The sequence below is a fragment of the Sitodiplosis mosellana genome, unplaced genomic scaffold (genome assembly GCF_009176505.1).
Source record: "Sitodiplosis mosellana isolate CC-2019 unplaced genomic scaffold, AAFC_SMos_1.0 Smas_scaffold_2, whole genome shotgun sequence".
Classification (NCBI taxonomy): domain Eukaryota; kingdom Metazoa; phylum Arthropoda; class Insecta; order Diptera; family Cecidomyiidae; genus Sitodiplosis; species Sitodiplosis mosellana.
The window spans coordinates 5,339,726-5,411,814 of record NW_022595245.1 but is presented as its reverse complement, the minus strand read 5'-3'; the positions used below and the strand labels follow the sequence as shown (position 1 = coordinate 5,411,814).

Below are 72,089 nucleotides of genomic sequence, written 5' to 3'. Positions count from 1 at the left end.
GAAACAAATGATGGAGAAATCTGTCGCCAAAGAATTGACTTTTTTGCTGGTAAATGATGAGTTAAGATAAGTGAGTTTAAAGAGAAAGGGAAAACAGTAACCAATATTGAGGTGTGTTTTGACAAAATCGGTTCTTTTCGTATCTAAATAAATGTAAAATTGTCATTTTGCGTATAATCTTTGACGTAAAGCGTATAGTAATCGATAAAAATAGACGTAGAAATTAGCATTCAGTGATTATTCGACAGCAATTTGTCTTCGTGTTATATCTGCATACCATTTTGCCTTGTTACAGATTCCATTAGATTGACAAGCATTTTTGCATGAAATTAAACATTGGCGAGATCAATCTGCGGTTTTTGCATATGCAAGATATCATGAGAATAATTTCAAGTTTCATCTGATTTACGTTTTTTCAAGAATCATCAAATCATCATCCTTGTTTTGCTGCTGGATACACCGTGGCGCTAGGGACCAACCGGAGAAATTGTCTACTAGGTCAATGCACCAATAAATTCACGTTTTAACTGTCATTCGAATTTTTTTTATGATTTTTTTTCATCTCATTCATTATTTATACACATCAGCCATAATTTAATTGTTTGATAGGAAATGTGATATCATAATTCGAGTATGCAAATTCTCTCTTGACAAAAATAGAGTTTTACGGTTGAAAATTCGAATGATTGTTTTTTCTTTGGATTATTATAATTTCGAAATGCAAATGAGTTACTGCAAAAACTAAACTGTTTTGAAATGTTTCGCTTCTGAGAGAGTTGATTATGTTTAATCTGATACACATTAAACAAGATCAAGCAATTAACGATGTATTCAAATCGGACCAGTTCTAGTTGGTTGGGCAAAACAAGCATTTTAACACCGATATAATAAAGATCACAGCGGTGAATTAAGCTAAACTTCTATAATAGTAATTTGTGTCTCATTTCATTTAGGTTTAAATCGATCCGACATTTTTGCTTTCGTAGCCGAAATATCTCATAAAATAGCAGCGGATTCCAACCAACCGATGGGAGACATTTGATTTTCTTCAAAGACTTTATGCACAACATGGAACATCATCAACGAAAACTTAACGAGAATTTAGCATGGAAGGCCCTAAGCGAGATAATATGACACATTAGTATATTATATCATCTTAACACCTTTCGACGATGTCAAAAGACTTTGACTCAAAGTAGCGCCGTTGACCGCGATACGGCTGGATTTGTTTTGAGGGCATTAACTGGTGGGAGTTTAATTAATTCCTTTTGAGATGCTCGTGGAGGAAATGCGTGGACAAGAAATGCTTGGGATTAAGCCTCCTTATAGTAGACGTGAATATAAGTGGTAATGATGTAAAGCAATAAAATAATTGTAAATCGGATTTATCGACGAACCGAAAGGTATTACGAACACAAAACCGTACGTTAATGCTATCATTATGTGATGAACACAGGGCTGAGATTGCGTCATACGTAGAATTGAGGATTTGCACTGAGCACATATATGCGTGAAGTACCATAATTATAACACATTTTTATCAATGACAACGAAACCTTTGGATTCTCACTTCAATGAACACACTGCCCAATGGACACTGTTTGATGAAGTGCTTTGTTTCAGCATTTTTCTTGTCAAAATGCGTCAAACGCATCGGCAAATTACCGAAGAATCCTAATGAATGCGGATTTTCAACAACATAATTTTCGAAAATTGCAAACAGATTATCGAAAAAGTGTTATAGTTTAAAAGAAAAAAACTGCTCACGATCACTATCGCACTAATCATTCAAAACAAAATCGGTTGCTGTTTCGGAGTTGTTTGTGTGAAGAGAAGGCATTTATGTTCTTAATTTACTATGTTTTTTCTCTTCTGGTGTGCTTTGTCAGTGCACGCAAATCATAAGCTGCAACGGATTTTTCGAACAACGACTTCTCTCTCTCTCTCTCTCTCTCTCTCTCTCTCTCTCTCTCTCTCCCTCTCTCTTTTTTTCTCTGTCCCTCTCGCGCGTTCTTTCTTCCTTCTTTTCTCTGTTCTTTGTTTTTAAGCAGAAGATTTGGTGCATGTAAGCATATGAAATTTCGATTTAAAATCCGTGCGGTAGCAGCTAATCTGTAGATTTTCGACTTTTCAAGATTGTTTTTTTTTCTTTTCCTTCACAGATTCTCTCTCTACATCTAATTTCAGATTTGGTTGAGTCGGTGTCTTTGTGTTACTGCTCATAATCACAACTTTCTTATCACACAAAGTGATTCCATCTCAGGATTTATTTATCGTTCATTCTTGGACGTTTTGGTGAAATAACAAAGCAGAAGATTTGCAACGAAAGTAGCAAACGACATACTCGACACATAAAGCAGAGGTGGAATTGATGGTGATGATGATGATGATGACAAGCACGTGTCCATCAAATTTGTTTAAAACACCGACGACCCATCGAATTTGTATCGTGAGAAAATTGAAACTATTTTTATCGAAACATTTATATATTTGTGTATACTGTTATAACAGTATCCATGCATAATGATGAATACGGAATGGGTCGTGTCGGCAGCGGGCGAATATCACTTACACCGACATTTCTTCATTGAAAGTAAATTAAATTTATGTGTATGCGGATGCGATAAATGATTGTCGATTTCTTAAGAGCCGACCACGTCCAATGCAAACTTATTGAAATCGATTGGAAATAATTACTAGAAAAAATTGAAATTTCTCGACTTTAAAAGATGTGGTGCCGATTTTATGTGGCACCGGTTAACAAACACAATTTCGAAACACGTTCAACTCGAATGTTATGCTTGTTCTGTTGCCAAATGCACGCGTATTGGCCGTTTTCACAATTTAAGTCTGCGACTGGAACGCTTTTCAGTGGATCACATTTGAATTTGGTTTATGCGCAGCTAATTGACGAACGTGCCATACCATAAGTGCGGAGGATGAATATGTGTACGTACAAAAAGCACAATTCGTTTCTACCTTTCAACGGTGTTTAACACTCAAGTTGATTTAGAAATTGTGAAATGAAGTTTCAACATTACCAAGAATTGGCTTCGTTCCGACAAACTTTGAAGAAGAAGAGAAAAAACCAATTGAGAAGAAACAGAGAAAACGAAAAAGTGTGGTAATTTCTCGCTTTATACCCGTAGTATCGGTATCAGTATCATCGTAAAATTTTATAATTCAATAATATAAAGTGTGGCCGTTAAATTTTACGGCTGGATTTTTCGTTTGCACCAAACTTCACAGCGTTCTTTGCCGTCCGTGGCTGGTTTTTTTCGTTAGTATCTGCACAAATTTATGGATCTCCTTTTTTTATCGTACATGTTCGACATGAATCGTGCAAAATATGAAAAATGATGGCGCGCCGAGCTCATCAAATGAACGAAATCGTTTGATTTGTTCATGGTCCGTGTGGCTTTGATGAACCAAAATGTTAGAGTGTGTGTTGTTGTTTACATTAAATAAAACCATTTGAAATGCTAATTTTATGACATTTCATTTCAAGCATATTCTCAAATCATGTCAACTTCGATTCAACCCTATAAATTCCTCTTTTGATTACACCCAAAGTTGTGAATTATGAAAAATGATTTGCTGGAACGAACCAAACATCTCTTTTGTTTTAAATTATTAGCATCAAATTCTTTCGCAAAATCGATAAAATATACAAGACTTTGGTCTTCCGGGGCATCATGCGCTTAGCAAGCTTAGCATATTTTAATGGTTTCGGATTAATATTTCGCTCATTTCTTTTGAGGCTCATCGAACTTTTGACGAGATTTTTTTTCGTCTCTGCGCTTTGTGCACATCGAAATCCGTTTCACTTCGAAGAGAGAATTTCTGGTTCATAGAAAATTGAACAATTCTATCAAATACATTCAAGGATGGACAGGCAGATGTAACAAATGGTACATAGAATTATCGCCATAATTCATAAGCAAACAAATTCAACCTTGGTCAGTCCACAATTTCTACTCGTCCAATGCAAACGATGACACATTCGAGATAGAGAAAAGTGTGCTTTACGATTGATGAGTATTTATTTTATGCATTTTCATATGCATGTGTGCTGTATGTATGCTTATGACTTATGGCTGATTTTATGAGCCAATAAATCGGTCATAAATTATTTAAACACCATGTTAAAAGAAACAGTCATATGTTTTCGACCTCCTCCTCTATGCCTTCGTCTAATCGCTGATTTTTCTGGTTTAAAACCGAATCACAGTTTGTTTGCCAATGGACATAACTGCGTTTAATCTTCCAGCACAGCATCACAGAAATGGCCAAAGTCGTAAAGGAACTCACATAAAGTATCAAAATTTTGTTGTTTGAGACTGTAAAAAAGACACTTTATCTCTGTAAGTGAACTTTGTTCTTCCGAGTGTGAGCATGCAAAGAGATTCCAAATAGGAAGAGAAGGAGTGCAGTTACGGAACCGCATGCATTCCAAAATGTTTCACGTGTTTAAATTGTCTTTTTTCTGTTTTAATCGCATTTTCCTGTCACCAGTCTGACACCATAAAAAGAAAAGAAATGCACTGAAGTTTTACAACATGAGCTCCATAAATTTCCATTTGGCACATTATGTCATTGAGACGACCACATGCTATGGTTGACCAAATTATATGCCGAAACACACGGCACACACACGGACAGACTGCAGAGTGCGTACGCAGAAAACACGTCAAGGGTGGCCACACTAACTTGCCCATCTATTCCTGTTGCTTTTAATGGCCTGCAACATGACACTATTTTGCTTTACACTTGTCTATTTTTATGTGCAGTGCATGCAACTCGGACAAAAAAAAAGAATTGGAAAAGAAACCCATTAAAAAGGTACGAAAGAATCTCGGAAACGACACTTTTACTAGAATGTCACACAGGTGAGTTCTACGAGAAAGGGTTACATGTGTGACTAAAGCCCATTCGATTCAATCAAACAAAAAAACTTGATCGAATAACAATCGAGAACAAAAAAAAATGTGTAACACAGAAAAGAGAGAAACTAAGTTCCCGTTTTGATCGTAATAAAATATTAAATGCTGTTTATTGTTCGATGTGAGATATGATTATCACCTTCGTTCCCACACTCACATGTACGTGTGATAAACATCCACGCCATCGAACAATTGCCAAGCAATTACAACCTGATTTAATTATCTATTTTTACGACGGGGAATATTCAACATTTCAATTGTCAACTTCTTTTGTTTGACTACCATTGAAATGCATCGCGGTCGCTTTTTGGTGTAAATTTTGCCGCAAATACAGAGGCGCTACTAGAGATTTCATGTTTCAAACACAGAGAAAATTTGTGTCACTTGTATCGAATTCTCACATAAATTATGAATAATTTGATCGTTTGACACAATGAAGTGTGATCGCGTTTGAGAGCATTGTGTCAAAACAAAAGGGGTTTTCTAGTGAAAAGTTGGATATTTAAATGCGGTTCCATTCGCGCCATATATTCATTGAAATGGTCAAATCATTGACAAAAGAATCCATTGATTATTTGTTCGTTCGTTTGTGACTTGTCTTCGTCAAATATACTTTCTGGCTTCCGGCATATGCGCCAACACCGCATGGAAATGGGCTAGTTATTATGTAACCATAATCATGTTATTTTTCTGGCTTCTGAATGCAGTTATCCTCTGTGCTCTTCTATCTCCGCTCGTCACGTCATTAAAAGAATGGTGCGTTTGATACCCAAGTGAATAGGCATTCTTCGTTTCGGCCCCGACGAAATTCTTCAGTGATTTAGTTTGCGCGGCCACTTGAGTACCAACTGTGTGTGTTTGCGGTTTCGTCGAGCAAATTGTTCAATTTGCAACGATTTGAAGAGTTCGTTCTTTTCGTTGTGGTTGTGCATTAGAATTTTTTTTTGTTCATTTCGTAGTACACTTCATACACGCAGTCTCTTCTGCTCTCTTCCATAACAAAATCGAATTCGAGTGATTTGTGTTTACAGCATTCACTTAGGCATCGCCGAAAAAAGCTGCCAGCCAGAGCCAGAGCCATAACTGGAAACGAAAATCGTGAAAAATGCACTTCGATCGGAAGGGAGAAGAATGCGTACAAAACAACCACGAGCACTTTTGATGCCAACCTCACTAATTTCTGTTGCAAACACTTCAATGCAAACAAGCAGTTCATGGACTGTGTGATTTGTACATTGGGTACTTTTTTTTTCTTCTCTACTCTCTTCTCTCAGCGCGCTAGTTGCATCAACGCGCTTGTTTTGTGTATATTTGCGTGTCGCTTCACATTTTTGCGGTTTCCCGAACCGAAAACAAGCTCGCCAGTGCTCTCGATGCGCGAGAACGAGAACGAGAGCAAAAAACCAAGAACGGAAGGGAGATAAAGAGTGTGTGTGTGTGCGTTGAAATGTATTCGATGCGATTTTCAAGTCAATGCAGTGGATTCAACGAGATGATACTTGTAATGTCGGGGCTATAAAACGACGCGCTCAGATTCAAATACTTGAGCGATTGGTGCATAAGAGATGAGTGCCTATTGCAAGAGACGATTGAGGCAAGAGAGAGACAAGTACAGCGAAGAAAAGCCACTCGACAAATGGCCGTTGTATAATTACTTAATAAGTATGACGCTGGCTTCCGATTCCATTCTTCTTGGGCAATTTTCATTACATCACGGTACGGTACGGTATAGTCGGCTCACCGGTATTGTGAGCGAGAGCAAAACACTGAACTCATATCTCATGAATGTGGTTTATGAGATGCGGATTGCAATAATGGCCATATTTTCCGAGCGGCGGTTTGTTTTATATGTTATATTCTGGTGTAACGAGAGAGCTAGAGAGTGTGTAATGCATTTGATAATCCGTTTTATTGCACCGTCGTGCCGTTTTTCACTCTCTTTCTCACTACTTGAACGTTTGTTAAGTTCCTACCTTGGCTCTCGACGAGCGAAAAATGCGAAATACATAAATTTTTTTTTCATAAAACATAAAAATTGCACTTCTTCACCCAAAATTAAGCACGCATTACACATTTTTTCCCCGACGCTTCACAATAATATAAGACATTCCACATTTTCAAGTGGAGTTTTTAAGTGGCAAACGAATCAAGACTTGAGATGATCAATCATCGGGCGCGAGAGAGCGCGCATTTTATGGAACATCGTACAGAAATTAATTAAGCGAATAAATACATACAATAAGAGAATGGAATTTATTACCTCGAAAGAGAGAAAAAATTCGACCGTTGGCATTGTGAATTGGCACGGCGTGGCTTTTCGCGTCTTGTTTCGCCTTCAATAATGTTTTTTTTCAAGTGTTTCCACTTGGAGCCATTTTCTTTCTATGTTTGTTTACCGCTTTTCGGTTCGGCAGCTCAAACATTTCTTTATTTCGGTTGAAAAAAAATTGAGCATCTCAAAAGATTGAATGAAATGTTAAAAGAGAGTGAAAGAAGTGAAGAGAGATGGAACGAAAGAAACGAGAAAAAAATTGATCCGACTGCCGCATTGAATGGCTAGCATGGATGCTGATAATGAGATGCCATTCATTTTACCCAATCATTTTAATCTTATCTTTATACTGCAGATGCTTTTTATGCATCTCGCTCTCGCTTGATGGACGCAGCATTTCTCTCATCTCGGCACGATTTCATGAAGACGAATTGGCATGCATCTATCATAAGCTGATTGCTTCATTTGGAATCGCTCTATCTCTTGGAAATGAGTGAGTGAACCAGATTAGCAAATTTCCAATTTCTAATATTAATCTTCTCTCTCTCTCTCTCTCTCTCTCTCTCTCTCTCTCTTTCTTCGCCTTTAATGTTTGAGCCGAAAACCGTTCGAGTTCGATCGCCTTACCGAGAATCGAAATTCAATGGCATCAAACTAAATCGTATTTTAATTCGGTATTGTGCATCTCGTGTGTAAGTAAGCACCGTTTTGTTCTCTATTTTTTTCTACGTTGCCATCGTTCAAAGAACTATGTCAATGCTATAGAAGTTTATCTCCATCTCTTGAGATCTCTATAGTTGCGGTCAAAGCAAAAGAAGAGCACAATATTTTCTCTTTCTGCAACAAACACCCGTAAACTTTGGTTTTAACAAATGCCGAAATCAGATTTATCCTTGGTCTTTTTTCTGCCCATTTTCAATTTATTGAAATTCCTAGGAAAACGAAGAATGTGCAGTTAAGCAGTTTCAACATTTCGTTCGACTTTCAATGCAACCAAATCGTTTATTAATGCTAATGAAACCAATTTGTGCCACAAGCACTTACAAAACAAATTGCACGCCTTTCAATCTCAATGCATCATTTAAAATGATCATCATTTTTGGCGTGTCATCTGTTCGTTTTGTTCTGTTATTATTATTTTCTCGAGCCTTAATTGAAGATTTCAAATTGTCGATTGAGTTTTGGGCTGGCAAATTATTGTCGGCTTGTTAACACGTATCGAGATAATAATTTCATTTCGCTCCGAGATAAAGACGCATCAGAGATGTCATGCGAATGCATTTCATTACGTGCACGCGACTACAGTAATACCATTCAACACACAAATTGTGGACGCTTAAAAGAATGCGGCTAATGAATCGCCTTTCTGATGAAGAACAATCAAACAGCCGAACCATTGAATGCAATGATAAATTTAGTCACGCACCGACCGATTTTCGGTGTCAATGAATGATGTGCAGTCATTCAGTTTTTTTTGCACAATAACAATAACAGCAGCAACAAAAAACGTAACTGTTTAAAACAGCAATTATTCACTCTTCAACTCAATTCAATCACACAAGCAGATACACATTTTGACACATTTACCTCTTTCCTTTCAATTACCCACTGCTCACACTTGTTTGTGTCTCTGTGTGCACATTTGCAAATGCACAATTGCTTTTACACACTCGAACTCATTACCAGGTAATTTAAACTCCTTCACTAATTATATCTCAGAGTGAGTGAATGCAAAAGCGCCGAAGAAAAATTCCCCAATACAAACGAATCAACGAATCAACGAGTCGGTAATACAATGAATCAATTGAATTTATGTACCTTCAAGTGGTAAACAAAATCAGTCCAATCTCATTTTCGACTGTTTGCAGTGCTTCAGTTTTTGTTTGGGAAATTCCATCAAAGGCTATGCTTTGATGACATTTTCAATGGAAAAATCTATCACTTTAGATTCCACTTTAGTTTTCATTGAAAAGTAAAATATTATTTTAATGGGATTATAATTGTGTGAGCCATTTTTCTTTCGATTCATTTCGAGGGAATAGATGGACATTTCTTGGAATTGCCCATGGAAAATTGTTTGTTTTATTTTCATACATTTCATTCTTTATATCGGAGAAAGATGGTCAATCTGACCATATGTCGAATTTTGGAATTAATTGCACGGCAATAGATCATTTAAATCGCCAATAAATGGTGTTACATCTATTCCTCTACCTAAAAAACCAAAAAAAAAACTTCATTCCAATGAATGAGACCAACAACAACAAAAATTGTGGAAAAAGTTCAAATTTTTATCATTAGCACAATCCCTCATCACCTACACACAATGTGTCGGTTTATGGTACGGGTGCGACAAAAATACACAAACAATGTACTTTTTCATAACCTTCAATACCTTCCAGAATTAACAGAGAAAAAAATGTACACAATGAATAACGAATCAAATAAATCAAATTGATTTGCTGGCAAATATTTTGTGTTGCATTTTGGAAATTTCGGTAATTTATTGGCATTTGCGGACGACAAGAGGGAAAAAAGTACAAAAAGAGTGAAAGAGAGAGATAGAGAGAGAAATAAAGTGAGAAAATTAACTCCTGTTAACGTCACGCTTTATTCATAGACATTTTCTTTGTTTATTGTTTCTATTGAGTTGGTTGTTCTTTTTTTTCCATTCTTTCTTCCATATTTAGTTGCTCATTCTATTCGTGCGAATGAAGTGGAATGGATAAACATTTCAACTGAAATGCCGCCAAACTGTCTCGAATCCATTTTCAGGATTAAAATCGATTCTCTCTCTCATTTTTGGAGTTTTGAATTCGTCATTCGTCATTCGGCCGACCAAGATAGCTCACCGAATAGATGTGCGGCGAAGAAACAAAGTGCAAAGCAACACACCGAACGAAAAATCACCGAAATGAGTTTGCATTAAATGAACGTGTTAGGCCTCTCTGTAGGCTTTGAAATCACCCACATGATGAATCGAATGGTCTTTTTTGGAAAGCAATAAAAATGGAACTATATTAATCGTCTCAATTAATTACGATGATTCATTCGACCTGCACTTTTCACCTCCATTTTCACATTTGATGTTCACATCAAACCACTTCGGATTTTCATTTGAAATTTGGAGTAATTTGAATAAAATGAAATTCAAATATGATTCTTCAAAATACAATATCATATTCAACTCTTCATCAACGAAAATATTTATTCGACTTTGGCTTCCCTGTTCAAAAACTCGTCTCGACGATATTATTTTCATGTTTTCTTTTAAATCCGTTCAAATCCTTTCTTGAATTCTAGACAATTTGGCATCGGCAGGTACATTTTTCAAATCAGACACAGTACACCACGAAGAGAAGGGTCTGCGAACTGAGAAAAATGAGACAATAATGTTTGTGTGCGTTGCAATTTCGGGTTTTTTGAATCGCTTTTATTGTGACGAATATGATTTGAAATGGAAGCCGTTTTGCGGGAAATATTTGAGGAATGCTTCGTAATTATGCAGGAAATCTCTGCACCTCTCTCGAGCAACATTCGGATGAAAAATGCATTCATTCGATTTAAGTAGTTATTGTTAGTGCCGGAATTCATACCAATGAAACACGTGTGCATCCGTTCCCCTTTCATCGTCGATTGCAAAAGGTGCATCAAATTTATTGATGAATGCAATGTTTAGCTGGAAAATTAAATATATTCTTTTCTTCGCCTTTTCCACACGGATTAACCGGCATAAGTTGTTTTATTTGCATGGCAAAACAGATCATTGAGCTATGAATATCAAAAATTAATATGACATAAGTCTTCGTTCTTAGCACGATAATGATTTCATATATAATATTCAAAACTGAGTGAAATTAAATGTCTCAATCTATGAATTTTTTTTTCTTCTCTCCACAAAGAAATGATATACCACTTAATCTAGATGTTGAAGACGAGAGAAAAAAAAATTCTCATCTGCATTTCTATATCGCTATCATAATCGGTGATCCTCGAAAAAATATGCTTGCGTTCATTTATTGAAAAGATTCATCGTTCTATTGTTTACTTGCACAATCAACCCGGGCAAATGAATATTCTTTTATTGTGATGTAACTGAAATTGACAACTGTTGGATATGATATAAATCCATACAGCTCGATGAATTGCTTGAGAAATATCGTTGATGAGAGAATCGCTAACAGACCCGAGCAATCCTTTTATTTTCACCAAAAACTCGTTAATTTTGTTCCAAATTTAACCAAGATACGAAACTCTTTTGTTTTCCGAAATCGGGTCGGTTCCCATTTTTGTGCCGTTTATTGTGTGACTGGTCGAACATCACTCGAACATGCACGTGGATGTGAAATGTTCTCAAAATCAGAACTTTTCTCGACTGGCAGCTACACGCGTTGCAATACCATATTCATTTCGTTAGCGAAATTGATATGAGCGCTATATTTAACATCATATTTCGTCTGCATCCAAAACGTGCAACCATCATCGACTAATTTAATGTGACACGCATTGTTAAAAACCATTAGGATATGTCGAAATAATAATGGCAATAAATAGCAATGTGTATTCATATCGTTTCTTTATTTATATATAAATAGCGTTCCCTTTCACATTGTCATAATCTGGCGATGTCAATAAAAGTCGTTGTCGAGCATATGCGAACATTTTTAACGATCAAATGCATACAAATGCAATAGTTTTTGGTTGGAACGAGATGAACTGTGATTCGATGTGAAATATTGCGGTGTCGCTTGCATATCAATGGCTTTCACATGATCTGCACAATAAACGTAATCCCCATGCTTTTCCATCCGATCGAACGTCGACACCATTTTTTTTAAAATATGTAGTAAAATATGATTCGCCAATGAAACGCGAAATTTGTGTTTAAAGTATGAATTTTTTTTCAATATTTGATTCTCTTTTTTGTTATTACTTTGATTTCCCGCTGTTCTCCTTCGTCGTCCTCCTTTTTCGATATCAGAATGAACTTATTTCAAACTTCAACTTTTCTTAATCGCCCACTTTTCACCAGTTCCACCAGTCGCCATCCAAACCGATAAATTCAATTCATTCAAATCAATTTCATATTCCTAAGCAGCTATAATTTGTTCGTTTCAATGATGAAATAGGAAATCGTTGTAATCATATGTAACTTCCTTCGAAGTCAATGTTTCTTTTGTCTTCGGCTTTCATCATCCATAAGTGGCGATTAGCAGGTTATGTTGAATGAAATCGGTCTGTAACGGTAGCTCAAATGTGCGAAGTATGGGTCACAAATAGTTTTGAGTGAAGGTGCGAATTTCGAATCAAAAATGTGTTTTGTTTGGGTGATATTAATCGAAACCGCCCATATTGTTTGGCGAATCGAAAAGATAGGAAACATGTTGTGCACAAAAAAGCACCATCAAAATTGTGTAACATAAATGTGTAATAGTTTTCATAAGCAAATTTATTGCGCACATAAATCACGGGGGAAAATATTGAATTTTGTGTTTTGGCCTTGCTTTTTGAGTAATGTGCGAGATTAAGCGCGTTTTGCTCGCTTCATTTTGCGTGCAAGATGATTTATTGATTTATTTTTGGCGCTCCGGTTTTTATGACTTTTAATCTTCCATTCGATTGTTTGTGTCGCTGAATTTGATCAGTTAACAAAGTCTAGCATTTAGTTTGTATTTTGTCTATTCCATCGAAATGCCGACAAATTGTCGACAGCACAAAACCAACCACAAATCTTATTTACTTTGCAAGATTCTAAATCGAAATCGATTCGGATGCGGTTGCTGTGTCAACTCACGGTTAAAATGTTACCAAACAAAAACCACAAGCATTTCCATACACAAAAATCGCCTGCGTAATTTCAATCAATTTACAATTTTTTTTCCGATTCGGCTTTTGATTCGAAAGGAAAAGAAGGAGAGAAAAATGACGGCAGACAGAACCATTTAGCCAGCTTGCCCACAAACAGATTGAATTTCAATAAAACAAAGCCCGAAATTATTTAAATGGCTTTCAATTGCAATCAAAACAAATAATCGAATAATACGAACACGTGCCCGTTGCGCCGTTCATCCGCTCGTGACATCATTTCAGTCGTTGTCTTTGTTTTGCCATGAATTCCGGCCCCATTAATTTTATATAAGTAAACAGAAGTATTTTCTTCGGCATATTTTTGTTTATTTGCATTGTGTGGAGTAGACAAGCACCCTTCAGCAGCAGCAGAGCAACAGCAGAGCAACAGCAGAGGCCTTCGCACATATGTCATTCATATTTTCGATCGAAGCATATTAATTGACAGCCTATTACACGACGTTACATGAACCTAATGGATTTCGAGATGTTGTGAAAGTTTCTCGGTACGAAATATCGCATTTTTGATTTAAAAAATCCTATGGCTTCAATTAGATACAGACACACACGCGCGCGAATATTTGCGAAAAATTATTATTACTCAACTCTCATCATTTTCATTCTTTAAAAAAATAGATTTTCTGATAGCATCGATGCTTGACTTCACTAAGCTCCACCACATGAAATGGAATATTTTGATCCGAAAAACCGAAACCTGATCTGAAAAGGCACATTAAGCAAAGTGCACTCACACCGACGCAATCTTATGCAAACATCTAAAACTGAAATTCATATCGGCAAGTCAATGTCACCACATTTACCATGTACGTTTCATTTACTTGACTTTGGATCGCCATTAGTATTTGATTGCGCTGCGAGTGCCGGCAATAGAGAGCGAGCGAGAGGACAGAGAGATAGAACGAGTATGTGTTCGAGGTGAGGCCAGTCACCATGGAAATCATTCTATTCACAATATCAAAAGAGTCAGTAAAGCACATTATGTTACGCATCAACACAGCTCATGCAGCACATATCCGAGTCGAGAGAGAGAGAGAGAGAGAGGAAAACACCACACTCGTCGTCGTGCTTCTAGAATTTAGATTTTTACGGAATATTAAATTTCAGCGGCCAGTCTTATATCAGAATGTATGGAATTTTATTACGAAAATACCAAATGTTGAACATATTTGATGCACAGAGATGGTTTTGCGTTTTGGACGTTGTGGAAATGTGACTCGCATACAATTGTAAAAAAAAGTCGGAAAGATTCATTAAAAAATGATTTGGTCGCCATGGCCATTTGATATCTCCGATAGTTTGAATCAAATGAAATGAAATTTATTTGCATTTTTAGTGTCGCTTTGGATATAAAAACAAAATCAGTACTTAATGCAGCATCGACATGATTCAGTGACCAAAGCACTCGATTCAACTGGTTGCAAATTGAATACAAAATAGACGGACGAGCCAAACCCATGCCATCAAGACTGCTCATTAGCTATAAAATGACTAAACTTTATGCTAACACTGATCGGTGTCATTTCAACAGAGACAAAGCGAGCGAGAGAGAGAGAGAGAGAGAAGGAGAAAAAACTGTACAATATACATTTTTGTTCACCTGTTTTTGCTCAGTGTCTCCGATCGGTCACCATAAAACATCGCAATAATTACATATGTGTGGGTCAGTGAATTGTATATATTTATTCGTGTGTTGTTGTTGTTTTTTTTCAAAGGGTGACCTAATGTTAACAAATTGGAACGAAATTGCATATCAAATGTGACGTTCGATCCGTGTCATTACGACCGAGCCAGCCGAGCCGAGCCGAGTCGAGAGAGAGAGTTGAGTGCGGGAGCGCAGCTCCGGAAACGGAAACGGGAAGTCTAATTCTAGTTTTCTGCGTGCATATATGCATATCGAATTGATGATTTAACAACATTATCGCCGATTGAAGCGGCGACCACGCGCCGCAACCGAACCACTCATCGTCAAATCGATCATTTTAATGACACATACACACAAACACCGACGTAGACGCAATTTTTGTTTCGTAGAAAAACCAAAATTGTCTTTCTGAATTGATGAACATATAATTTCTGCACTCGATACACGATTGACACATCGGCTTCGACACAAGTCAGTCGCACGTTTCGTTGGCTTTCGATGAGCGCTAAAATTTCATGTCGAGACATACGGAACAAAAACTATAATTGCACATTCGCACACTCTCTCTCTCGATATGGATACGTCAATCATCAATATGTTTCGTCGGTCAGATGGAACTCATAACACGACAGACGTGTGCTAGCCATCAATGTTTTCTTCTTCTCGTCTCCACTTCGAAATACCTCACTCTGTTTATTTTTTTGGTAATTAAAAAAAACGAAATTAAATTGAACGAAAGTGAAAATTATCGATACACGAAGCATCTGGGATGCAAAGCATGGAAACCGGAAATTTTCTTTTATACCTGACTGAAAATGATTAAGTTTTTACATGAGTTGAAATGTGTCATAAGTGAATGCAAAACATCGCACGAACAATGAGCACACGAAAATCAAAGAGAAAGAGAAGTCAAGCGAAGCGATACATTTACATGGCCGAAAATTTGCGAGAATATTTTAAAACGGTTTTTGATGAATTTTTTTTATCGTTAGCCAAAAGTTTTCATATCCATTGTATCCTAGTATCCGCCACTTTTGTTCCGATTTTCTGCCAAATGTGCAGCTTTAATCACTGGAAAATGTCATGAGTCACCTTGTTCCGAAATATTCAATTCAAAGTGCAGCACATACACACACCTTCACCTATGCATTGCTTCGTGATTTTGTAAACACAAAAATTGCACGCGACCCGAGGAAATTTGGCGAAAAACAATGCAAGTGAGTTAATTAAACTGTGTTTCGCCAACGGAAATTGATTCGTTGAAAAGTTGCAGAGAGCGAAAAAAAACCTTACAGAATCATTCATTATTCACAATTCAAGGCGCTTTACCTTTGTCAAACAAGTCAAGTATTCTCAGAAAATATCGTATTGAAGCGTGCGATCGTTAAAGCAAGAAAGGAAATTTTGTGCAAAGTGGCTTTTGTTTATCGCACCCGTTTACTTCGTGTTGTTATTGTCTTTGAATAGGTAGTCACAGTGAAAAGGAGAAAACTTATTATAACACGGCGCGCAATGCTTATCATTGTGCCCCAAAGTGTCAACAGGCATGAACTTAAGGAACACTGTTACGTATAGCTCATTCTCAAAAACACAATCAAAACTAGGACTTCATCATCTGCATAAATTGATGAATTATTTTCATTGCGATCGTTTTGTTCTTTGCGTTCATTCATTGACGCTTCGGCATGGTGTGTTACATGCAAAATTGCATAACTCAAGCAGAGCAAGAGAGAAAGAGAGAAAGCGTCGTGGAACGAGATATTGGCTATGCAAAAAGCCCCTTGAGTGATTACAATTTTCACAAAGTTACGCGTTCGAACAAAAAACATTCCCCGTCCTTCGTTTGCTATATTTGATTTGTCGGTGTCGATTCGGCAAACTCTCTCTCCCTCTCTCAATGCTGCATCGAGCGTGTGAACGACATCGTTCTTGGTAAATGTTGCTTATGATGTAAAATTACACAATCTCGCGTGCATATGCATCTACGCCAGGCGACAATGCCAATGATTACGAATTTATGTTTTCGCGCTGAAAACCCGTTTCTACCAACCGTATGCCAGCATCGTTCTACGTTGCACTGCGAAATCAATGAATGTACACACTACACATACAAATGAATGCTTGTTCTCCCTCTTTCTCTCAGCGTATATGCAGGTGCAGCAATAAATAAATTCCCTGAAGTCTTTTTTACTCAAGGAACTTCATCCCATTGTGCTGATTACGTTCGCTTTGCCTTCTGTTTGTCATGGCATGTGTATAGGTTTTAGCGTTCGTTTGATCGTTTCGCAAAATGTGCGCTTTATTGTTCTATCGAGTCGAAGGAAAATCACAACTCGTGCTACTAATGACGATTGTTTTAAATTATTGCCTAAAAACAACCGAGAAGTAAGACAAGTCGAGAAAGTGGCTCGGCTGCCTGGATTCAGTTAGCTGCTAGTTAGCATCTTTCATTCGCCCAAGATGATGCACACAGATTTATGTATGATTTCTCATGTGGCACGAGCTACACGAAAAATTGCCGCTGGGAATATTCCCGAGAAGTTCGTTCCTTCGTTCGCTCACTTCAATTTATGCGTTTCGCAATTTTATGAATAGCAACAATGAGCGCCAAGTGCAGTGCAGTCCAACGATGCTTCAATCGTTGACAAAACGATGATCATTAATTTATTAGCTGTTATTATTTCATTATTACCTCAAAATGCCACATTTTCACGTACGTTGATTTTTAATCGACTGCTTTGTTTCGGTGGGCATTCAATAAATTATAGCTCGAAAAACTCAACTCGTTATACCAATCATGCTGATGTATAAAAAAAAAATTCCAGTTTTTTGTTTCGTTCATTCAATAATTGACTTTCGCTTGGAATGCATTTTTTGTTTACCTTTAAAATGCCATGAAAACTGTTCGACTATGATTTGAAACAAATCAAACGCTCAATTCGTTTCACTTTTCAAACATTGTAATTGGAAATTGGCTTTTCACAACGCATGACATTCTCAATTGTCCATGCTAAACGTGCGGTAATTATCGCCGTAGGAAAGAGAAAAAACACGTCGATTGTCAAGAAACTGATTAAAAATTGTAACACGTATCGAACACTTATGCTGTTGAAGGTTTTTCTATGAGTTTTTTTTTCGAGTTAGAAATTCAGTTTTTTTTTCAATGGTTTTTTCCAGTCGAAAAAAAAGCATCGATAGTTTTTGCTCATAGATGAACTAATCAAAATTGAGTAGAAAAGAAGCAATCAATGTTTTTCGTTCAAGTAATCAACGTTCTACTTATTGAATAGTTTTTAGTGTTAAGTAAACACTGTTTACTCATTCCAAAGAGAGAAAAGCAGAAAAAGCCAAATTTTTCAATTCGTCCTTCGGTAGAATTCCACTTGAACACCGTGCGATTGATAAGGAATCCTTAGTAAGGATTCCTTACTAAGGATTCCTTACTAGGGATTTGGTTGTTTGCAAAATCAAGTTTTACAACACCAAAATCGTGAAACATGTAAGGTACGCATTGTGGATTAGCAGCAAATGTTCGCTAGAAAAAAAGGTGCGAGCAAGCATGGTGTCGAATCGTTTTAGTTAAATTGAAACGTTTGCATAAGTAAATTGAGTTGCGTATTTCTCTTTTTTTTATGAACAGCGAAAAGGTGTTGCGGTTTTTTTTCTTCGTCGCTTTACTGCCGTCACTTTCACACCATCGAAGAGCGAAACAATTTCATAAATTGTCTACGCGTGCAGTGTTAACGGGCTGACATTCAGGTAACGAATATTCACAATGCACGGCCAAAAATTGAACTGAAAGGTGCGAAATAGACATCAAACTAAATTTACATAAAACATTTATCTCTTTCTTCTCGTCGGTTCCTTTTGTTCAAACGTATGTTCGACGCGAATGATCTGGCGAATGTTGTGCATTAAACACATTTCCGAAGTAATTTATGGTCTGTCACGTGTCGCATTATGAAGAGACGCTGAGGAAAAATTACATCGACTTTTTTTTCCACATTAGTTTCTGCGTGTGTCTCTTTTCTTCGCTTGCCTCATCTGTGTCTTTTGCCCGAGTATTTGTTTCTTTTTTTCAATACGCAAATCGAACCAACATACCAATTTATTTTGTTGTTCATTCACTTCGAAATATTATTCGAAAATCGAAAGCATGAATTACAAATTTACGATCACTGCGATGATGGCTCATTTCCACTCTTTCAAATTCTAAACAACCATTTGTCACGACGATGACAACGCACGATGTGATGCGCGAGCGCAATTCAATTTCAAACGAATGTCGATCGATTTTATTGTGCTTTTTTTTATTAGTTACAGGACTACATTATCTTCATATGAGATAATTGAGTTGCGCTGTTGATGGATTGGGTCGCATCGTGTGTTACGGTGAAATTAAATTTTCAAAAAAAATATATAATCGGGCTTTTCACACCCAAAAAAGTGAAATTTCGATTCCCTTCGCAATTTGTTTAGATGGACGAAATCATTTCGTCGAAATGGATTATAGTCACTCAACTAATGTACCAACCATTTGTCATTCAACTGGTGCACCAATATCAAAGAAAATTTGATTGAATATTCAACGCAAATATCGCTCATTAGAAAGAAAAAGTACAACAAATAATTTTTTGTTAAAGACTGGGCGTGCACCTGATTGACTTCAGTAAATTAAGAGCATTTTAAAATGATAAATTGATTTTTATAACGAATAATTTCCCTATTTTCTTTTATTAGCGTATTATCTCATCGGCTAAATCTATTGTGAACATCAAACAAATGAAATGGCAATTTGAGCCAACCATCAGGGCAATAATCGAAAACAAATGGCAATATGGACGATGGCTAGATATAAATGAAAATAACACATCGTTTTCTGATACAAACTTGCAATGAAAACCGCTATTAAGATCCAAATCAGAAATTCAATTACATGAATTAGTTTTGTTTTTTTTTGCTGCCCTGTAAATGACATGTAATGCGACCATTAATCGAAAATTAAATGGTAGGCTATGGCGGATGAAAAAAAAACACACACACACGTAACGATTGACTATTTGACATCATGTTTATTATGTAATGCGACACCTACACTTATTACTCACCGGCCGATGGTAATTGTGAAAATAAAAACAACATAAATATCGATTACGGCAAATGTCCACAATTTATCTACGTATCGATGTTAATTAAATGCGCATTGTTTCAAGTTATCAAATCTATGTTGTGTTGGATCAAATGAGTCCGGTCTATAATTATGTCGCCCATAGTAATGGATACATTTTACCAAATAATAAACAAAAACCGATAGCAATTACCATTTTTAGATGGAATTTGAAAATAAATTTTTTAACCAACCAATTTCCATATTCCATTCGAATATGAGTCATGGCGTTCCAAGGAAAATTTTCAACATTGCGTGACATCGGTGGGTATTTGAGTCGAAAAGTTGAAAGAAAAAAAAAATCCATTTTTCAATTGGTTTTGTCAATATGTCAATAGGAACGCTCATCCAAGGAATGATTATACGACATAACGGTACCAACAACACCTTACCACTAACGATCAAAATCGTCACGCACACATATTTCAGCATTTGTTGATAGGGCCAAATTGAATGGGCCGTTCTTCGCCAACTACATTCATAATTCACCACATATGAATGACAACGGGAAAATAAAACGGTGGAAGAGAAAATAGAAAAAAAATAGCAGCCGCATTTATGAGTTTGCACTTTGATACACTGAATCAACTTTCATCAGTTGCGTCGAGCACTAGTAGCGCTAACAAAACATTACATAATTATATTAACGTCTATCCTCCCCTTTTTTCGGTGCTATTTTTATTGTTTGTTTATTCTTTTGTGCTGCTGTTGTTGTTATTATTTTTTTTTGGTAATGCCATCGTCTAAAAGTTCGAAAAAAATGCAATAAAAGAAGTTGAACGGTGTTTTCCCACGTTGAATTTGCACCAAACATTGGAAAAAAAAGATCGCACACAATCATTTCCAGTGATAATATATCAAATTGAAGGCATTGACGGCATTTAAAGGGGGCTATCGATATGTGTGACAAGATATTTTGCCTGAAGCTTCGCATACATTTTTTTCCCGTTTGAAGTGGTCACATCGCTTCAAAACATTTTTTTTCTCCAAAAATGTATTCGGTAATGAATTGACCGAACAGCGGAGGCAACAAAACGGATGGTCATTTCAATGCCACAACCTCATTTGCAATCAGGACAAGAGAGAGAGGAAAAAATATAGTATTAAGTTGTTTTTGTGGCTCGAAGCATTTGAGCATTTTTGATGTCATTTTGTCGCTAAAGCTGCTGGCGCTACCACCTCATTACCGACATCGTCGATGTACTTTCCGTTGTCCTTTTCCACAACCAATCATCTCTTCCATACGTATACGCACAAGCCGTCTATGGTCCGTTTTAAAAAGCGCAAGCAAGATAATAACAACGAATAATTACAGGCCGTGGCCGCCGGCAATCACATTTTTTTTTTCGCTGGTTCTCATTCTGTTTTTGTCGTCAATGGTCATTTTATTTACCGGTTTTGGTTTTTATTTACTCTATTTCGCCACAGAACATTCTCTTTTTTTCTCTCTCTCTCTTACTCCTCTCTATCGAGTTTCCATTGTTCGATTCCGGCTCCATCGCATGTGAACGTCATGAATATGCTCCGAAATGAAAATGATTGTCGTTACGTGTAACGCGTTCAATAGATTTGAATGCGGTGATAACATACTAATTCAAATATAATTTGAATAAATTGAATATGAATTACGAAGCGCGTCAATTGTGCGCACGACCCTCACCACTTTACCCACTCGGTTATTCGTTCATGAATTTTTGACGAGAAAATTAATTTTCGTGTTATTTTTTTGTCTCTCTGTCGTTCGGTTGGGGAAGTGCGATAAAATCGTAGCATTTCCGAAGTGATTTTCAATCAAACAAACAGCGTAATCGTTGAATTACTTCAATGCTTCACTTTGAGAATCGAAAACCATAATTATGACGGACAGAACCGGCAACGAGTGAGAGAACGAGTGCGCACGTTTTGTTTCGATTTTGTTTTTCATTTGAGTGAAGTGCGTGTTTTGTGGGTCATCATTTTCCAAACAAACCTATGACGATGGAATTCTTGTTCGTTCGTCGGTCGAACAATGTCCATTTCATTTTCGGTCGACCTTTGAACTAAGTAAACACAATTATTTCGGTTGTTTTTTTGCACACAACAACCAATGGAAAAACTCGTTCAACCACAAACATCTCATACGTCTATGGGAAATGTGATGCGGCGAAAGATTTTGATCTATTTGTAGAAGTTTCTGTATCTCGCTTACCCTCACTCTCTGGCGCTCTCTCTTTCTCCGGCTTGCTCTCTCACTCGCCAGCTATCCAAATTTATTGGCAGATTCCAATTGTTCTAAACTTTGTTTATGTTTAAAACAATCGCATCACTGGGTCTTGCTTACTTGTATCTACCACAATTTCCGAAACCATATTGCTCTAGTGGTTTGTGCCCGTCCGTGTGGCTTTTGTTATCAAAACTGGTCAATTGCAAATACCATGATCATGTCCATGAAATTGAGTTTGTGCTCGCTCAATCCAAAGTCAAAACAGAAAACAGAAAGCGATCCTTGGTGACATGCGGCTCAACCATTTGGATTTCATTGCATACAAAATAGTAGAAACGAGTTTGAAGTTTTGTTTTTCTGATGAATTTGTGTCTCGAAAACTCGTTGTTGGTCACCCAACTGAAATTGCAAGTAAATGAAGAGAAAAAAAGATTCTATCAACTTATTTATAGAATTTCCTGTTGCCTGGAGCATTCTACAGACGCATTTCAAATTGAAATTGAGTTGCTGGAAGTTCTCTATGTTTTCCGTATTAAATTTTCAGAAACTCAATGTTTCGTCATCGCACATCAAATTCAGATGGAGTTTAATTCACATTTCTCATGAATGGCCAAAATTGAAATGCGCAAACTAGTCAAACGTTAGTTGATTTTGTTTCTGCAAAGTTGAAGGCTGTTGAAATTTGTGTCTGATTTTCGAGTCGAATGTATGCAGTGGCATCACGCATTCCCACACGCATATTTTGAAGCACAACCATGGCTCGTATGCATCCACACAGCAAATCCGATAGCCGTAAGGTAGATTGGATTTTATGGTTTTGTTAGCAGTGTTTTTGTGTGTGCATTATTGTTCTCCCAGTTATATCAAATTTCAAATGTCGCTCGATGTCGCCCGTTGTCGTGCACATCGGTTAATGGTTGTGCAGTTGTTGATTATACACATTTGCAATTCGGTATGGGATGCGAGAGAGGCGAAAAGAAGCGCAAAATCGCATACACAGACGATACGAGACAGAGGAAAGAAATGAGAACAACCGCATCTCGGAGGCACAAGAAAAACAACGGTGACACAATGACAATGTTCAGTTAGAAAGGTGCACACGTATATAGTTTTTGCCCAAACGATTGAACGGCAGAACGAACCAGAGAAGGATCGAGTTTAAACTTTTGCCATTCGACAAAATGACTTGGATAGAGGCAAAAGGCATACAGAAACAACAACAACGATTTAATTTAATCACAAAGTTTCAATTTTGTATACTAAATTTCGATTAGATTATTTTTCTAGTATGCATGATGCCTGGCTTGGCCTGGTTTCGGGATATGGGTGCCGTTTGTTCATTGAAGATGCAGGCGAAATATGAGAGAGCCGAATACGTGAATCACATTAAATGCGAATCAAATAACAGCAATGCCAAATGATGAATTGTCATTTTCATTAACATGCCATGAAGACATGAGGCGCTTGACAATCGAATTCATTTTGAAGTTGCAACGCACATTCGTTTCATGTTGACTTTGATGTTTCATATCTGTAAAAGGCATCACTCGTCATCTTGAATCTTTCTTGATTGCATTGCCCCTGTGCGCCGGAATATTATTTTTCAATTAAGCGAACCCATCGAAAGAGTAAACCGAAGGTGACAATACATGAGTCATTTTCCGAAAGCGCCAAATTTGCACATTCTCCCATCATCCATTGACGACGTTCATTTCTCTTCTTTTTTTTTGCCAAAACGGCCCTTTTGTCAACGATCGAAAACAAGAGCATGGTTTACACGACACACAGAGAAAGAAAACACATGCATTTGATTGAAAATGGGATAATCCAATGAGAGAAGCAGTGTGATTTTGCCGTCGTGAATTTAGCCCGAAGTGATATTGTGATCATTATGTCATTTGTTTTTTTATGGGCCGTATGTTTTTTAAGTTCTGGTTGTTGTCTTTTTTGCTGATGGAAAAAACAAAAATTACTCTGTTTATTTGTCTCTATTTGGATTTTCCGGTAAAAATGCACATTTCAACGATGTCGAAGATAAACTACCCATTTCGGTTGCAAAGTTGCTGCGAATGGCTTTGGCAAACAATGCCAAACAAAATGAAGCGTAACAATTATTTCGAAAAAAACCAAAGACCAAGTCATGCATGGTCTCTGTTTAATGCTCGGCACAAGGTAAATACTAGAGTTCGAAGAAAAAAACGGTAGCGCACGCAGTTGATCTTCGACAAGCAGCAGAAAAAATAAATAAAAAGAATTTGAAGGAGCGCAACACATGAAAGGGTTCGCATCTTCGACATACGTTTATTATTTATTGTTATTTTGTTTCGTGTTCAATTGAATCAGAAGTACTCCTTGCTTTTGTGTTCGGTTTTTCTCTTCCTTTCTTCGCTGCTTCTTCTTTTGCAGCACAAACAAAAAGAAGACCGACTCAATATTGGTTATAACAATATAATTTCAAACGTAGTCAATAATCACGGCTTATGTGACACACATTCCACCAAAGAAAAAATCGATTCAAAGAAAAATGACAGAGAAAAAAATGTTTAAAATGAGAAAGGAGATTAGCTACTGTGTTTTTTTTGTGTGTGTTTGCTTGTCTTTCAATAAAATTGACATTTGCTATTTAGGCCAATTCACGGCTTGAATTGAGTGTGTGTATACCGATTTTGGCGCACCAAAATCTGGTTCACTTTTTTTTCTTCTTGTATTAGAAAGAGACGAAAAATGATAAGCTAATAAAAAAAAAAATTTTGTCCGAGGTCAATAAACAGTGAGATCGCAAAAGAGCTCTTGAAATGCTGCTGTCGCTTTGTAAAATAACTAATAAATAACCGAGTGTTGAGACAGAGAGCAGTTGTGGCGTCATATTCTTCTATTCTATTCATAATGAAAATCGAATTTGGTTTGAACAAGGATTTTCCCTTTTTCGGTCGTAAATCAACAACTGTTTCTTCATTCGCAAAGACTGTTAATAGTATGGAATCACAGATTCCTGTAAATCCACGGCTTCGAAAATCAACTAATCGAAAATGAATTATGTGCCCGCTCGAGGCGATGTGTGATTTATATTGCATTCGCCGTTGACTGGATAAAGAGAGCGAAAACAACAAAATAAAATGCCGGGACGAAAAAAAAAGCTTGAAAACACGTTTTGTACTTGGATTCTCCCTTTCGACAACCATTCAATCGATCGAACACGCATGAACAACCATCCAAATATGACACACATTCCGCGGCACAACTAACCATTGATCACTCGCGCCATAAACACACTCGAATGTCGTAAAAATATTCATAATGCGCTCGCGCACGATGCAAAAATTGTAAACGAAAATAATTTTTTTTTTATTGGAACAAGCGAAAATACACGATACTCTCTGTGTGAGAGACTCAAGAAATGACACGACAAATCCCCCTATTACATTTGTTTTACGACTCTTTTTTTTCGTCTTCCACGCGCATTTCGTGATACGCTTTTTTCTCTGCGGAAACTTTAATGCGTTTTGAAATTCACACCAAAGAAATGGCTTTGAACTGATGCCAAATGCTGATTGGAACGGTGAGAATGGGAATTGGGTCGAGGGCAATGATTAGCAGGCAGAAAGGAGAAAAAATTGTTTACCTTCTTACTTAAGGGTTGCGAAAATAGTCTTAATAAATTTTACACGCTTTATTTGCAGAAGGGTGTCATTCCCATTTGCCCATCTCCCTCTGATGTGTTCCGTGAGATTTCTGCATTGTATTGTCACCTTTTTTAAAATGCAATTTTCAACATTGATCCCGAAATTGGTGCATTGCAACCGAAAAGAAAAATGGATCTCCGAAGTGAAGATCGCTCACCAGAAGAATGTCATTCAAATTATATGCACCCTCGAGAAGCGTCACATTCATTGGATTGGCATTGCTAATTTAAACGATACACGTCGTATCAACAGGCATTTCGGTGCAAAAAATCGTTTGCATTTCAAAGTGATCCGTGTAACACACAAAACTGAATCGCATGCACTCGAAATGATGTGAGATGTGTGTGTGTGCTTGTGTGTGTGTTTCCACTCTCTTGCCGTGGAATAAATTAGCTCAATTGACTTGTTCGGGTTGCGCTCTTTGTCAACCGATAAATGCATTGTGTATGCCGTCACCATGGTTCGGTTTCGCTTGAGCGACAAACCATTCCAATGCATGTGTAAATTCGAACAATACGCGCTCTCTCTCCGCAGAAATAGACGTATGCATATCAAAGTGAACAATTCCATTATTATGAGAGTTGTGCGCAATACTGTGGATTATTCGCCTCGGTTGCTAATGAATTATGAGACATTTTTTGTTTTGCACGAATTTACCGGAACTCATTCGTTTGGCAATGTTTAAATAAACCTGCAAGTCAGATATTGATATGACTCCAGATTCCATTTAAATAGAATCATTCCGTAAGTTCGCAAAATTTACAAAAACATCGATGTCTTTGGGGTTATTCCCGTTTGAAACAAAAATGCGGCCCATTAGACACCTTTACCTCAATGCTATTGATATTAATTTGTGAAATTTTGCTTCAGATAAGCAGCTATGAACTTAAACTGATGTCGATGAAGAACACAAAAACCAATTTTCTTGAAGATTCTACATGAACCACATAAAACCTTAATCAACTACATCATATGCTGGATGTGTTACTTTGGACTGAAAGAGAAAACCCATACTATCGTTGTCTTATCGATATCGTTACATATTCAAAGCAGTAAAATGAGGTAAATGAAATACGAGAGATTACCGCTTGAATTTTATGACTTATTCTGTCGGACAAAAAAACCCGCACCAAACATAATCTTAATAATGGAATAATTTTGGTGACAACTTTTTTACGATCGAATCAATAATTGTAGGAAATCAGATATAAACACCGATGTGTATTCCAATAGAGTAGAAACAGCAATGTGTGACACTTGAAGAACAAGCTTATCAGTTAGCTGAATGATCTCCCGCGATGTTGACGTGACGAGCGGGCCCGGAACGATACGGCCGAAATTCGAGATGATGCTTTTTTAATTTCCAGAGCGAAAGCTAAGTAGTCGTAAATTTAAATTTAATAGAAACATTTTGAGGTGGATGGAAAAAGAAAAAAGGCAAATAAAATTCGTTCCTAATTAAAATATCATCTATATTTTAAGCTTCACCGGCAATTTATTCAAAGCTTTCCACCACAAACATGACACCGGCTAACGATTCAACATATAAATTGCGATTGCCAAATTCGAAATGCATTTTCTCTGTCACCAAACATAGTCATATGTCTTTCTATTTAGCATATTTATCTACTCATCGATAAATTTATGTTGACAAGTTTGAACGATGGGAAATATTCACAGCGTTGTATCAATTTCAAATAAAGAATAGTTAAAGATGAGATAGTCATGAAATCGAAAATTTTGCGACGTATGCAGCTTCGCTTCGCTCCGCTCTGCGTTCTTGAGTTTTTAGTTATTTAATCTATTTTGTTGTTTCACAACAAACTATTTTTTGGCGCACTACATGAAATGTATTTCATCAAAGTAACTTTGAAGTAATATATTTATCAGCAGTAGCTATCTCATATGCTTTAACAATGTTTGACGTTTAGAACTGCTGTGGAAACTTTGTTGGGAGCGCCGCCAACCACAAATCTCTGTAACTATACGTTTGTGTGAAGGTAAAGTCTTTGTGTGTACGTTCGTGTGAATGCGAAGAGTCTATGTGTGCGTTGTACACAGAGATGTTGATTCGTGCAAACGTCGCATCCAACGTCGCATCATGTTAGGCGGCGCTATTGATATACTTTGCTTCAATCGTCAACAAAATACATGAAGTATTTCTCCGTTTTGATATTTATTTTCAAAATGAATCACAAGATCTTGGTTTTATTTCTTTTTTGAAATATACTGCCTTTGGTTTAAATTAAATAAATAATATGAGCATAGAATCTAAAATCACTTTAATTCTGTTCAAGACCCAGAAAAATACTATACGAAAAATTAATGTAATTTTTAAAAAACATTTGATAATAAAAATTTGATTGGCGCTTTGAAATGTTGTGCACTTATTTGTGGTTAGTGCACCTGTTTCAAATTAAATAAAAAATATGAGCATAAAATTCAAATTCACCATAGTTTGTTTCATCACTCGAAAAGTATCTAAAAAAAAAGCAGATTAGTAGCTCTACATTTCATGTAGTGCTAAAAATGGCCAATTTTGCTAATTTATGTGTGATCGTTTAATAACCGGAGATCACCATGTATCGCTTGTTGTATTATAAATGCGATCAGTTTGAATTAAGCGTCGTGACGCCAGTAGAAGCCAGTGAAAATAGATTTTGCACGGAGCGAACAAAAAATCCGCAGAAATTTAAGAATATTTTTCAGTGGGCTGAGAACAAAAATAAAACTGGCATTCTAATGCTTACGAGATTATACAAATTAGAATGAAAATTATACACTGACCGAGGCTCACAAACAACATAAATCCATATGATTAGCATTACTAATTCAAAAAAGAAAAAATGCCACCGACAAAAGTTACACGTATGGGAAGTCGAACTCATCGATGCTGAACCGACCGAGTGACGAACACGAAATAAATGTGCGAATGCCGATTTTAGCGTTGTTGTTTATTATTCAAAAACTGCTATTGCATATTCTCTTGCAATTAACGGGAATTTCGCTATCATTTCAATCTCAAGTTGGACATTAATTAACGGTGGACACACAGTGATGACAAACCAAAAAATTTAATTATATATTGCATACTTTGACCTGAAAAAAAGAACCGAACACGGTAATTTAAACCAAATCATTCTCGGGAAATTATATGAATTTATGTGACTTCACTTGAAATTTTTGATTGATAGATACATATCGTTTATTTTTCGTCGTATGCAATTAAAAAGCAAAACCACGATTATAGTAAAATGCACTGCATTGCGGTGTCGTAGTTCGGTGATTTGACCAGGGCGCGCGGTGCAATGGCTTAGAACGATTTGTGATTCTGAATAGTGATAGTGAGCAAGTAAGGTTCCATAAAACGCGTTCTACACAACATGTAGTCAGGTGAGTGAGTGAGTGTGTCCGCTAGTTCCGGCTACCGGATGTATTAAATTGCTTATTCATTAAATAAACGATAGTTCTATTCGCGTTCAACTATGTTTTTTTTGTGTTCCTCTCCTTTCTACCCGAGCATTAAGTTCATCGGCGCGCTGTGACAGTCGTACATCACACCGACGCCGCTATGTTACTTCATTATTTTGCTTGTTTTTCTGTCTCTAACATCTTCATCTCGTGTGTGTGTGTGTATGTGTAACCTGTTCCATATTCGCCGAAACGCTTGAAATGGTTGTTGCACTGTTCTGGTCGATAAACATAAATTAATTTTTATTTTTTCGTCGCTTTTTTGCGCTCGTAACATTTTGAGAGAAAGGAAGAGTGGAAACAGAACCACAGCATGGCAGCAGCACACAGCAAACATGTTCAGTAGGCTCATTGGACTGGGTGACATATTTGATTTATAAATTCACGTTTTAACGATCGATAATGTGAGATAAAATGCTCAACAATTGGCATCAAATGAGTTTTTCATTGTTCAAATTGTTTTGCTCCAATTAACTTCCCATTTTTTTCTCTGCTCTCTCTCCACCTCTCACATGTCAACGACTGAGGTGTGGATCTCGCAACTAATTTCAATTTATTTTCAATCTGGATCATCATCGAATGCAATCAGTCAACACGGTTTGAAAAGTAAGTAAGTAAGTTCACTCACTTATTTTTAGTTCGGGCCATTTTTTGCTTGCCAAATGTGAATCTTTCATAGAAAATTTCCTCCTGTCACGAAATATTTTTTTTGATGAAACACCGTTCAGTAGTTGATAGTTTCTATATAACGATTATATTTGTGTTTCTATTTAAGTCAAGATTTCAATTTAAGTAATATCGATAATTCATTTCACCTGATGCTTTGGACTCGATTACGTTAAATTCATTAAATGGCATAGAAATCGCGTAATTTCCATCGCAAAATCGAATTATCTCGAATGATGATGGAAGAATGAAAAAGAACTAAGTGTAGGAAATGTGAATGACGTAAAATTGCGTCGGTTGCATAAATTGTTGTAGTGGGTATGAACGATGGTGTTCATTGTATATATTGAACGGTTCTAGTGATAGATTATATAATTCATTTGGAAAATCAATCACTTGGATTTATCGCTTATCCGTATTCGTCTCGGTTATCGGAGCGCATTTGTTGACCATGCGAGCGATGATATGGTGGCCTTATGTAATTCCGAGAAATTCTATTATGGAAAATGATGTTGTGTAATATACACAACGAAATTTAATGGGAAATTTTCTGTATGCGATTTTCTCCCGCACACAAATACATGCACACTCGGCCGTTGATTCAGTGTGCATACCAAGACTATATAGGTATTTGTATGTGTTCTCTATTGCATATTGGCTGTGCCCCATTTATCGCTTATTAGATGAATTTAATTTCGAATTTCAATGAAAATTCAATTGAATTGAACAAGAGCGCCACAATTAATGTGCGAAACAAGGTACGCGCGCGCTCCACCACGCTCACTGAGAATGGAAGATATGTGCGGTAGTGGTATTACATCCACATTAGAAAGAGTGATAAAGAGAGAGAGAGAGAGAGAGAGGTAGAATGTGTGCGTATGAGGCAGCGAGAAAGCAGATTCGATCGGTCGATTTTAATGCATCTTAACCATACCCATTTCACATATATCCGCTTCCGGTGTTGCCCATCTAACAGTAATTAATTACTCAATTCCATTTTAATCTTTTCGCATTCCGCTGCTACCATTGAATATAAATTAAACTGCACACCTTAGCCACAAATGACAGTTAAATGGAACGATATGGATTTTGGGTTTCGATAAAGAGAGAGAGAGAGAGTGGGACACACATACACACACCAACCGGGATGTGTAAGCGATACAAATAACAAATTAGGTTGTGTATTTGATTCAATTCACCAACATGAATTCAGCCACTGCCACCGCCGCTGTCAATGGTGGTGATGATGATGTTGATGATGATGTGCACGTATGGTTTGAATCACATAGACAAATATGATACCAAACTGAAATCCATTCCCAGGGTAGAGATTCAAACGAATCAAAGGTTTTTGTGTTTAATTATAGCATTTCGGGTCGACGAATTTCGCATTTGATAGAGCAGAGATTCGGAATTAATTTTCCGCAATTCAATGCCCGGATTTCATCTTGTGTGCCATACCATCGAAATATTTATCCAAATGTGAATATGAACACCAACTAAACCATGCACGGTGAAGCCATTGATAAAGACAACTTTGATAATGATGCAGTTTGTGTGTGTGTGTGTATGCAGTGGCATACGATTCCATTCGTCTGTATCTACAGATAAATTACACATCATACGCTTCTATTGATTTCAACTGAATGGATGCAGTGCTCCATGCACACTTGCCACACCGCCCCCAATCCCGGGAAAAAAAGCGCCTCGTGCTCCACAAAATTTCGAGTTTGTTTTGGTTAATTGAAAATGGCATTTTAATTAAAATAAAATCAACGCATGCTGACGAGTGAACGCAATAACACTGTAATAATCCGCGATTTATTATCGCAGCCAATTATTTTCATTCTAAAACGCTTTATTATTTGCTATAAAATCTATATTAATTATAATTGCGCGAATGCCATAATGAAATAATAGTACACATTCAGTGATGAGGAGCGGGAGAGAGAGAGAGAGACACGGGAAAAAACGAGTTGAAATTTTTCATGAAATTTCGTTAATGATTTCGACGCTTCCAATTTACACCAAAAATTATTCAATTTATTTATGGCGAGAAAGAGTTTTCTGTGAACACATTAAACCATTTATTTTTCCAATTCTGTCCGCCAAACGCTTTGTCCGGCTAATTGAATTGAGAAATGTAATTTTACGGCAAATTTATTTTCCATTCATGAGAAAAGCGATGAATACTTGGAAGCGACACACATACACACACGGATTCATACAAACACACCGGCATTCCAATTTTAACAAATGTTCACCCACGTGCACTTTTTTTTCTAGATTAATGATGCCAGATATCGTTCATTTGCACCTTAATTTTTGCAGCTTTTTCTGCGCCGTCATAAATTATTGCACCGGCCATTTTTTCGAACAATCAATGTGCAAAACGTTTTTTAGTGAACTCAAACGATAAATCAGTTAAACTATCGAATTCAGAATCACTCAATGGAAAATGTTTGACCAATTTCAGATGGCCGATTCATCTTTCTCTGGGCTTTGACACCTTTACATGGAACTGATTTTTTACTTAATCATCATTCAATCATTATTAATGTTACCGTCTTCCAATGTGCCGATATGCCGAATGTCACATGACATTAGCAATTTATGTCGAACAACGAGAGAATGCTGTGCACATCGTGCTGTGGAATCAAGTAAAAAAGGACGAATTTCGATGGAAGTACACACACAGAGAATGGATGATGCATGAAGAAAAATCGTCCTCGGCAACAGCGACAACCATTTAAGAAAACCACGATCAAATGGCCATGGATTCATTTTCCATTCTGGCAAGAGAAGCAAAAGCAAAAGAGAGAGGAAAAAAGAGCATAGAGAAAATCTTAGTTTCACAATACCCAGAAATCGAATGCAGTATGTCCAATGCCATTTAACAGGTAAAAGCAAACACAAGATACGTATTCGAGTAGGTGTACCTATATGTGTTTGCAAAGATTTTTTTTTGCTCAGGTAGAGAAAAAATGACGTTTTTTTTGTTCTTTCACATACACGAAGCATCCAATCGATTTTCAATTTTGTATGTGCATTTTTCTGTGAACGATATCGAAGGAGGAAAAAAGCCATCATCATCGAAAAAAAGATAAATTAACAAAACTTCAGAATGAAGAGAATTTTTTTTTTGATTGGAATGTGAACGAGAAATATAGCCGTACACCCTCGATGAGAGGTTATCTCACGGCAATCATCAAAAAAATACATATTTGCTGCGGCCCGGCAGACACACAGGGACAACAATCCCGAATCGACGGCGTTTTTCATTCAACAATTTCGAGCTATCCCGAGAAAAGGTAGACGATTCGACGCCCCGCATCGTTGAATTTACTGCAGTTCAACATACATGATTCAGGCGAAAAAAACACATCAGCGCATCCAATGATACAGAAAAAAACAACAACAGCACTAACTGGCTATTGCAGTGAAGCAGCGTCGATGTGTCTGGTGTTCCATTTTGGTGGAAAGTTCAGAGGTTTTTTTTTTATTCGCTCGATATAAAGTGTAAATGACCATAAAGACGGAATAAAATGAAATCCAATTATTTTTGAACAAGTTGAAACCAGAAGAGATCCTAGATCACATGGTCATTTAACCGCTTCGATAGTGAGAATGGATTTTTTTTTCTCTCTAGTCTACGTTGATTTTAATTGAGAATTTCGATTTCGACATCATGTAAGCAAGTCGCATTTGCAGTTGGTCACATTCCATTTCTTGTTGTCTAATAAACCAAACCATTTCAACAGAAACATTTTAAATGTATCAACACATTTCAAAGATTCTTCACCTTTTTATTCCACATTCACATATGAAACAAAAAACGAGATAAATATACTGCGCCTATAAAAAAAAGCTCGCGTTTCGTGTAGCTCTCCAACGCAACCAATTTCTTTATAGCCTCAAAATTAATGTGTTAATCTATTTTAAATAGGCATTTTTCTATCGATTTGAAATTCAAACAGAAGCAACGGTATTCTGTGCGTTAAAACTATAAGCTCTTGTGGTTTCACCGTTGGTTGTTAGTTGCGCGAGCGCGCTGAATTTATTTTGTCACCTAATTCATACACAAATCGCGTAAAAAGCCATTTTTCATTTCTGCTTCGATTTAATTTCTTCGCATTCGATTGTCAATATCGATTAGCACTCCAATTGTGCAAAGCCATCGAGAAAGATGAAGACAAAAGAGGACGCAACACAAACACACGCGCTGAATCAAAAGTCAAAATGAAGACGAAAAATTGGGATTTGCATATTATTCCCATTAAATTACAAGTCGATACACAACACAAACAGTTTGGAAAAGAAAAATCGACAAGAAAAAAAAGTTCGTTGAAATGAGCGTAAGAATGTCTCATTTGAAATTCCAATCGATAGCGGTGTGTGTCAACATAAATTCGAATTTAATAAAACTTTGAATTTTGATCATCTTCGGGCTTTTTTTTCTCTTCCTCTCCCAATTTGAATTCGGTGTTGTTGTTTCTTCTGTTTCTAATTTGAAGGAAAGCGTGCGAACGATCGACCATGTTTTTATGCATGTGTGTGTATAGTAAATGAGCGGTGTCAAATGATTTGTCTTAAAACCTTCTGATGAACGCGTATAAAAAAACATGAGTTTCTTTTTCCAAATAATTCCAAATTTATGCCCCATCAACTAAGTATGAATTATGATATGAGAAAATTAAGCCAACAAATGAAATCGATGGGATAAGTAAAGTTTTGTGGAGCAACTGATAAAAAAATCGTATGATGAAGATGAAGAAAACAACAAATTATCATAATGATACGGAAAGATCTGCTGCGTTCTGTCACCTCTGATGGACAAACATGTATATTAACCAAAACCAAAATGTTTGTGCTGTTGTCAAATTGGCTTTCGGTGTGTGAGAAATAGGCAGTTGATTGAGTTTATTTATGCAAAATATTATAATCAATATTTACATGAAATTTGTTAAATATAATACACGGGTCTCTTGTAGGTGTGTGTGTGTGTGTGCTTGGCTTGGCCACTCAATCACCCTTGCACTTCAACCACAAAACCACAGCACAAATCGATCGGATCATTTTTTATTTGTTTATTTTTCGATCATCCTTTTTTTTACCATTTTCAACGGCATTTTAGCGTCGTGCCGTATGTAGCGGAAAAATACATAATTACTGTTTGCCGTGCCGAGAAATCAGCAGCCGAACCATTGTCGAGCGCGAGGGTTGCGCAATTACAATTTATCAATAAAACTAAATGGAGAATAAAAATTAAATTGCATATTTGATTTGATGACGATAATTTTTGCCAAACTAGTGTGTGTGTGTGTGTGTGTGTGTGTGTGTGTGTGTGTGGTTGTTTTTTGTTTGTTTGTTTCATTTACAATGCGCTCGATTTGAAGGAAAAACCGCATCAGGATTCCCATCCACTTTTTTTTCGGTTGTGTTTTTGTTTGCCAGTGAAACCTTTTATTCTGGACTGGAATGCGTGTACACAATTGTGACGGTAATTGCGCTATGCTCGCAATGTCATTCGATTTCTCATGCGCGCCGTTGTCACATTAATTTTTCAACTTCAACAATGAATGACACCTGGTTTTGAGGTTTTGAGAGGGATGAATATGTTTTATAGGTTTTTTTTCGGTCGTTGCTACTGCTGCTGTCACTCATCAAATGCACTTCGTTTAACTAATTTTTTTGCTGTTGCTGTTGTTGTCGAATGTGGATCTGCATTTTGTTGGATCTAGATCAGTTTGGGTTTTTTAATAGACTTGATAAAATTGATCAAACCAATCGAGTCAAGCAACGCTTACAAAAAAAAAAATGAGTAGAAAAATATGCATTCATCCGATTTATAGATGTAAGTCGCAGCATGTGTGAATATTAGACTCGTTGGTGTTGGTATGTTGGCTGAATTTTCCATATATCTCGGCTGGTGATTGCCATTGTTGCCGCTTCCTACTGCTGTTATTCGATAAATGCTTTTTTTCTGCTTATAAATATTCATCGTTGAAAGCTGTTGTTGTACTCTGTTTTGCATCTTTCGTGACGGCGCACCAGAAAAATATCATTCGGAGTGAAAAGAAGAAGCGGAGTAAGACGAAACCGTTTGGAGGAAAAATGTGCAGAAGCTGCTACGAAGCCGATTAAATGAGTTGGGGGTTGATGTCGCTGCTGCTGCTACTGCTGCTTCGTGCTCAATTCTACCTCGTTTGTTTTTTTCGCTCTGCTTTCGACACCATTCTAATATAGAGTTCAGCTGAATGTGATGTTTCAGAAGTTTCCTGTTGTTGTTCGCCTTTTTATTTACAACGTTTCATTGGCATGCACATTGCACACTAGCACAAACTTTCGTGTTTTATGTTGCAACCGTGTTATCGGTATGCATTTTTGCAGCGGCGAAAAATCAACGGCACCACATCCAAAACCTACGGAATAGAGCCAGTCAATCATAAAGAGTAAATATGCACGTCAAGCGAATTTATGCTGCACAAAAACAGGAAAGAGCACGGACGAACGAATGAATGAGCGAACTGGAGGAAAAAAAAATCTCTGATCAGAAAACATGAAAACGAATTAAAGGAGAAACGGCAGCAAATGAATCAACCGAAGAGAGAGAGAGAGAGAGAGAGAGAGAGCAACGATAGGACAAAAAAGTTGTGTATCGTTCGGTACACATGGTAAAATATGTTTGCGTTACAAGGTATGAACGGTATATTACGTTATATTTATTAACAATAGATGTGTCCCGTCTCTCTGTGCGCGTTCTTTCTCCCTCTCTCACTCGGTCTCTGGATGTGTGCGTACGTGCACAGTAATTTTATAATAATATTCTCTCCTCTTTTGATGTTATAGAGCAGCTGCTCGAATTTGTGTTGGCATCGTTCTCGCTCTGACCTGATTACATTGCCTACCACATTTGTCTCTTTCACACCTGATGATTTATTGGCAAATGGATTCGAGCCATGCACGTTTGCTTGTACGTTCCGACAGTTTTTCATTTGCCGAGATGTAGTATGTCCCGAAAAAAAAATATTAAAAGTACGCCATCACATCACATCACATCGCATTACATAGAGAGACACTGACATCATTTGTTCGGATCGGATTTTTTTCTCTCGCTCTTTCTCTCGTTTCGATTTTCGTTTTTGATTTTCCTCTGCCACGATCGAAATTCATCAGTCAGATCGCATGTGTGTATGTGTGTTCGTGTGCATGCTCGAGATGAATTCGAAATGATTACGGTTACGGATTTTCGTTTCGGTGTGTCAATATTTTTGCCAGAGCCATCAAATTGAAAATAACCGGGGTTGCTATTACTTGATCGTACACTACACTGTACCGCTGAAAATCAATTTCAAGATTTTACCACTGTCATGGCATTAATGCCCTGCACAAAAACATACTAAAATTCCCCGTTAAAATAGTTATGCGTGCAAAATTCACATTACAATCACTGCTTTCCTCTTCAAATCATTCGTTTTGGTTCATTTCAAACGCACAGTCACAATGATATACCGTACACACGAAATAGGCGAAGAACAAAAATTGATTCGAAGCGAATCGCATCAAAAGTGCCATCAAATTTTTATGGACGTTGTAATGAAATGGGATGAATAAAAAAAACCACTAGAAAATTTGTACGCATTTTTAGCTTCTATGACATCAGTTCACTCCACACATTCACAGCGGTGGTGAGTATGTGTACTTGGTACGGGGCGCGAACGTGTTTTTATGTAAATGACGAGAACAAATAGAGTGATATTTGGCCATAATATGCATGTAAAGGTTAGATCGTAAGTAGCAACTATTGTTATTCAATTTTTATTGATAGAGTGCACTGAATACGCGATTACAATAGGAACTCCTTCAAATGGACCAGTAAAACTAATCAAATGCATGTCGCCAAAAAACACATCAAATTCAAACAAATAAAAAAAGTTGAGCTTCTAGCCAGATTTGAATGATTGGAATTTTGATGGTTTTTAGGTAGTAAATAGACAAGAATTCATTTTGGATGCTGTACACAAAATGATTAGAATTTTTTCGCAAATGAAAGCACTTTCATGTTTTTTTTTTGGGACCACCAAAGTCGCAAATATTTCGCTGACACCAATAGATTTATTTATTTGATTGAATGATGTGTTGAATGCGTTATTCAAAGCCTATTATCAATGGAACTGATAAAAACCGGCGATTCGGTCGTTTACCCATCGAAATCATCCAATCAAATTATCTAAATAAATCTGTCGCCAAATTTGCCATTATCGCAACAAGCATTTCAAGCTTCCTAATTTTCTCATCGAACTCATATTCCCGGATTCGTATGTTGCTTTTTATTGCTTTCCGAATGTCAATCAGCTCCAATCCACAAAAAAGTCATAAAATTTGATTTTTATTTGTAATCCATTGACGTTTATCAATTTTTAATCTACCATTTCAGCAACGGAACGCCTGTAGATCGAAAGAAAAAGAAAAAAAAGTTATTAATTCCAAAGCGAACAGAAACAAAAGCAAAAAATATAAATTTTTAATTAATGACCATTAACGCTTTGCCGCATTAATAGCCAAAGGCTAATTCTATATGCTGGCGCACGCATCACATCGTCTTTCATTCGCTCGCCCGGCTACTTCATCGAATGTTCACCATCAAATATGCAAAAATTGGCTTATTCGAATAACATGTTCGAGCGGCGCACACAATGAGCACTTTTTTGTGAATGTGTTTTTTTTTCGACCACCACACTACAGGCGTTTGGTATGACAAATGTTCGGCACATGTAAAGTGTCATCAATCCTAAATGATGTTCGAAATTAATCCGTATTGTGTGCATTCGCTCTGTGAATGCGAAAAAAAGGAAAGAAGTTAAATGATGCGTTTGGCTTTATACGAATGCAGTCGCATGGGCTCTTTAACGGGATTTAATAACGCCGAAACGACGGAACAGATGAACGATAAAATGCGACAATAAAAAGAAAATGTGTTAGATCATTAGCATCAGTGTATACGAACGCTTGGTTTGGAAATTAAATACCAACCCAGGAATGTTTGTCGGTTGTTGAAATAGATACATTTCGAGTGGGTCAACTCGATTCGAACAGATACACAATGTTTGTGTGTGACGATACGTAGGTAAAAATTGTTTTTGAGCGATGTACACGCGCGCGCACGATGTGTGTTTGGTTTAAAACAGCTGCATTTTTTCGAGAAATTCCAGTTACAATCAACATTTTGCTCGCATGCTGTTTTGCTTCGGCTCATGCATCGATCGCATCAAATTTAAATTACAGCGATTGGATCTTTGAGCGTTTTTGAGTTGGAACAGGGTAGCTATTTGACGGTGATAAAATCCGAATCAAAGGATGAAAAACCTTCGGAATGGTGGTATTTTGTAGTCGTGATTCAGTTGGATATTTACCCTGTGTTGACATTGATTCGTTGCACAGACACCCCTTAATCAAACTCCCTGATTCGCGCAGACTGATGGCAGAAAAAAAACTCGTTTCAAATTAAATCTACTCGACAAATTCGGTTGTAGGGTACGGAACAGTCACCTTGATTACGCATATCATTATAAACGTACAGTTAATGCAATGCCTGTCTCAAGATCTCCGTACTATATTTTCGTTCATTCGTCATTTTCCGAACAAATATTAACAAATGGAATTAATGTCCGAAAAATATGAGTTCACACTCCGAAACGGTTGAGGTATCCGAGTCTATGCTCATGAATCAGGTCAAGTAGTCTCTTACTCCTTCATTTTTTCATCCTTAAATGCCAGACCTTTTCCATTTACATCTCACCAATTTGTACGATCATCATGGAGATATGGATGGTAATATCGAAGTGTTTATGGAAGCCGACACAATCAGCTGCCGAACAAATTGGAGACAGAAAAAATGCTGTTGATCCTTCAAGTATTTGCATTGAATCTACGGAATGGTTTAAGATGTTTTCTTTATTGTGATTTAAAAACAATATTTACTCATGTCGCTTCTATTCAGATGGGATAACCAGTAGCTATGTTTTTTCTAGCCTGTACACAACAATCGATTCTTTTCGATTCGGACGAATGGCATCGTCTTTTTTTCTCGGTCGGTATAAAAACAATAACAAACCAAGGTATGTTTATTTATCTGATTTAAAATCGATGCAACCGGTGTGTCTGTGTGAGTCGAAGGACGAGAAGCAATTCGGTGCATGTTTACATTGGTTCGCTCAGCTGTTCAGCAGAAGAATGACAACGTTTCTCAACATGACGCTAAAATTGAGTTGATACTTTTATTTCGATATTTATCTGGAACATTTTATCGAAAACATTTGTCGGACAAGATGCAAATACAACCCAAACTGTTAGCCAAATATTGAATTGGTTGCACATCGATTTTCGTCTGAAAAATGAGCAAATTACTCACTTCATTTGGTATTGTGGCATTATTTATCTAAGCGCATTGCATTTCTTCGGAAAACTTGAGCGTTCACAATAAGCTGTGCGATAAATTGCACATATCTTCTGTGTCATAAACTGAAATCCGTTTGCATTTCACCTTTGACATCGATAATTATTTGTACTTTAGTCGAGTTGTGTTGTTTCGTGTCGATTTTTCCTTCTCTGGTTTTGTTTTTAATTGAGTCTGCGTTTGGCATTGCAGAAACGGTTTAATGAGGCTTATAGGGCTCTAAGGTACTCTAGCTTTAGGCTTTGTTACAAAACCACAATCGTTTAAACCTCACGAAATTAGCATTTCATTCATAAACATTGTTGTTTTTTCGTTTTCTTCTGCCATTTCTGCCTTGTGATCCCTTCGGTGATCATTTTTGTGTCACTTTTGGCAGGTGAATTACCAAACTTGTCCTCCTTCGCCTTTTGTAGTTTACCTCTTTGTTTTCGAAGCGATTAAGTGAATTGTGTTGTTTTTTGTCATTATCATTAACAAACCACAAAGTGCACAGTGCACACACTCCATTTCATTCATCATTCCTCAAGGCTTCAATTCGGATAATAGTATAAATAGCATAATCATAATTAGAAAATGAGAAAAAACCAAATGAGCAAAGCCGCTTCATCTTTTCTCTTCATTCGCAACCAATCAGGTGAGTGCATCAGTATGAGAAGAAGGGCTAAAATTCATTCTTAAAATTTGATGTTTGAACAAGCAAGTCAACTTAAGTTGAGTTCACTTCGGTGGCCCTAATTACAAAATGTGTTTTCTTTTCTCGAAAGACAAACAACCGTTTTACGATGTTTGCAGATGAAGTCAAGCAATGTAAACAGTTTGGCAATTGGCAGGTATGTTAATTACATTGCTTTCGTAGAATGCCAAACAATCCATTTGAACACTGTCCAGCGTCCAGTGTCCAGCCCTTCAATCCATCTTCGATACATTCCGTAACAATGTTTTCTCTGAACACATTGAAACCAATTGCATTTCCCACCTGGACACGGTGAACGATGGAAAATTTATTCTTTTCCCGAGAAAAAAAAAACAGCTCATGCCACACACACGAAATTCCATCGAAGTTTGACGGCGGGGTTGATTAGTCGCAGCAGCAACAGCAATTGCAACACACCGAATGTCAAGCTCATAAATCATTTTGCAGATAAAAACGGTTGGAAAGCGTAGGACATGCATTTAGAAGAAGAAAAAAAAGAAGAACGAAACGAAACAAAATACAAAAAAATCGATTCGATGAACTGTGAAACGCTTAAAGGCAGCTCAAATACCGCGCAAGATGAATCCCACTCTCGCTCTCTCTCTCTCTCAGATGCACCGTATGCAATGCATGGACGCATGCTTTTCAATTCGTTTTCGGCCGCTCTCTGCATGCAACATCAGCATCCACACTTCATCTCATCGTTCGACACACATATAAACATCTTGTACGTTTAGCTACAACATGATTTTGCGAAGGATTCTGCTCTTTCTCTCTCTCTCTCTCTCTCTCTCTGTGTGTGTGTGTGTGTGTGTTGTTGAAGCCATTGCAATAACATCGGGTGAAACAGGATAACAATAACCAAATGAAAAGGTGTTTTTTAAGAGGATCGCTTCATGAATCGATTTTTTTTTCAAGGAGCTACAAAAAAACATACCTTTTCCACTGAGATGCTATTGTATGAACGGATTTGATTTATTTTCATGACTTTTTCTCTCTCTCTTTCTCTTTCTCTCTTGAAAAAAACTGTTTCGTTGCTAAGCATCAAACTATATATGACCATCTTGCTCATGCATCATGTAGCTATTCCTACGCATATTGTTTTCCGTCGTGTCCATTTCTCCCAGTTCAGTTTGTGTGCTGCATTCTCGGGTTTTCTACCTGAGCAAAGGAGATTTTCCATAGTTTAATATATGCGATGTGTTGTTACCTTGCTTTACCTGCATGCATACACACCGGCGCAAATGCATTCAAGCCAGATAAGGCAACTAAATCCGGCATTTCGATATCATCGTTGACGCAAAACCTCAAAACCCCAACAACAAATTCTTGCTTAAAATAACATGCACCTTCTTGAAATATTGTCATTTACTGATTCGTTGCAATTTTTTCACATTTGCTACGCTTGAGCTGCTTTACATTGAAATTGACTTTTTTGCACTTGCAATTTTGAAAACATTTTCACCAATCGCCACATATGATATCGCATTTCAATTTCACAGTAAATGCAAATGAAGGATATCATGGGACATTCGAATGAAATTTCGAAACAAATTCAACTAAACAATCATGTAAATTTGATTGATTTTCTACTAAATTTTATTCGATAAATAATTTTCAAACTGAAATATAATGAGTTATTTGACATAAATCGTAATAATTTAAGCTATATGGCCTCTCTAATTTTTTCTCCATTTGAGCCAACAAAAGGACAATGCATCGTCAACATTTTCTACATGAAAATGAGCTGTTTTCAAATCTAGGAATAATATGAAGTAAGAGGATGCTTTCGAAGATTTTCATTGGAATCAAATTACTGGATCAAAATCCGAATGAGTTCTAATCATTCATTTTTCAATTACTCGAGTTAGGTGAAAGTGGAATAATGAACGCCACTGAGCTAAAAGATTTTGTGGCTTGCCCTTGAAACGCCTTCTCGTATGCTGCTGAGATATTCCATTAAAATTCACTCTGACATAAATTTAGTTGGAAATAAACTGAATATAGATTGCAATCAGAACATTTATCAGACTGTTGAATAGTAAACAATTGTCAGCACGTGTTACACATGCCACATACATTACTTTGTACAACAGCACTTGTTTCAAGTTATCGGTAAATCGTATGTGACCTTGGTTTAAAAATATATTGCACTAAATGAAATCAGGCTAAATTGCGCAATTGCTTTTATTTAAATTACATTTAAATAAGATTTCGGTGCATTCAAGCTGAAAATTATTATGTAACTCAACATATTGTTGTGTCCTATTTTTATGCAATAAATTGCATGTCATGCAAAAAAGGTGTCCAATTTTTGAAAGTGCGTTGATTTGCTAATAAAAACATTGCAAATAACCATATATTAGTAGAACAATAGCCAACAACAACGGTTGAATCCATAAAGTCACATTGTTTAAACTTCAGATAAGGCTCTGTACGTCAAGTAGTAAGAGCAAGATGATTTGAAAAGCTAATAAAAAAGTTGAATTAGATTGGATATCCAAACTGGCTTCAAATGGCTTAAAACTTGATTAAGAATTAATTGAAACAAAAATGCTTACAATTCCAAAAACTTCAATCGAACAGCCAATTAAACCGAGTCCATTGAACAAGGTTTCATTTTGCGAGCGAGCGATGATCAGTATGATATTTTTCCGAACTTCCGATGGATATTCGTACCAATTCGAAGCATATGAGAACTCACCCATACTTATAACATTTTCACTTGTATGCGATGCAAAGTAGCAGAAAAGAGCTGGCCAAATTAAGGCGCACGCAATGCTTATTATATGCCATACGAACATGACCAAATCAAAGGTAGTCTATAAATGGATTTGGAAGAGAATGAAATGAGAATGAAAAGATGGAAAGCGGGTGAATAATTCAAAAAATAGTTACATGTTCGGTGTTAAACATTGTAAATGCCAGCAATAAGGTGTTGGCGGGCAAGAGGGCGAAAATGACACCAGTGTTTACATCTGCAACCATATTAAAAACCCTAAGGAATGTACAAAAAAATATCGCTGTAAATTGACTATCTTTAAAAATATGCGTTTGCAACCTGTTCTCACTCATATGATTTCATGTGAATATTAATCGCTTCGGCCAGTTTTCTTCTAATTTCGTAATTTCTCTTCTGATGAATCAACGGACTTTTTTCCTCTTGATTTTTTTCTGTCTCCAATCCGATCAATTTCATTACAAATTTGTAGTGGTCACAAATGGAAACGATGTAATGGCAACAGCAAACGAAATACGCCGTAATTGTAACCTGTGATGAAGAATAAGCGATACCCATACTGAACTGAATGAACCACTTCAAATAATATCCATAAGGGGTTTCCGTGCTAAATGGCACCCAACATTCGAATGGCAAAATCCAGGTGGAAGTGTCGAAATTTCCAACGATCATACAATAAATGGAGAAAAACAGAGCAGCCACAAACATTAGCTGATTGACAACAATAAATTTGACAAATTTCGCAGAAAAATCGCGACATTTTTGCTCCGTATTCCAGTATAAATAGTATGTTTGTTCGTCATCATCGGGAACTGCAAAAAAGTGAGTGAATCTTGAACAAGAGTTGTGATCAAGCTTTAAAAAAAGGAATACATACTTTTGTCAATCAGTTCTTGTAGGCAAAGATGCAATTGTTTGACTCGTTTCATTTTAAGACCGACACCGATATACATGCCCAACACTTGCATGCATCCAACGGCAATCAAACATGGCTCAGAAATAACATCATAGGCCGGCCAATTAATGCATATGAACATTATACTCCCGAAGATAAAAAAGGTTATAGTGCACAAAAAATACCAACTGACGTACGACTTGAAGAAATCATTGGTATTTTCATTAAGACGATGAGAATGAATACCTATGCGAGCCATCACCGATTGATTGTATTCAAGCACTTTGAATTTAAACATTTTAATTTTCCTTTTTTTGATTGAACTTTGATGATTTATTTCACTTTTTATTTCTTTCTTTAATATCCAAATAGAGCGATTTTCAGTTTTAAACGAGGAAAAACCTTACTTTCTGACCAGCCGTTCAATTGCACTGTTCGACCGCAACAGGAAAAATTCGAAATGCTCGAACGTTTTTATAGTCAAAGTATGTCCTTACCTTTTTAATGACACATATCCATTCTAATTTACGATACATTGTCGCGCAAATCGAAATCATCCAAGAAAATTGTCGCATTTAGCGATACTAATGTGTTCTTGTGAAAAATACGTAATTTGAATGAAACAAACGGTATCAAATACATATTGGTGGACAGGTGGCAAATGTCGAGTGAAACATCGCTGGAATTACAAATGATAGGAAAAATCCAATATGATACTTAATTGCGATGTGATATGCTGCCATTATTGACATTAGTTTAATGTTTTTCAAACTTTCGTAACGGCAGTTATTCGGTGATGATGGGTAATGATTTTGAAGGGATTGAAAACAGTTGGCTAAACAGAAAATTTGAAATGCATTCAATGGAAGAGTCGTATGATATCGATGTAAAAATTGTGTTTGTCACTATTCCATAAGCGAAATCGAATCTAGGTCATTCTTTTGATAAGTGCTTCATATATCGCCATTTCCACATCAATTACCGTGTCCAATCATAGGTATATGCTTAGTTTTGTTATCGCTTACTGATTGCAGTGGGAATAAATGCAATAGAAGACATCTGATGCTAATGCGCATTTCGTCCTAATAACGTGGAAAAATCCGAATCGACCTCATTTTGTGGGCGCACATGTTTCTAATGACAATTCAATCGATTTCCGTCATCGAATGTTCTGTACCCATTCGAACGATTCGTTTCCAAGAATCCGTTCCGAACTATTGAGACCGAATTTTTTTGTTATTGTGTGAAGAAATGTCTCCTTTCATTTTTCTCGACGCGCAAATTCTGCAAGTGAAAATATGAAAATGATAGCCGTGACAAGGACATCATTTCCATTGACCAAGAAAGCGGATAAAATTCCATCATGGTTGACGTTATTTAAAAAAAAAATGTTAACAACTTTGGCCCATTCAGTGTGTAACAAAAGGCGTTGGTGTTTTTCTCCGGAAAAGGATTGTTTGACATCGTCATTGAAAGTGTAGTGAATTTGTTGTTTCTTGAATGGGTACGTAAGTCTGATTGATTGTGAATCGAATGGAATGGAATCGCATATAAATTGGTCACACCTGTTGCCATTTGGAATTTGTTGTTGGGCTAGTGTGCCGCTGTGTCTAGTTTTGCAAGAATTTCCTTTGTTCTTTGTATGTCATTTGGTCGTTTCTTTTGTGTGCTGTGCCGACCGTAGGAGAGCCCCATTACATTTAGCCGATTTTTGTTGCCTATTCGTATTGTATCTGCGTGCATGTGTGTGTGTGTTGGTTTATCAATGGGCATTTCAAATTTAACCAATCGTTTCTATTTGAAGGCAAGAACAAAAGACTCTTTTTTTGCTGTCTGAATCGAAGCAAGTAAAAAAGAATTGGCAGACAACAAGTCGTTTCCATTAACAAATAATCAATATTGAGTCTGTTTTTTTCTTCTTTTGCCTTCATTAAATTCATTGATTGCACAATGCAGCATTAATAAAATTATGATTTCGCGCTCTCGCGAACAGTTAGTTCACAGTAGATTTCACAACGTGCGCCATTTGTGATAAAAAAATTAACAGTTAATTAAGGCTGTGCTGTTCTATCTTCTATCCCCTTTTCGCAGCGGGAACAAAACCACTAAACGTGGCGCGGGGTCTTCGATGACATATAGCATCGATTTAACGCTCAAAACGCGCAAATTGTTTGAAGAAATAATATCATTCGCAATTTTGAATCGAGGAAATGAAAATGAATTTGACTTTTCGTTAGATTTCTCGTTGCCATTTGAATTTCCGGTGTCATTTCACATGACTGTATGCTACGTCGAAATGTAACCGTTTACTCGTCGTGCCATGCAAATGTCATCTATTGGAAATAGGAAACGGGGTGATATGATATATGCATTGAAGGAACCGTGTGCGCCTTTTCACATCACATTGTGTCGGTCGAACACTGGCTCAAGATACCGGCCGACACATATACATACGTTGAAATATGTCATGTCACTCCAATCGGGTGGATAAAAACTTTGGTGGGTGCTTGGAACGTAACGAAAGAAACTTTGAAAATCGGAACAAATCATCGGTGATTTCGATATTATTTCATATCATTTAACTACCTGTGCATTTCGCATTGACAAAATGAGGTCAACAGTTATATTTTTACGACGTTCGTTAGTGGAATGAGAGTTCTCATTTCGTTTCGATTCGTTTTTTTTTTGTATATGACTTTTTGTCATTAAGTACAGAACGAAATGACATGCAGCGTCATGGCTTGTGGAGCATTTTCTGCAAAATATGTTGATGATTGAGATCCCAAGCGAATGAGCAACAACAACAATAACAGAAAAAAAAAACTGAAGAAATAAAATGAGATTTAGTGCATTGGATGAAGTGAGCGAGCGAACGCGAGCGTCAGAAACACATTCCCTACACGAGAGATAATTTTTCGATGTGCAGTGTGACATTTGTCTCTATTATTGTGTCGACGTTCATGTGGTTTGCGCGCCAGCAGACAAAAAATGAGCGAGAGAGAAACGAAGACGCGAGCCAGAGTGTCGTTTGTGGCAATCATAAATTTTGATACGCCATTCATTCATTCATTCAGGCAAACATGCCACAAATCTTCGATATGCAATTCAGTTCAAATAAACCGGTATAGCATTCAGTGTTTTTAAGTAGAATTCACTTCGTACGGAAATTATTGAGCGAATTCGCTCATGTTTGTGTTTTCGTCTTTCGTCAGAGTCAGAGTCACAGCCTCACCGCAAATGTAATGTAAATAACAATTTTCTCGTTTCATATTTTCCGTGCGATGATTTTTATTTTATGATTATTTAATGGTTTGCACATCAATGCACGCACAAACAGATTCACTTGCCGTAAATCGGCAAACGAACTGTGCTGCTGCTGCTGTTGGGCCAATCTCTGGCATCGCGGATGGCCGTGCAATCAACAGCATGCAACTAATGAAATAATGGTTATAAAAACGTAACCACGCGCGCGCTTACATTGAACCCGGCCGTAGTCTCTGTGTGTGTGTGTGCGCGCGCTGGAGACGCAGAACGATGAGAGAGGAAGCGGGAGCGAAAAAAAACCATTCGGTAGCACAAAAAATATATTGTATTTATGGCAATGACAATAGAAGTCAAAGGCTCCGCATGGCGTTTTTTTAATGCGTGCCAACCATCCAATTTAATGCCATATTGTCCATATTCTCCGTATATTTGAAATTTACCACTGGAATAATTGTTTAAATTATGCGATAATGTGCAAAACCAAATAAACAAATCACACCAAGCGGCTGCCGGTGCCGTTCAAGCGTATGAGCTTTGCTCTTCGTTCTGAAGTTATTTGTCAAAGCGACCGCGATGAAGCAGAAAGAGGGTGAGAGCAGGAAAAAAAACTAGGCAAAAAGATTTCATAATTTCATTTCCTTTTTTATTACCATTGCTGCAACGAAAAACCGCACTAAATTACGAGCTGAAGCAAAAGCCTCCAAACCTCTCTACACCTCCAACACCGCATTCGCATACGGCTGAAAACAAAAACGAGAAGAAACGCCGTCAGAAGTTTCGTTTCGTTGGAACGGCAATTTCGTGATTCCGAATGTTTTACTGAAATTAGCTACACAGAAACATGCACATTTTCTAAAGAATTCCTACACACGCATCCGTTTGCTTACGTGGAGAACATTAGAAACGGTGTCTACGTGAAAAATCGGAAATATTCAGCATTTATGAATCAAAACGTTTTTCGTTGCATTCATTCACTCTGCGATCCAACGTTTTTCGGAATAAAATTTTTCATGAGATTTTCGAGAAAAAAGTGAATTCTAAACGGATCGGTTCGTTGCTCTGATTAAACTCAATGTGAATGAGATCTCAGTGCTTTTGTTTCAGTTGTGTGTGTGTGTGTGTGTGTTTCTCTCTATCTCTCTTTTGGTCGTAGTGAAAGTGCGTATAACTTTATGGTTTTTGGTTCATGGGTCACATTTGGAATGCATATTTTCACTCTCATACCACACACAGTACACGCATTCCACTTTGGAAAGCTGGAGAAAAAAAAATCTGATATTTGGATCAAGTGAGAATATTGGCTTTTAATTAGTTTTCGTTGTTTTTTCCATTTCTTGTTATTTTGTCGATTTATTGGTGTGAAATTAAACTAAATCCAAACTGATACAGTTTCACCACAGTTTGACGAAATACATAATCTTTGATTTTATATGTTTCTCGTTTCGTTCGTTGTTTCGTATTCTTTATCTGCATCGCGCTTGTTTAACAGTCATGATCGGGGAATAGAAACGAATTAGATTTTGGTCCATTCACCGGAGGCATTCGATTTGATCGAAATGACTGAACAGCAATATATATACTAACTACACCATCGATCGAGATAATTCGTTTTTCTTTTCTCTTTCGCTCTCACTCTCTCTCTCAATCTCAATCTCTGTGTCTCTCATTTTATTGTTACACATGATTTATTTACATTTTCGAAATGAAATCGCTATATTAGTAGCGAAACATATAACGAGTACTTGTTCCAAAAGCCAAAGCTATTTCGGAGAGACGAGCAAGATAGAGAGAGAGAGAGCGAGAGGGAGAGAGACGAGAGAAAGAGGGAGCTCGCGCGCAAGATTCGGAATTGAATCTCAAGATGCAATCGATATAATTTGAATGTTGAGAGATGAAAAGTATACGGATTGTGTCTGTGACCTCAAGTCGATGATATACACATTTTTGTTAACTAATGGTGCTCTTGTTTTCCAATTTTCATCCGTTTCATTTATTTGCCGGATTTTTCGTTCGGATTTGACGTACTTTTTATGCCCTCCATCTCCATCTCTTTCTCCATCGTTCACTCACATTCGCTTGAAATAATTTTCATTTTCTTGTTTCAATGATGATTCGATCTCGATCTCAAAGAGCCCCCCATTTCCATGTGGAAACATGAGCAAATAAATAATAATAGGAAAAAAAAATTGAGTTATTCTCATTTAAGAATAGTCGCAGGCTTCGGTTAGTAGATCTTCAGAATTTCATCGGTTCGTTCATTGCGCATCGATTGATGAATCAAAATTAACAAGACGCTCGGCTGGATAACAGTGTGGCCAAGTGCTTCCAATGGTCATGATGAAGAAAAAAAAACAGATTTTCGATTCTCGAATGGTAGAACCGAGACACACGCTCATCAATTCAATGAATGAACAGAGGAAAAAAAGTCATTGAGCGAAAAAAAAGAGGGAAAAGACTTTATTCAGTTATATCATAAGCGATTGTCATAATATGATTTCGTGAGTTGGAACCTCGTCGATTTTTATGTATATTGAGTTTTTCATTTTGTGAATGAAATCGATTTTGACTACCGCGCTTTAAGAAGATTTCCCATTATTGTTATAATTTGTGGAACACAATAGCAATTATTTTGGATCGGAGTTTTTTCTTCTTGGTCGATTCTCTATCAATGGCACTGCATTCACACACTCAGTCACTCATCGGCAATCGCATCTAACGAGAGACTCCACAGATATATATAACAATTTCATTGAGAAAGAGAAACGGTAAGTGTTTGAGATCGTTCATGCTGGAAGCGCACGGTTCGCCTTTGGAACTTGTTTAAAGGAGATGCAATTAAAATTGACCTTTCCCAGAACTATAGTTGGACGCGGCGCACGCAAATTCAACTCTCTCGCCTTGCTCTGGAATTGAATGGGAAAAACGATGAATGAATTCGAGCAAACAATGAACAGTTTCATTCACAAAGACATGCTCTGGCTCTCTTACTCGTAAACGAAGGAATAAACCACGAACAGTAGCAAATAACAAACAAATGCTAACTAATCAACGTGAAGCAACGGCGAACAGTGCGTAGGCATGAATAAATTAAATTTCGAAAATGAAAAAGAACACACACTTTAAGACTCTATTAAATGATTCGAGCACGTCAAACATGTTGCCTGGTTTGCATGCAGCGGAACTCATTTCCAAGAGCGCAACAATCGTCATAATTCAAACCGAAAAATATGCTAGCGACCGGTGCACGCCGAGTGTGAGTCAAACACACAAGCACAAGCACATAACATAATTTATTGGACGCTTAATTGTGTAACACGACCACTGCCGAAGACATTTCGAAGAGGATTATGAACAGGGATATCTAGTTGGATTTAGTATCGCTTGCAGCCCCGCAACATTTTATACGTATCAGTATGCGTCACATGCCTACATTTTTTCAGTGCACCTCTGTAAATCAAATGCCAATAAAGTTCAAATGGATTCTCTCGTTTGCTATCGCTTTCGTAGAACAAAAAAAAACCTGTAGAACTGGGAAATAAAAAAGTGAAATGTGAATGAAAAACACTCACAAAGTCATTCATAAATGAAAATATGATTTTTTAATACTCGGGTGATAATGCTGCTGCTGCTGCTGCTGCTATGCCGGAGAGAATAATGCATCTGATGTCGGTACGAAAGAGGAAGAAGAAAAATATAAAGTACAAACACACACCAACCGCCATAACAATAATTTCGATGTTTAATGGTTGAAGAAAAAAAAATGCGTTCAAGAGTAGGTAGAAAATTAAAATCATAATTGTTAATAGTTGATTTGTGTGATTCGGTGAGCATTACGATTTGGATTGGCTGTTGCCTTGCCTTCGCTGTCTTCTTTGGAATCTGTCCAGTCGTGTTGTGTTCGCTCTTGTCTCAAATCGTTAAAATGCCACAGCATACTGAACATTGACACACACATACGGCCGACTTTAACGAGCGTTGGAATATGGTAGCGTATGAGTGTCATATATGTTGTTTATGATACTTAAAATCGTATAAATTAAGATTAAAATTAAGCTATAATGATACAATATGAGGAATTGATGTTAGTCGGTTAAGCGCTGGATGTGATTGCTCGCAGAGACTGTGTATGTGCGCGAGCGCACGACTTCGGAAAAGGCCATTGTAATGACGATTTCTCGTTTTTTCTTTTTGCTCTGTGCAATCAAGTCAACCAACAAAATTTGCCTCCTTTCCTCCCGAGAGAAGAAGAAGACAAAAAACAGCATTGATGCGATGATCGAGCAAAGTCGTCTAAACGGTTTGCATAAATTATATTTTCGGCGCGCCGCAAAACATTTGCCGCCAATAATAACGATGATGACATCGGCTTGATACAATTTTTATTCGGGAATATACACACGTCTCTTTCTCTCTCTCTCTCTCTGTGTGTGTGAGAGTATGGGTTTCGTTCATTTTGAACGGTAGTCGGATTACGCGAAATCAATCGCGACACATGGTGCGTTTTTTGCGCATGCGATTGTATGTAATCCGTCGTCTGGAACGTCAACAAAAATTAAATATGAGTAGATTATTTGAATGGCAAAACGAAGAAGAAGAAAAAGCAGTTATGACAAGCAGGCGAACCGCAAAAAGTTAAAAAGTGAACACTTTCAGCTTGATAAACGCGAGCGCGCACCATGAAATATATATTCAACTTTTTTGTACAGAAAATTTCTGTCTGCCAGCGCAGATGCCGGCATTGTGCTGTCTCCATTTTTCCCGGTGCAGACATTCAAGCGAATATTGAACCGATGACAAGCCAACAACAACGAAAAAACCGCATTCCATGAATACTTTGAACGGGATAGTTACATTTTAAATCGAACGACTCTGGGTTGAATGTGGTGCGTTGGCTACTGCACAAAAACTCATAAACATATCGCGTAGGAACGCCTGAACTGACAACCATCATTTCCTTCACCTCACAATATCAGAATTCAATGGACCATTTTAGTACCAAAACTGAAAAGAAAATCATCAAGTATCTGCTCAAAACCATTGACTACTAATTTGAGTTAACGCCCAAACATATAAAGAGCATTTTTATCGGTTTGATGGCATCAACAAATTATCACCAATCACCGCCATGTTAAGCCGTCATCAAAGCCTTGTTAAGACAAGACAATAAACATGAAAATTATGATTTGGTTTTTTTTCTTTCTTCTTTAAATGGTATTTAATGTCGACACAACAATCATTTCACGTCTACTCCAGCACACTTTCCAAGCGACTTAATGCGCTCTGACGTTTCGGTCTTTGTTTTACTCAACACCGTTCAACGCGAGAGGTACTTTCACGCATCGCACAGCGCGTAGGTGTAAATGTAGCTGCTGAGTCTTTGTTGATGACAATTTTCCCACGGTTACGTATGTGTTAATTACGAAGGAAATGCACTAAAGACAAAAAAGAACCGACATTTTGTAAGAGTCTGAATTTAAAAACTAAATCCTTCATACTTTACATATGTATATGGGTTGTTATCTGTAGTTATCTGTTATGAGATCAATGACGCTGCTATTGCCAATTTAATTTAAAAAAAAATTGATTTGACATAGGAATTGGAACTGTTGGGCATGAACTTTTCCATGAGACGTATTTCACTATTTTTCTTCTCGAATTCGTGGCATAAAATGATTGAGACAGATTGACGGTGGCATTTAAGTTTGAATTCTTAATGCAATTATTTTACAAGTTGTTTTCATTGGCCTTTGCGTTGAATTGATTCATTTTCGTTCGAATATTTTTCAGAATGCCCATTGCCCAATGTCGTGTCAGGTTTGTACATATCATTCGATTTTTTTCATATTTCAACTCGAAATAATAATATATTTGTAATTTACGTAGGAAATACAGACGCAGCGTGTCAAATGATTGGTGAAAAGGGAGCAGACATGATAAAAGAAGATAATATTCGATCCTATAAGGATTTATAAGTAACAACTAAAATGTTGCATAATATGAAGTGGTTTGGTATGAAATTTCGTTAATTAGTCACAAATTTCAAAATTTGATTTTTTGAAAAAAAAAAAATTCTAATAAGTTACCTGCCTTTTAAAAAAAGTTAATGAATGTTATAGGCTTATAATGTAACTAATAACTGTCAATTTCATTATCATCACTTCCGATGTACGAATTAAAATTTATTATGTGAAGCACTTGTTACGTTCGATGATATATTTGAATTATTTTTTTCCGTATTTCCAATTTCTTGTGTGAGTATAGGTCACGTTCATTGACATTATGGGAATTGGTTCAAGGTGAACAGTATTCATATTCAATTATAATTCAATAATAATTATAATGCGTTGTTTTCAAGTTGTTGCTATTTATTTACATACGTACGTACGTAACTACATACCGCACTACACGTGTTTAGAACCAAAAACCAACTTTGTGTCGTTTATTCCCTTGAATAATCTAAATGTAGACAAGTTATTATCAATAAGTAAATGAAACCTGCAAAGGAAGCATGCACATGAACTGAAATGAAAGCAATTTATTACAAAAATAGAAGTGATTCAACTCTTATCTATTTAAAAAAAAACTGGGAATTCCGAATGGGTGTTATACGATTCATTGTGAATACATAACGACTTCGATAAAATAAAAGATAAACTAATATTGACATTCTTTTTGTAAATTCGTACTTTCCAATAAACTTCAGACTATAAATACAGTGCTAGTTGCTTTATTCGTTCATAGTTGTTCGGAGTTGTTGTGAAGTGTGAAGTGAAAAATGAATATTACATTGCCGCAGTGTACATCGCAGAGTATTGGATTAGCAAATCAGCTGATTACCACGTTAGTTCAAACACTTCTGGTTGCTCATTGTGCAATTTCACCACGAGAGCTGTGGCCAGACGATCACGGAGAAGTGGCTTTAAAAAATGGTTGGTAAATTGTCTTTGAAAGTAAAAATGTTTTTTTTTCTTCTAAATATTCGAATTCATGCAGGACTTATCGAGTACGATTTCATTGTGATCGGGAGTGGATCGTCGGGTGCAGTTGTTGCAAGTCGACTGAGTGAAATTGCGGATTGGAATGTTTTGTTATTAGAAGCTGGTGGTGTTCCTCCTATTGAAGAAGAGGTAACATCATCAAACGTTTACCAATTTTCATTGACTTTTTTCAAAGACCGGTTTTCGATCAGATTCCAGGTTTTCAAGGTGGCTTATATGGAACGGAATTTGATTGGAGATTCAAAGCCGAATCGGAAACAGCTTGTTTGGCATACCCCACTGGATGTTCCCGACCTAGAGGCAAAATGTTGGGTGGATCATCTGCCATCAATTCGATGCAATACATTCGTGGTCACAAAGATAATTTCAATCGATGGAGTGATTACTACGGAAATCCCGGTTGGGATTATGAAAATGTGCTGAAATACTTCAGAAAGTCGGAAAACAATCAATACAAGCCGTATGTGGAGTATCAAAACGGGAGATATCACAGTGATGCGGGGCCAATGAAAGTGGATTTCTATGGTCCACGAAAGCCTTTTGAAGATGTCTATTTAAATGCACTCAGCGAGATTGGCATTGAAACTATTTTCGATATAAATGGTGACAAAGATGTGGGAGCTGGAGATAATCAAGGAAATATATGGAATGGACGACGTGAAAGCACAGCCAAAGCGTTTTTGGCACCAGTTAAAGATCGAAAAAATCTTCATATTATTTATTATGGCGAAGTCGAGAAAATTCTCATTGACGAAAACAATCGGGCGACTGGTGTTCAATTCACGTACAAAGGAGATCACCGATTGGAGGCGACAGCTAAAAAAGAAGTTATTTTATCTGCTGGTTCAATGATGAGTCCGAAGCTTCTATGGCTGAGCGGAATTGGTCCAAAAGATGAACTACAAAATTTAGGCATTCCAATCAAGAGCGATTTACCGGTTGGTCAAAACTATATTGATCATCTGATTACTCGATTGTTTGTTTCATTCACACCTTCCGGAATTTCTTCGGCCAGTTCCCAATTTGATGAGTTATATAAACTTCTTATGCACAATTCAGGATTATTAACAACCAAACAATTGTCAGCTACCATGACCGGTTTCATAAACTCACGCAATGAAACTGAAAATCCCGATTTTCAACTTCATTTATATCATAATCCTGTAAATTCGAATTTCTCAAGCTCCGGCTATACGGCATACAATCCAGAAATGCGAGATTATTTAACGGAAAAAACAAAAACTTTAGATATTGGCTATATAGAAGTCAATCTGGTTCAACCGAAATCACGAGGCTACATCAAGCTTAACACTACATCGTTTGCAGACAAGCCAATAATTAGACCGAAATACCTAACCAACGATGAAGATACTACAGCAATAATTCGAGCAATCAAACGAATTCTTAGCCTTTTGGATACGAACACGTTCAAAGAAAGAAATGCTCAGCTTATGCACATTCCCTTGAAGCCATGTGATGATCTTGAGTATTTATCGGATGAATATTGGCGTTGTTATATTCCACAAATTTCCTATCCACCCAGTCATACTGTTGGAACGAGCAAAATGGGAAATTCAACAGATCCAAATGCTGTTGTCGATCCACGGCTACGTGTTCGCGGTATCACAGGATTGAGACAAATTGATGGTGGCATGTAGGGGATTTCATTTTTTGCGTTTCATTCATGTTAAAGCAGTTTTTCATTTAATCAACATTGTTTTTGTTTTCAGAATGCCAGATACGGTCTCAGGAAATACTAACGCGGCTTGCATCATGATCGGTGAAAAGGGAGCAGATTTGATTAAAGAAGACTACTCTCGATTGTAAAACCAATTTACTGTGTTCACAAATATAAAACTTTGTTTGAGATTTTAAATCATTTTGTTTTCAATGAAATATTCTATCAAGAAACACTTTAGTTCAGAGATAATTCAACTCTCAGACAAAGTGACGTAATATATAATGTACAAAAAAAACAGTGAAAACATGATCGGTTTACCATATGTATGGATCACTTCATAATCAAAAATGTCTTCAAAAAAGTCTTAATCAATTAGTCAACAAAGAATTGTCTTTTTAATTGATCAAACACACGAGTTGCGCTTGGCAGGCTAACAAAAAACACTTGTCGCTGATATTATTACGTTATCGCAGACGTCATAAAGCGCATTCCTAACTCTTTGACTTGTGCTGATTGCGTTCATTCTAAGTTTCTTTTCTCTCACACGAGCAAATTTTCAAGTAGAAACAATAAAAAAAAACTTGACATTGATTAAAAGTAAGTTCAACAAGTACCTACCGTTCATTTGAGTGTATTCGGTTGTGTACACAAGACGTTCATAAGATCGCACTTCAGCAAGATGAGTTCATTTTCATCACAATGTTCGGCTCAAAGTGTTGGACCTGCGAATCACTTGGTGACAACATTAATTCAAACGCTTCTCGCGGTTCAATGTTCGATCTCTCCACCTGAAATGTGGCCGAAAGACTATGGCGAAACAGCATTGAAAAATGGTAACTCTGTGGAAAAAAATTAAATTTAGATGAAATTCGGGTGTGAGTTAATTCTTTTTAGGTTTAGACGAATACGATTTCGTTGTGATTGGCAGTGGATCGTCGGGTGCAGTTGTGGCAAGTCGATTAAGTGAGATTGAAGATTGGAAAGTTCTTTTATTGGAAGCTGGCGGCACTCCACCGTTGGAATCTGAAGTAATTACCAAAATAATCGATCTTTTTCATCATTTTTCTTCAGAGTCCATTTGAATTTCGTAGATTCCAGGTTTTCAATATACAATGCTGAATTCTGAATATGATTGGCAATTCCGTACTGAGTCCGATACCGCTTGTCTGTCGTATCCAAAGGGGTGTCTCCGACCTAGAGGTAAAATGCTCGGTGGAACATCCAGCATCAATTCAATGCTGTACGTTCGTGGTCATAAACATGATTTTGATAAATGGAGTTCGTATGGAAATCCCGGCTGGGACTATGATAGTGTGTTGCACTACTTCAAAAAGTCAGAAAATAATCAAAATACGGATTTTGTGAATTATAAGAATGGAATGTATCATAGCGATAAAGGACCAATGAAAGTGGATTCGTTTAGTGGAGAAGATTTACCGTACAATCAAGTGTACCTTAAAGCTTTAAGCGAAATTGGAATCGAAACGATTGATAATATAAATGCAGACAAAATATTTGGTGCAGTCGATGTTCAGGGAAATTTCTGGAATGGGAGACGACATAGCACGGCAAAGGCGTTCCTCATTCCAGCTAGCAAGCGAAAGAATTTGCATATCATTTATAATGCTGATGTTCAGAAGATTTTAATCGACGAGAATAATCGAGCAACTGGTGTTGAGTTTGTTTACAAAGGAGAGCGTAAAATGAAAGCCGCGGCAACGAAGGAAGTCGTTTTATCAGCTGGTTCAATCATGAGCCCAAAAATTCTAATGAATTCTGGTGTTGGCCCAAAAGATCACTTAGAAGAGCTGAGAATACAAGTGAAAAGTGATTTGCGTGTTGGTGAGAATTTGTATGAACACATTTTTGTGCGATTGTTTTTCTCATTTTCAGAATTAGAACCAATCGATCCGATCCATGCTAAACTTGACAGCATTTACAATTTTGCTATCCATAATACTGGTCCACTTGCAAATGGATTTCAAGTTCAAGCGACTGCATTTATAAATACTTTCAACGGAACGGAGTATCCCGATATGCAACTGTCGTATTTACACCTGCCACAAGATGTCGATATACAAAGGACAGTGATCTCTGGTTTCGAACCGAAAATTAAAGAGTTTTTCAATGAAAAACTCAAAAAGTTTGAGGTTGGGTGCATTTTTGCAGAGTTGGTGCAACCAAAATCACGTGGTTATATTAAATTGAGTAGCTCGTCACCGTATGATAAACCGATAATGCGACCAAAGTATTTAACTGATAAAGACGATGTTCAAGCTTTATTCCGAGCGATAAAAAGAGTGCTTGGAGTATTGAATACAAAAGCGTATAAGGAGAAAGGTGCTAGGCTATTGCGACTGCCTCTCGATAGGTGTGATCATTTGGAATACATGTCGGATGAATACTGGCTCTGTTATATTCGTTACATTTCCTATCCTACGAATCACACAGTTGGATCGAGCAAAATGGGAAATTCGACAGATCCAGAAGCCGTTGTTGACCCTCGCCTGCGAGTTCGTGGTATTGAAGGATTAAGGCAAATCGATGGCGGCATGTAAGTTTATATTCTTAACGATCCATTTGAAAAAAATGTTTGAAATGCGTTTTTTTTTTGTTAATTTTTTTTCCAGAATGCCCAGCCCAGTCTCAGGGAATACTAATGCAGCTTGCATCATGATCGGTGAAAAGGGTGCAGATTTGATTAAAGAAGATCACTCACGAACGGAATGATTTGTTTCAACTAGTCCAATATCTACAATCAAGTTATTTAGCATGAAATTTGTTACAACACATTGATTATTGATTTCCCAATTGATATATGAAATATATTGTATACAATTTGCTTAAAGAATAAAACAAATAAATGTGTAACTTATGTTGATTTTCAAAGCTACCTCTAGAATTGTATTAATTGTCCAATGCTATGATGAATTTATTCTTTTAGTTTTCAATATTTGCGTACACTCAAATGTTTGCCATATTTTTCACAAAATCGCTGAGTCTAAATTGATTTGATATTTTGCGAAAATTAATGCGAAAATTTGCGTTATGTAAACACATCTTCCGATTTTTATGAAATGATTTCATTGGTCAATGCCGAAATTATTCAACACACAACTGATAACAACTTTCACGACGCTAGATAAGAATTGCACGATACAATTGTTTGCACAGAACCAAAAATAGAAAACAAAAGCCGATGTTGGCTGAGCTTGTGCTTGTTATCTGAATATTGTCAGCTTGAAATTTTTATTTATTTGCTTGGCTTTTGTTATTATTATATCTAAAAATATTTGAACGACCTAATAAATCCATCTGATATGGTCAAAAATTAGGAATTATTCAATTAGTTGGACATCATATTGTCTATCAGTGACATGGTGAAATTCAAAGTGTACACTCTCTTTCAATTTATAACATGAACCGCCAAAATGCGCTGTCAAGTGCGTTGAAAGTGTCAGAATAGACAAAGAGTTGTCTTTAACCAATCTGTTTTCTAGTATTAACTGCTAATTGAGAGTATTTTGATCACGTTTGCTTGTATTCATGAGCTATGCATCTTTTCACTTGTTATAAAATATTTCAAAGCTTTTACTTGTATAAGTAATACCTATTAGGTATTGATGTACCTCGTGTAGAAAACATTTAAAATAAACAATCGCGCAAAAAAAAGATCGTAATATAAAGCTCCACTAGAATGTTTTGTGTCAAATTTCAGTTCATCGCACAATAACCAAATTACTATTACACTTCGGTTATTGCTTGGTGGTTGCGCCATGGAGTGTTTCTTTGATGTGTTTTGTTTTTCTTGTATGTTTCATAAATAAGATCATTAATTTATGGCATTTCGATGTCACTTTGCTCGTTCGTGTCGGCAAGGGCTTTGTCGTTGTGTTATTATTACGTATTTTAACTGTGCACATAATGCGAATTAATGAAATATCCAATCCAATTAAATCTTTTCACACAAACTCCGTGTACAATTGTCTCTGTTCATCGATTTGTGTATGCGACTGTTTTTCGTCGAATGCCACGGCTCACTGCTCAATGTTAGGGGAGGTAGTTTTTTACATTCCAATAAAATATTAGCATTTAAATTATGAATACCAAATTGAAATTATTCGACTTTTCTCCGAAAAACCGTTTTAAATTAGTGGAAAATGTTATCAATGTTTTAATTATACAAATTTATCGGTTGAGTGTCTAACAAGCAATTTGGGAATTCAGTCTCGTTGTGATATGATTTGTTGAGTCGGTGCGTTTTCTTTTGATGTCTTTCATAATAATCTGATATATGTTTCCATTTGGATTGTTTATAAGCTTATGCTGAGCTGAGCTGAACCAAAACAAATAAAAACAAACTGGTAAAAGCTACAGCACATCATCCGAAAAACTTATCGACGAAAAAAAAACTATTTGACGTAAAATAATATTAGAAACAAATAAAGCGTGGAAAGATAGACAGAAAAAAAGTCTGTGTTTGAGTTGAGAATTTGATTGCGTCTCGCATAGCTGTTAATCAAACTAAATTCGTGCAGTTTACATAGCGGCACATTTAAACCAGATATTCGAGAAAACGAGCAGTAAGAGCATTAAAGCGGGCCAAACTATAAACGAGATTGATTTTGATAATACAGTGAAAGAAAGTACATTTTCGTCGTCGATCAGCAAAAGAAAGTGAAATATCATGAATAAACGTATGGATAGATTCCAAACACACAAACACACGCGCTGTAGCGGATCAGTTTGCATCCATAAGTAGTTTGGACTTAAAAAAAAATGGAATAAGCAATTTTTTGGCTTGTAAAAAAATATTTGGCATCAAAACAGAATCCAAATGGTATTTTAAATAAGGAATTTGACATTTTACGTCGATTTTGTGTTTATTTTTGGTCGAATAAGTTGAACAAAGATGCCTGAGATGAATGCACTTTATTGAAAAATTGAGTCAGTGGCCGCTGAAAACAGATAAACTAGCAAAAAAAAAATCAATGGCTCAACGTGATATTCACGAATGGCGCATGTTTTCCTTTGTTTCAAAATGCAAATAATCATTTTTGTGTATGTTCCATTCAACACTTACATGTTCACACATGTATAAGCTGGGACGTTTTCAATTAATTCGATGCCTATTGTTTCATTCCAGATCCAGACTTATTTGACATGTGCCGACTTTTTTTTCCGCGATGAGAATAATAATTGAGGTATAATTACATAAAATCCAGCTCAACGTTTTAATTACTCGTAATCATGTCTGAATACTCTCATTCACCCACTCAGCCATGCCGTTTCATCCGACTCGGATGAGTTTTGCAAACAGTAAACAAAAAACGGTTGAAATCCGCTAAGATTTTACGGTTCATTTTTTTAAATCTTCGTGAATTTCAATTTCTGTTTATTTTTGTTTTGTTTTCGGTGTGACACACAATATTGAAATCGAATTTAAAGTTTGAGCAGCGGGTTACTGCTTAAAAAAAATCAACGAATTTAAATAGGTATAAAATCAGAAGTCATTGTCCGGAGCACTGATGGCATTTGTTTCAAGTGGTGCTAAACCGATTAAATGGCCCATTTGTATTTGAAGCCATTCATCAAGTCTGTTAATAATGTGAACTTTGGAGAGAAAAAAAAATTGGATTGAACGTATATGATGTCATTGTGAGAATTCCCAAGCAAAGCACAAATCTCGTGAACGATGTTTATTAATTAATACAAAAAAAAAGAGCAAGTCGCAGCGAAAACCGTAATTAATTAATAATGCGGGTATCACAATGCGCTAAACCAGCCAAGAATACACATGAAGCATTGATAATTGGTTGACTAATAATCCAAATAGTTTAAATAGACTTCATTTTCTCCGTCTCTCTCTCTCTCGATCGAGAGCTGCATCGAACAAGATTGATCGCAGATCATTAAAATCGATGTTGTATTGATATCTATCAGTGCATTTCAAGCGACCATAATCAATTTGAGTGACAAAATATATGTAAGCTAAATTTTGACGCTGGTACCAATATTGCTTTGGCTATAGAGTAACCAATTGATTTTCGAATAGACTTTCATCGATCTTCTGACTCTACGGATTTGACTTCGTTAGGCTTTCTTAGCCAGTTTTTTCACATTTTTTTTTCTCCAAAGAATAAAGATCGATAGAAAGAGACTTAGAAAAAAAATGCGTGATCACACCAGGTTTGTTGGACAGTGTCATTTTTATTGAGCGCTTCAATTTGATCGAAAAAAATGGTGATTATATTCCGTAGCTTGAAAGTCATATAAACTCAAGATCTACACAAATCAGCCTATCAATTGAATATTATACATTTTAAAGCAGATGTTAATGAACTTCCGAAAATTATGTCGACAAAGAAACAGCGTTTCTCTCTAAATAGAAAAACGTGTGCGAAATCACATTCCGAAATCTCGACCACTTTGGTCGTCACAGCCACAATGGTATTAGTATTGCGGTGTATTGATATTGCGTGCGTCCAAAACTTTCGTCTTGATTGAACTGATAAATATTAGTTTAATTGGACATTTATATTCATTATGGTTAATTATCATAAGCGAACAGATTTGGACGAGAGCTTTTAAAAATGCGTCATGCCATTTGTTATCAGCTCAACGGCTTTTTGGCGGTAATGAGCACGCAAAGGACAAGCCTATACGAATGGACATTGGACACCACAGTCCAATATATCGATTGATTATTCCACTGATAAAAATTGTTCTATTTTACCTAAAGATTTGAATAAATTTCCAATTTTTTGTTCGAAATGAACTTAAAATGAAGAAAGAACTTGGAGTTTGTGCTAAATTCTTGACGATTGAATCGCATTTTTCGTTTTAAGTTACAACTTGCGCTGGAAATTTTTTCAAGAATTTGGTTAAATGTTCGAGCGATGCAGGTTGGCAAGCGAGAGACAAAATTGACGTCACATTGACCCATTGCAACTGAAATTATGCAAATTGTAATGATTCCAAAATATTTCAAATGTGCTCCGGCGTCTGTGGATTTGCCTTTCGCCATTGAATGCATACATATACATGAGCATGCCTTTTTAATTGCATAGCGACGGTGATGCGCGCCCTGATTTTCCATTCACTTGTCACCATCATCACAATCATCATCTCACCGACCGTAAAGCGACTATATGCAAAATGCATCATATTCCATTTGCTAACACATCCACCCGAACTGTCTGCCTTGTGTCTGTCTGCTGCATACGACCGCGAGCTAAATGAAAATAAGACCGGAGTAAAGAGTAGCAAAAAAAAACCACTGACAGCCACACTCACATACACACGTTCACGTTCAAATGCATTTTCGAAAACAATTACTTCACATTTTTGGATTTAATTTACCATAAAACAACAGCTCGGAATCTCCTGTGCACCGGCAGAAGCCATTTAACTGTCATCATTCTCTGGTGCGAGCCCGCGCGCGTACGCACCCGCACACATCCCGCTCATACTGTAAACAGACAACAAACAACGAGACAAAAACCAGCCAAACCGTAAATAAAAGCATTCACAGATATTTCAAATTTTAAGTGGTTCATTGTAATATGCGCTCTCGTTGCGCTCGATGACGAATTAAACAGGCGATTGTGCTCGTTGCAGCCAAGTTTCAAAGTCATCGCACTCCGTTCATTTAACTGCTCGGATTTCATTCCCTTCCTAATTCTCACACATATTCATGCTCGAACACACAGTAAATCTCTCGCACTCCCGAAACGAAACTCAATCCGTTTGACATTTTCAAATATTTTTTTCTTGTTCGTTGTCGTTGCCGTTGTCGTTGCTGCTTTTTTCTCTCTTACTGTGGTAAATTAAATCAAATTGTTTTAAATCACATACATTTATTTATTGAATTTCGTGTTGTCTATTTTTAGAACCCGTAATTTGTGGACATTTCTCTTCAATGCGACGTGTTGCGGATAAATTGAATAAAGATGAAGTAACTTCATTAGACTGGCTAATGACATGACTAAAACCATGCTGCTTTTCACCTACCATTTGGAGATAAACATGTAAATTGGCACGACACATTTTTCGAATTCCTCTTCAATCAAGTAGCTGCTGCTGCTGCTGTTTCTGTGATCGATCAATTGACCAGTTTAAATAAACATTGAAGAAATTTTGATCTGTTTCATTTCCATAGCAAATGCCACCACCATTTTTCCCATGCTCGAGAGTATACAAATTGCTCGCATTAAGCAGCGCGACCGTAAACACAAAATTAAGCGCATTAATTTTCTTTTTCTCACCTTTTTTCTCCGGTGTATTTTGGGAGGCAAAAATTGTTGATGTGATTTTTTTTCTTCTCGTATTGTTAAAACATTCTTAAATTGCATGACAAATGCGCGACGTCTTATTTACGGTGCTCACCTTTTGTTTGCTATCACGAATCATCGCTTTTTTCCTACAGATTCCATTCTTATGCAAAAAAAAATCGATCTGATTCGACGATTGTGTTCGTTCATTGTTTTTGTTCGCCTCCACACCTTTTAACGAAGACGTTAAACCAAAATTACTCAATTTTTTGTTGCGAGAGAGTGAGGTGAGGAAAAAAATTGAGCGCCGCGACCAAACGGAACATAGCGGAAGAAAAAGTGGCTATTGGTTAAGCATCATCACATTTTGAGTTTGATCAGAAAACAATAGCAGAACACGAACGAGAACGACTCGTTGGTTGTGTAAATTTTGGTGTGATTTTATACAATAGAAAATTACGCTTTGATTCCTTTTCAACGTTCTAATTTAGCATGTTTTTTTCTAACTTTGTTCACCTCAGCTCGAACATCTTCATAAGCGCGTCGCTAGCGAGAGAGACGTGATCGATAAAGTGGCCGTGTTGATGTTATGCTAATTCATACGATCGCTGCTAAATGATTTGCTTCAATGGATTTAATTAGAAACTGATCGAGAGAAGAAAAAAAAACTAACCCAAAAAAGTTCAACACCATTTTGCTTGCATGAACAACTCTCGTAATCTATTTCTCTCTCTCTCTCTGTGTGTGTGTGTGTGTGTGTCGAAAAGACAAGTGCATTCGCTGTGAAGCAGAAAGAAGGAAGAAAAAAAGAAACAAGTAGTGGTGTTCTTTCGAACAATAGGACGACACAGTACAAATCATCAACTCAAAAAATCACTCAATTGGATCTAATTTGAAATGTATAACAAGCTGTAACTAACTTTAGTAATTAGTCGATAAATAATCGATTTCGCTGTGTGTTTTTCACCTCTCTTCATTTTCCGTTTTTTTTTTTCATTCTTTCATTTGTGTGTCCAGAAAAAGCACACCTCTTCATTACTTGTTGGTTCGTTAGAGTGTTTTTAAACAGGCCAAGTTACTGCTATCCGATCCGCTTAATCCAAACACGTCGATGATCATTCACATTCACAGTCACATTGATGAGAGTGGAGAATTTTATGCAAATCCGTTTGTATTTTATTCCCCTTTTTTTGAATATCAAACGAAACTGGTGATTTCTACAGTGCATAAAATCTCGTTTTTTGGCTCAGTGAACAGCTCACTACTCTATTCATTTATCAAGAGCTTTGCAACAACTCGTATCGTTACCGCTAAAATATGAATATTGCTTCTTTGTTTTGGCAAACAAAAGAATATTTTCAGATAACCCAGATCAACGTGTGCCGATAACTTCGATGGCTATGGCAAAAAAATGAGAACCTATCGGGTTTTTGTATCAGTCGAGATTCATTGGTCAATTTGAAAATTCCTGAGATTAGGTTGACTGTAATCATTCAAGGAACAGATTTATTCGGTTATTATCTACTGCACAATATGAAGATCACCGATATGCAAATCCTCAATGAATTGCTCTATTTTATCGAGATACAACTTTATTATCACACTCAATTTATGGCGTTTCATTTCTGAAGAATTCGCAATGATGTGAATTAAATTAGTGACAAATGAATTTAAATTGAAAGGCTTCTTCAACATTTCAGTCTTCGGTTCCCCATTTGTTGGTAAATCAATTACTATAAAACGTTTGGACTTTGGATCGACGCAATATTTCAGCGCAATTATATTAAATCTTACGGTAATCACCTTAGAAAAAATCTACAAAAATGACGAGATTTGGTGTAAAAAATGTGATTCGTTCACAAAATTGTGATATGCACGATTATATGTTGGCAATAATCGTGGGATCACGAAATTTTCCACAGTACAAACGACCGAGAAAAAAAAGCTGAAAGAAAATGAGTCGCACGACAAAAATTATATAAATTGTCTCTTGCGCGATACAATTACCGTGCAATTAAGTGCACATAAAAGCGATCGCGACTGGTGCTGTTGCTGCTACGAGAGGGAGAACGACCGGCACGGAGAGAGAGAGAGAGAGAGACGCAGATTGGTTGCGGTTTTGTATGGGCAACGGGCACACACACGAGTATATTAATTTATTCTAATACGAACTTGAATCAAAATTAATCGTTACGATGAAATGTTATTTCGATTGGATGGTTTGCATGTTTTCCTCTCGTTTAATTTTGAAATTACGTTTTTTTTTCGCTCAATCTAAATTTAAATTGTTATATTTTCTCTTAACAGATTCGTTCAGGTGAGTATGTTTTTTTTCCTCTTCCCTTGAACGCGACTATTGTTGTAGTAGCGCAAGCACCAGCATACACATACACACACACAGTGTTGTGATACACTGTAACGATAATAACGGTGCCGGTGAATGAAATAAAAAAAACCAAGTACCGGGCGAATTGAAAATAATTTATTGAAGTAAAAGACAAATATCATGCTCAGTGCGCGTTGTTGATTGGGCGCGTGTGTTAGCCAACAATTGCCATCGAAGTACACATGTTTCTTCACTCTCGTCTCACTCGCTTATTCTTTCAAATTGAATTTCAACGTCGGACGAAAAAAGAAGAAGAAATATTTGTCATTATTTTTTGGTGGCTGGGGCCACTTGACGTGCGCGCGCGTCTCAAATATCCATAACGTTGGTTCATCTCGGCAATTTTAATCATTGCTATTATCGAAGATAATTGCTTTATTTCGTTGGACTATTAATTTCGTTTGCTGCTTAAATCGATTTCTTCCATCCCGTGCCCAGTCTTCATTCGGCGAAATGATTCGTTTCGGAGACCAACGAACGCATGATCAATGTATTCTATTTATTATTTCGATGGAAATAAAAAAATAGTTCGAATTTGGTTGAAGCAAGCTTTCGATTTGATGGCAATGATGGATATTTCAGTTGGCTTGATCGATGATATTGACGCGTTGCTTGATTTCTGTGTGCTTCGACGAGCCGGGGAATGTTGATTGTTTTAATTTTTTTAATATCACAAAATATCCGGCCAAGAGTGAGTGTTTAATGGTTTCGAATCACACCGTAAAACCACAGAGCAACAGCATCCATCAAGACCACTGAAGACCATAAATAATTTTTGTCAGTGTGATGTTTGATCTCTTGAAACCACGAAAATGAAATATTTTTTTTACACACAACTATTTTTGATTTTCATCCATTTTCGTTTTCTCTTCACGCGGTTTGAAGAAGAGATGTGTGTTTTTTTCGGTCATAATTAACTTATCTCACCTTTCGGGCATTTTCATTATCGCTTCAATTTGTTTTCTTTTTCTGGGATATTTATTACTGCATTTTTTTTCTCTCGCTCTCTCTCTATCTCTCACTCTCTCTCTCCCTCTCGTCTCTATCATACACTTGGCGAACCAAACAAATGAGTTACGAGATACATTTCATGTTGCTTACGTCCATTAACACACACCTGGGCCGAAAACAAATCACTTCAGCATACGGGTTTGTCGATTCTCTTCAGTGGCACAGATAAGTATCGAAGTCGTTCCAAATGTAATTACGTGGCCGAGCTAAAACAAATGCCTGCGTCAGACGAGAGCTTGTCGAACACACAAATCCTACATGGAACCCAGAATCGGGAGGTCAATTTGTCACGATTTAATATGAGAAAATTAAGACATTTATCATTCGAATAGTTCACTGGTTTTTCTCAATTTTTTCTTCCATCTTTCTTGAAGCGAGCCGAGAAAATAGCTAAATTCCGAACGCCTAAATTCAACGAGTCGAAAAAAAGAATGTAAAACTTCTAGACAATTTGGTAAATGTTGAATTTTGATCATTGCCAAAAATAACGCGCATTTCGAAAGGCCAACATATTCAATTAGGGGATTTATGAATATGATTAAGGCAGACATGGAAACATCCAGCACATACGGAGTGTGTCTAACAAGTTCACCATCGATTTTGATTTATCACTCATTCGCCGCTGTTCTTTTTTTCGAAATTGGCAATCGTAAATCGCCGACGAATGCCGCCTAATCCCATCAATTCTTAATTTTTTTTTCTTTCTTTCTTTTTGGCAAAGTTGTAAAATCCAAATGAGAGAGACAGAGACACGATATGGTGTCATAATTTTGCGTCGCTGTGATCGAAGTTAATGCACCTCGCGCATTAATTCGAAGCAGCGGGCACAGAAAAAAACGCAGAGTGACCGCGGAATGAGAAAAATTAAAAAGCCATTATTTAATTACATCGGCCGAATCGGTTGGTGTTTACCGCGCGATTTTATATTTGCATTAACTGCCATAAAATTTCACATTAGCAACGACGCAGCAAAATACGGGGAGAAAACAAATGATGACAGCGGAGCAAAATTAGCAACAAAAAATAAAATGTCGAATTTTTTTTTTTCTCTGGATACATCGAAAATAGTTTGGCGTGCATTTCGTCGTCGTCATCGAAGTAAGATCGTATCGAAACGCGTTAACTTTGCATATCCCATAGCATTCCAACGGTCGCGTAAAAAAAACAACACATTAATTATTTTGTAACGAAAATGTCAGATGCATGCGCTTTGCCATTTTGCGCTCAGTTCCGTTGCGCACTCGCCAGTCAGAGAGAGTTCATTCAAGCCATCGATATCACCGTCCTTGTTCGATGTGTTATTTACCTCTGTTCTTTCCATGTGATGCATCGATTCCGAGGCGGTCATCGATCAATTCGTTCGCTACTACTTAATTTCATATGTGAAATGCTTATACGCTATACTTGAGACATTCGGATAAATGGCGACAAGATTACTTGTCGAGATTCTTCAATCTTGGCCAAATCGGCTAGATGTCAATAGCCACCACACGTGTCCATATGACCGAAAAATGCATTAATCAATGAAATCGGCCCCGGTGTTGCATATACCTACCGTGAACCAGAGACACAAAAAGGAATTCGTTTCAATTTTAAATTGTATCAAGTCAAATGGCATGTGTTCCGTTTTCAAGATACAATGTGACGATAAAAAGAAGCGATGGCCAGGCGAAAAGGTAGTAAAAATAAAATTCGAATTGACAATAATTTTTTTTTTTTATTTCGGTATGTGTCCGAACACCTAAGGTGAGAAGACACACAACTGTTCAATCATAAAAACAGTTTCAGCTTTGGAAGATGTGAATCAAAACAAGGCGGCAGCAGCAGCGGTGGCGGTGACCAAAACGAAACGCTTGACCAAAAGGAACCGACGATAAAATGATGCGCGAGAACACACAACTCAAATAAAAATTAAAACTAATAAATAAAATGCAATAAAAAACCACCGCGCACCGTCCAAAACGAAACGACGTGAAAAATAAAAACATATTTAGACGGTTCATTTTTACAAATATAATATCGTAATTCCGTCGCTCGTTCGTTCAATTTTTATTGATGATTACACACGCAGCGATCGGGTGCTGCTGTATACTTGCTGTTATTCGTATTCGTTCATCGCATCTCGAGCTTCGGGTAGAGCGTTTCGATTGCATTTCCAGAATGCGTTGGTATCATTTGCATATCGATTTGTCAAGTTGATTGCCGATTTTTTATCCGTCGAACATTCGAGTAAAAATTTGCGCTTTAATGAGCAACAAAAACGGAGTAGCAAAATGTGATTCATGTTTTTTGTCCCAATCGAACTACGTGAGCGAAATCAAGTGTTTCGTGCTCGCAATTTTTTTTATTCCAACTTTGATTGTATCTGATAAACAACTCGGCTACAATGTATCATTTTTCGTACTTTATATTGACAAAAAAACAGCAGCAGCAGCAGCACTAACGACAACAACTTCGTCATTTTTTTCCTGTTTCGGTATGGAGACACACAGAGCGATCGAGAGAGAGAGAGAGAGAGAGAGAGAGAGAGAGAGAGAGAGAGGCAGAGACAGGGAGACAGCGAAAGAGAGGAAAAAAGATATGACATAATGTTTTTATTTGTACACCGGCGATTTGTTTGATGCAGTGTGCGCATTCACATATACAAAACTGAATTCTCGATGGACCGACAAATATCAAATGAACGAGAAAATATATCGTAAACGGAACACACGGGCATGACACAACACGCTGCACCCGATATATATATATATATCGATTTCGAATCGGTAAACAATTCAGTCAATATTTGACTGGACCGAAATTGAAAAGAGATGACGCGAGTGACCAACACACGAGCGCGCACAACTCGGAAGGAGTGCGAATCGAAATGGGTGAAAGAGAAAAAAAGACAGAAAATAAAACAGTGAAATAGCTGACGACAATGATGATAATAAAATAATAAAGTTACAATGGTTTCTACTGGGGCTATTGCTTTGTTACGCGATGATATTTTATTGTTAGCTTTTTTTTGTGTCCAGGTTTCTTTGTGTCAACATTGCTCGCTTTGTTTTGAGCCGCGACCGAATCGGAATGCGGCTCTTATTTATGTGGTTTTGTGGCCACTGCCTTTTTTCGCAACAGCATGCGTATTTTTGCACATAAATTCGGGCGGTCAAACACACCGGCAAAGATACACACGAATTGCTGCCGAAAAATTCCATTTTCGATTGCATTCATCGCGGAATGCGATTTAAAATGATGCAAGAGAAAAGAAGCACTGGTCAAAAAATGGTCACCGGTTCCGTTCATCGTTCAACCGGAAGAGTGTTTGGTACGCTTTTCGCTGAAAACGTGATTGATTTTAATCTTTTGAACTTCCCGTTTTACGATTTCAGTCTTTTGGTGTGTCATTCAAGCCAATGATTTATTTTTCACTTTTTTGCGAATTCCAAGACTGTTTTGATGGTTTTCAGAGATACCATTTTGATTGATTCAAAACCAGTTTCGATCCACAATGCTTTGGGTAGAGTTTAATGTCCATTATCACGTCAATTTCATTGTGAGGACCATATGCATATATGGGCTAAGCTCCGGCGTTCAAGTGAAAATGAATCACTTTACGGATTTTTCTTTAGAAAACTTTTGATTCAAGTGTATTTTTGGTCTGGGATGGTGCATATGTATTTTCATGGGTATTGTTGTTATTGTTGCCGGTTTTTATTATTGGTTTGTCTGTATGTGTTTGGGTTGCACGTTGCATGGTGTGTTGTTGTTGTTTTGTTCGGGGAGTTATT

The 72,089-nt window shown here is 36.9% G+C and overlaps 3 protein-coding genes and 1 long non-coding RNA gene across 5 annotated transcripts; 3 read left to right on the top strand and 1 right to left on the bottom strand.

Annotated features, from left to right (window-relative positions):
• Positions 1-38,340: 38,340 nt before the first annotated feature.
• LOC129564952 (uncharacterized) lies at positions 38,341-44,941 on the bottom strand. Its single transcript, XM_055439204.1, has 5 exons — positions 44,683-44,941; positions 44,137-44,617; positions 43,964-44,063; positions 43,770-43,887; positions 38,341-38,363 (listed from the first exon to the last, which is right to left on the bottom strand). The coding sequence occupies exons 1-5, from the start codon at positions 44,840-44,842 to the stop codon at positions 38,341-38,343; spliced, it is 882 nt and encodes a 293-aa protein (XP_055295179.1). The 5' UTR covers positions 44,843-44,941.
• Positions 44,942-54,609: 9,668 nt separating this feature from the next.
• On the top strand, positions 54,610-56,838 carry LOC129565316 (glucose dehydrogenase [FAD, quinone]-like). The gene is made up of 4 exons (XM_055440061.1): positions 54,610-54,893; positions 54,958-55,091; positions 55,154-56,616; positions 56,693-56,838. The coding sequence occupies exons 1-4, from the start codon at positions 54,740-54,742 to the stop codon at positions 56,787-56,789; spliced, it is 1,848 nt and encodes a 615-aa protein (XP_055296036.1). The 5' UTR covers positions 54,610-54,739; the 3' UTR covers positions 56,790-56,838.
• Positions 56,839-57,256: 418 nt separating this feature from the next.
• Positions 57,257-59,536, top strand: LOC129565315 (glucose dehydrogenase [FAD, quinone]-like). Of its 2 annotated transcripts, none has more exons than XM_055440060.1 (4): positions 57,257-57,476; positions 57,544-57,671; positions 57,735-59,197; positions 59,274-59,536. In XM_055440060.1, the coding sequence occupies exons 1-4, from the start codon at positions 57,323-57,325 to the stop codon at positions 59,371-59,373; spliced, it is 1,845 nt and encodes a 614-aa protein (XP_055296035.1). In that variant the 5' UTR covers positions 57,257-57,322; the 3' UTR covers positions 59,374-59,536. The 2 variants fall into 2 exon arrangements, with proteins under 2 accessions (XP_055296035.1, XP_055296034.1); XM_055440059.1 differs by having other exon boundaries at positions 57,538-57,671.
• A 491-nt stretch (positions 59,537-60,027) lies between these two features.
• LOC129565313 (uncharacterized) lies at positions 60,028-64,756 on the top strand. The gene is made up of 3 exons (XR_008687600.1): positions 60,028-60,142; positions 61,790-61,847; positions 64,596-64,756. It is a non-coding gene; the product is annotated as an uncharacterized LOC129565313 (long non-coding RNA).
• Positions 64,757-72,089: the final 7,333 nt, after the last annotated feature.

Coding starts and splice junctions, on each gene's coding strand:
- LOC129564952 (XM_055439204.1), bottom strand. CDS start 44,842: ATGTTCATATGCATTAATTGGCCGGCCTATGATGTTATTTCTGAGCCA. Junction 44,618..44,682: donor ACAAGAACTGATTGACAAAA/GTATGTATTCCT, acceptor ACTTTTTTGCAG/TTCCCGATGATGACGAACAA. Junction 44,064..44,136: donor ATTCACATGAAATCATATGA/GTGAGAACAGGT, acceptor TACATTCCTTAG/GGTTTTTAATATGGTTGCAG.
- LOC129565316 (XM_055440061.1), top strand. CDS start 54,740: ATGAATATTACATTGCCGCAGTGTACATCGCAGAGTATTGGATTAGCA. Junction 55,092..55,153: donor TTCCTCCTATTGAAGAAGAG/GTAACATCATCA, acceptor GTTTTCGATCAG/ATTCCAGGTTTTCAAGGTGG. Junction 56,617..56,692: donor AGACAAATTGATGGTGGCAT/GTAGGGGATTTC, acceptor TTTTGTTTTCAG/AATGCCAGATACGGTCTCAG.
- LOC129565315 (XM_055440059.1), top strand. CDS start 57,323: ATGAGTTCATTTTCATCACAATGTTCGGCTCAAAGTGTTGGACCTGCG. Junction 57,477..57,537: donor CGAAACAGCATTGAAAAATG/GTAACTCTGTGG, acceptor AATTCTTTTTAG/GTTTAGACGAATACGATTTC. Junction 57,672..57,734: donor CTCCACCGTTGGAATCTGAA/GTAATTACCAAA, acceptor TGAATTTCGTAG/ATTCCAGGTTTTCAATATAC.